Source organism: Lipophrys pholis (assembly GCF_963383615.2).
Source record: "Lipophrys pholis genome assembly, chromosome: 4".
In the NCBI taxonomy this organism is placed as follows: Eukaryota; Metazoa; Chordata; class Actinopteri; order Blenniiformes; family Blenniidae; genus Lipophrys; species Lipophrys pholis.
Window position 1 is genome coordinate 19,304,586 of NC_137637.1, and position 72,089 is coordinate 19,376,674.

At 41.4% G+C, this 72,089-nt stretch overlaps 3 protein-coding genes across 4 annotated transcripts in view; 1 reads left to right on the forward strand and 2 right to left on the reverse strand.

Moving 5' to 3' along the window:
* The first annotated feature begins 6,619 nt into the window (after window positions 1-6,619).
* il10 (interleukin 10) lies at window positions 6,620-9,539 on the forward strand. The gene is made up of 5 exons (XM_080461353.1): window positions 6,620-6,919; window positions 7,028-7,087; window positions 7,855-8,019; window positions 8,642-8,704; window positions 8,820-9,539. Exons 1-5 carry the CDS (start codon window positions 6,746-6,748, stop codon window positions 8,922-8,924), a joined length of 567 nt encoding a protein of 188 aa, XP_080317479.1. The 5' UTR covers window positions 6,620-6,745; the 3' UTR covers window positions 8,925-9,539.
* Window positions 9,540-20,576: 11,037 nt separating this feature from the next.
* mapkapk2a (MAPK activated protein kinase 2a) lies at window positions 20,577-45,770 on the reverse strand. Of its 2 annotated transcripts, none has more exons than XM_080461354.1 (10): window positions 45,044-45,770; window positions 29,138-29,277; window positions 24,291-24,355; window positions 24,055-24,134; window positions 23,786-23,912; window positions 23,611-23,686; window positions 23,401-23,525; window positions 22,585-22,670; window positions 22,385-22,465; window positions 20,577-22,254 (listed from the first exon to the last, which is right to left on the reverse strand). In XM_080461354.1, the coding sequence occupies exons 1-10, from the start codon at window positions 45,281-45,283 to the stop codon at window positions 22,105-22,107; spliced, it is 1,170 nt and encodes a 389-aa protein (XP_080317480.1). In that variant the 5' UTR covers window positions 45,284-45,770; the 3' UTR covers window positions 20,577-22,104. The 2 variants fall into 2 exon arrangements, with proteins under 2 accessions (XP_080317480.1, XP_080317481.1); XM_080461355.1 differs by having other exon boundaries at window positions 22,385-22,462; window positions 45,044-45,767.
* A 24,316-nt stretch (window positions 45,771-70,086) lies between these two features.
* dyrk3 (dual specificity tyrosine phosphorylation regulated kinase 3) overlaps window positions 70,087-72,089 on the reverse strand; it is an 8,570-nt gene continuing 6,567 nt past the window's right edge. Inside the window, exons 4-6 of the mRNA XM_080461447.1 lie at window positions 71,672-71,975; window positions 71,131-71,547; window positions 70,087-71,028 (exon numbers count right to left, since the gene is read on the reverse strand). Coding sequence (XP_080317573.1) covers window positions 70,297-71,028; window positions 71,131-71,547; window positions 71,672-71,975 — 1,453 coding nt within the window. The 3' untranslated portion in view covers window positions 70,087-70,296. The remainder of the gene's footprint in view (window positions 71,029-71,130; window positions 71,548-71,671; window positions 71,976-72,089) is intronic.

The window sequence follows — 72,089 nt, forward strand, 5'->3', positions numbered from 1 at the left end:
AGCCAACATGTGCTCCAACAAGCCAATCAGAAATGTCCCCTTCTTGACATCAAGTTGGATATCAACCAATCGCTTTTGACCCTCCCTCAGTCAGATGAGCTCGGCCCTCTGAAACGAGGAGCAGCATTTTTTTCCCTCACAAAACAGAAACAGACATGGCAAATGTATGAGGAGAACACGGCCGTTGCTCTGTCGTTGACTGCATCAATGAGGACAGAAGTCGAGTTTAATCCCTTCATCTGAGCACCGGAGGACCCAGCGGATCAGCTGGATTTTTGCAGTAAATCTATCAACAAACAACAAAACTTCCCAAAGTTTGGCGTGTGTGTGCGGGCAGCATTTCATAGAGGACTGCTTTCATAACATGGGCCCATGCAAAGCAGGCTTTGCTAAAAAAAAAAAAAACTGGATAAAGCTGGGATCTCAACCAACTGTGTCTGACTCTACTACAAAAGTGGGAAATGTGAGAAAGAATTTATTTTACTTTACTGCACGGGTGTCAAACTCACGTTCTGCAGTGCTGCAGCCTTGTATGTTTTTGTGTCTCCTTGCTTCAACACGGCTGATTGCAACGATGCTGGTTATCAGGCTTTCTGCTGAGCTCGGTGGAACCTTCATGAGATTCTGGTGTGTTGAAGCAGGAGACATGGAAACATGCAGAGTTTGACACCCTGCTTTATTGTGTAGACCTACTTAGTGTAATAGACTGCATCATTTCCTGCATTTGCAGGCTTTGGATGCCTTATAATGGTGTATGGTAAAATTAACATTATTTTTTTTACAATCCCTTTTAGCTTCCGTCAGTTGTGTTAATTTTAGATGTCGATCTTATGAGGCCTTTTTGGCTCATGATCTTTTTTATAAAGATAATGACACTATTTTTTGTTTTCTATGTATGGTACATATGCATAATAGATCAGTTTCTATGAAAGCTGAAGTACAGTTTAACTGCTCTGGAAATGTCCTATAACCTCTATAGCTGTCATTGCAGGACTGTTGTGGTTCACAGCATTAGTTAGAGCTCTGTTTATATGCATAAAATAAATCATTTAATTGCTCACCATGCATTTCCTATTTATTTGTTTGACATACAGTGAAGAAAATAAGTATTTGAACACCCTGCTATTTTGCAAGTTCTCCCACTTAGAAATCATGGAGGGGTCTGAAATTTTCATGGTAGGTGCATGTCCACTGTATGAGAGACAACCTAAAAAGAAAAATCCAGAAATCACAATCTATGATTTTTTAACAATTTATTCGTGTGATACAGCTGAAAATAAGTATTTGAACACCAACGTTAATATTTGGTAGAGTAGCCTTTGTTTGCAATTACAGAGGTCAAACGTTTCCTGTAGTTCTTCACCAGGTTTGCACAGACTGCAGGAGGGATTTTGGCCCACTCCTCCACACAGATCTTCTCTAGATCAGTCAGGTTTCTCAGCTGTCGCTGAGTAACACGGACTTTCAGCTCCCTCCAAAGATTTTCAATTGGATTTAGGTCTGGAGACAGGCTAGGCCACTCCAGAACCTTGATATGCTTCTTACGAAGCCACTCCTTGGTTTTCCTGGCTGTGTGCTTTGGGTCATTGTCATGTTGGAAGATCCAGCCACGACTCATCTTCAATGATCTGACTGAGGGAAGGAGGTTTTTTGGCCAAAATCTCACAATACATGGCTGCAGTCATCCTCTCCTTAATACAGTACAGTCTTCCTGTCCCATGAGCAGAAAAACACCCCCAAAGCATGATGCTACCACCCCCATGCTTCACAGTAGGGATGGTGTTCTTGGGATGGTACGCATCATTCTTCTTCCTCCAAACACGCATAGTGGAATTATGACCAAAAAGGTCAATCTTGGTCTCATCTGACCACAAAACTTTCTCCCATGACTCCTCTGGATCATCCAAATGGTCATTGGCAAACTTAAGACGGGCCTTAACATGTGCTGGTTTAAGCAGGGGAACCTTCCGTGCCATGCATGATTTCAAACCATGACGTCTTAGTGTATTACCAACAGTGACCATGGAAACAGTGGTCCCAGCTCTTTTCAGGTCATTGACCAAGTCCTGCCGTGTAGTCCTGGGCTGATTCCTCACCTTTCTTAGCATCATTGAGACCCCACGAGGTGATATCTTGCATGGGGCTCCACTCCGATTGAGATTGTCCGTCATGTTTAGCTTCTTCCATTTTCTAATGATTGCTCCAACAGTGGACCTTTTTTCACCAAGCTGCTTTGCAATTTCTCCGTAGCCCTTTCCAGCCTTGTGGAGTTGTACAATTTTGTCTCTGGTGTCTTTGGACAGCTCTTTGCTCTTAGCCATGCTGAATGTTTGGGTCTTACTGATTGTATGGGGTGGACAGGTGTCTTTATGCAGCTAACAACCTCACACAGGTGCATCTGATTCAAGATAATACAGTGGAGTGGAGGAGGACTTTTAAAGGCGGACTAACAGGTCTTTGAGGGTCAGAATTCTAGCTGATAGACAGGTGTTCAAATACTTATTTTCAGCTGTATCACACGATTAAATTGTTAAAAAATCATAGATTGTGATTTCTGGATTTTTCTTTTTAGGTTATCTCTCATACAGTGGACATGCACCTACCATGAAAATTTCAGACCCCTCCATGATTTCTAAGTGGGAGAACTTGCAAAATAGCAGGGTGTTCAAATACTTATTTTCTTCACTGTATAAGAATCATCCACTCCCACCAGCAACATCAAAAAGTACCGTAGTGTATGTAACGTCGCTGCGTCATGGAGCTGTTTGCTGTGTGTCTGGTCCGCACGCCGCCATGTGACGTAGACAGGTTAGAGCTGTTGACAAAAGAACTCCAGATTTCTATCCTTCCTTTATGCCGGATAAATGTTGTTTTTCCATTTGTTGGAACGTTGTGCAGGTTAGTCAATGTGGAGTTATTCATTTGTGAGAATTGCATCCTGAACTTTATCTTTATGAATTTGTGATTTTATCTTTCTTGTATTTCCAGACTCGACCTGGCTGCCATGTCTTATAGTGAAACGCTGACCGACCATAAGCCAGGACACGGGATAGTGTACCTTCAAGATCCACTTCCCTAAGACCTGGAAGGGAGAATGCAACTCTAAGCCACATAGGACTGATCCGACATTCAGTTAAGTGTTAAATTATTTAAATCTTTAACCAGAACATGTTTTGAACTTGGTCCTCGTCCAAGAGGATTAAACTGTGCCGTGAGAGCGGCCTGACGAGGAGGTCGTTGGCAGACGTGAGTCAAGGTTCAATCCGGGGCCAGTTTAAATCCCACATCTTTCCCCTCATATTTATTTTAATGTGGATGGTGCAAGTTTGGCCCTGTGTTTCAATTGTGACTGTTTTTTTTAGCAGATTGTTTTATGTAAATAAATGCTTGAATGGAATCGGCACAAATGACTTCTGTGAATTCATGAAATATATGCACAACATCCGTTTCTGAAAACTATACAATTAATAGAACAGCAATCTCAATATCTTAAAATGTGTCATAGTTAAATTTGTCATGTGTCACTAGTTGCAGAATTCTTCGGTGGAGTAGGTGTGGACAGGTCCAGCTCATTAGCATTTAAAGGTACAATCAAGAAATGGCCTGTTCTCAACACAGCTCACCAGACGGACTTTTAAAATGCTTCAAATTCAGGACCAAGGCTGAATTTGAGCAATAAACTTTGAATACAACATTTTTAGATAGCTGAAACATAATTGCGATTGTTGAAAAACTGCATAATATGGGACCTTTGATGTGGCTTCCCACCGCATACTAGCAATATATTGGTCAACATGGAAAAGAGAATTTCACCAAGGGGATAAATGAAGTATGATTAGTAAGTTAATAAGTTATTCAAGCCTACTTAGAGGTTTCAGAAGTAGAGTGGTGGGGAGAGAATCTCCATCTATCCATTTGCTCTCATGTTGAACCAGCTCTCAATTTCAATTGGAGTAGCTCAGGCAGTCTATATTTCAAGATCAGAGTTGAAAACTTGAGAACCACTTTTCAATTCAATGCACAGTGTCATGTCGCCAGTGCCCGTTAACTTTGTACATCTCTCTTCTCTCTTTACCTTCTCTGGCAGCCAAAAGATCTTCATCTGCATGACAACCTCAATGAATCTAGAATTATTTGGCAATTTTATTGTTCTGTTTGAATGTATCTTTCGATTGTTCTGGGTCGCTAAGACATCATCCTGAAACTAGGAAATACCTCGTTTCAAGTAAATATCTCATGACAGGCAAGTGATAGGCTATTTCAGTGTGGTGTTTCTGAAAAACGCAGCTCATGGGTCAAGTTCAACTTTAACCTCCAACAGGGAATTTGTTGAAATATCCATAAAACGAAACTGGAGGAAAACAGACTCATGACAGACAGATTAGTAATACTGAACGGACTGCTTTCCTTCTAACTTGTCATCACAGGATACTTACACGCGACAACTTCTGTTGAAAAGCTTTCTAAGTACTCGGTTACTCACGTACGATGACAGATCGCTGTAGATCTCATCGGATCATTCCTGGATGAAGTGAGGCGGCACTGAATTCAGACTTAAAATCTTAAATTCATGAATGGATGGAATTTTAAATAAAAAAAACAAAAACAACATGATGACATAAAACCAAATGCAAAGTCTTGAAAGCAACTGAGACCACAACAGAGTATAGGTCTACATCTATCTTAAGAGTATTATACACTGTATGCCAGCTAGTTGGAAACTATACAAATCGGTGTTTCTTGTTATACTTTTGTAATTTGTGTGTGATAAACAATAATCATTCCTAATTCTCATCAAATCTCACTATGCATTAGATTTCTCGACTGCAATGTAGTGTTTGTAGTGTTCCTGTTTGTGGCTCAGAGACAGTGTGTTTGCATGCTCCACCTGTGTATGTGTTTTGTCTTTTATTCTGGGCGCTACAGCATCTTCTGACAAACTAAAAAAAAAAAAAAAAAAAAGCAGGCTTGTTAAACTGTTTACTGACTTTAGCTTGACTGTAGGAATGTGAGAGAAGCGTCTCATCTAAATTGTTAGGTTTGGATTTGGGTTGGCCACAAAGAATCAACAGTCCTGTATAATACAGGAACTCTTGAATGAACTATGGAACAGCAAAAAGCTATGCGACAGGTAATTTAACCCCATACCACCAACAGGATGTGCTGTAGCACCACTGCTGAAGCTAAAGCTTTAGGGTGCCACTTATAGACAGGCTGTATACCACCAGTCAGTGAATCTGGGTTTGAGGAAAAGCCCCTGTTGAAAATATTAGAATTTGACTAAATTAATAACATTTCAGGGTGTTTGCACTTCTGAAATGCATAAGGTCGACTAATGGCCTCAAGTCAAGTTCTTGTTTTTTTACCAGATTCTTCCTCCACATCTTTCTCCTTTGAGGCTGCAGTCACTGCATCAGGCCTTCCTGTTACCTTCAGTGTGACACAAGGCTCAAAGATAAACAAACTATGATTTGAACCTTTACAAATGACCCCAAAGTTCATTTGCAGACTGTGCTGTTTACATCCGGCAGAGGTAAGCGCAACAAATGACCTTCCCAGCAAATATTTTGAAAAAGCCATTCTTGCCAAATACTAGTGGACAAAGACACAGAGTTCAACTAGCCTGCAATTAAAATAAGATGAAGATAACTGGGCATTCCTATGACAGAAAAAGCACTGAAGGGAAACCACGCCCCTGTCTCTATGAAAACCGAACCAGAAGCTGCTGGGTTTTTTTCTTGCCGGTGCCAACTTGTCAACTAAAGTGCCCATAATGGAATTTTAAGAGAGATCACCTTGACTGATTGTTACAAATTCAGAGAAAAGAAGAAACTCGATGTCTCCTGTCTTCCATCGCGCAAGTCTCATTACGTCTGTCTCACATACAGAGGGAATCCACAGCGTCATCAGTTTAAAACCACATTTTAGTCTCACTTATGTCTAGGTGACGGTTTCCATTGTTAATGTGAATAATTCATTGAATTCATTACAAATAAATGTTATTTTAAGCACTATTTTTTGGGGTATCTCTCGATTCTTAAGCTTCTGTTATGACTGAAATGTGTAGTCCTATTTTTGAAACTACTACTATTTACAATCAAACTCTCACACTGACAAAAATAACTGCTGTTCATTATAAATGTTGTATTATTACTATCCATACTAAAACTTCTAATTGAACTTCTGTGTTCCCAAATTCCTGAGAAATATGTTGTTATTTTTTACAATCCTACCACCACCAGCACTATCAATAATAATGATAATAATAAAAATAAAAATAATTATTATTATTATTATTATTATTATTATTATTATTATTATTATAATAATGTAGTTGTAGAAGTATATATGTGTCATAGTAAATGCATCAAATAGTGATTACTGACTAATTATGTAATGTGAAATTTTCATATTTGTCAATGTCAGGTTTTTTTTCTCTTGACAGCTCAAGAGTTTGAAGTCAAAAGATCTAGTACCTCATGGGAGGAGTACCCCACAAAGAAAAATCCCCACGTATGAATGTAAGCCTGTTTAAACTTTTTCTCTTCCAGTAAGAGGAGGAGCATCGAGAATTCCTGTCTGAATGGATATAAATTAGGCTCGAGATTAACCCAAAAATGTGCACTTTGCTCTTTGATCTCCAGTGAGAGCCCACTGAAAACGTTTCTCCTCTGAGAAGTCTGAGGACCTGATCGACGTCGGCTGATCCAGCAGCGTGCCTCCTCTCTGCAGCTCGTCCAGCATCATGACTCCTCCTCGGCCTCTCCTCCTCCTCCTGCTCCTCCCGGTGCTCCTGGCTCTCCTCTGCGCGGTCAGCTGCACTCCGCTGTGCAACAACCAGTGCTGCCGGTTCGTGGAGAGCTTCCCTGTCAGGCTGAAGCAGCTCAGACGAGACTACTCACGAATCAGAGACTTCTATGTGAGTGGAGTTTGCTCTCTTCAGGCGTCCTGCACGTGATGCTGGTTGCGACCTGCGCGCGCTGCTCCCTGCGCTCCTCACCCTCACACTTTTGTTTCGTGTTTGCAGGAAGCCAATGATGACTTCGACACAGCATTACTGGATCAGAGCGTCGAGGACTCCTTCAAGGTAAGGTTTCTCCGCTCGATGAAGACTTTGTAAAAAAAACGATCATTTGTGCATGCCACCGTGGCGGTGCCCAGGCTCCAATCAGGGTCTGATCCGGCGTCTTGCACGTGCATAGTGAAAACGAATAGTGAGCTTGGGGTGACTGAATTTACCCACCCTCTTCTGCACAAGGGTTTTAAATAAATAAATAAATAAATAAATAAATAAATACTACTTTACCTGCATCATGTAAAATGCATTTTCAAATCTAAATATAGCTCTCACACATGAGCAGTCGATTTCCTCGAGAATATCACATTTAAATATTTAATTGGATCCATACTGATTTAGTCTCTTTTTAATTGATTTACAATTATTGTACATTTATCATTGACATGAAATTTTTTTTTCCCGGGTGAGACAAAGCGTGACATTAAACAGCAGTCCAGAGGAACAGTACAATCGAAAATTTAATTCACCACATTCTGGTGCAAGTATGATTTACCAGATGTATTTCATTTAAGGCTTTTTAATTAATTGGTTGGTTGATTGATTAACCTGTCACACCAGTAATACTTATAGTTGTTCACTACAAGCTTTTTATCATTATATTTACTGTCATTTTAGTTAAAAATTGTCCTTGGATCAAATAAATCTTATTTTCAAACATCTGTTCCTTTTTTGAAACATCTCTCTCCGGTCTCTTCATCGTCACACTGTGATCATGCGTTGTATGTCATCCACTAACTGATCTTGTTTTCTGCTCTCTGCTTCCTCCTCACTATTAGAGCCCCTTCGCCTGCCACGTCATGAACAACATACTGGATTTTTACCTGAGTACAGTTTTGCCAAAAGCTGTGGCGGAAATGACCGAAGACATCAAAGATCTAAAGCATCATGTAGAATCCATACAAACCATTTTTGATGAGCTCAAGAGTGATGTCACCAAATGTGTGAGTACAACTGACAGCATGTGTATCTGATCACTACATGTCCCACTTTGTGTTGTTGCTGTGCCATAGAGTTCACACGGAGTGACATTAGGTATCATAACCTATAAGGCAGTGTGTGTGTGTGTGTGTGTGTGTGTGTGTGTGTGTGTGTGTGTGTGTGTGTGTGTGTGTGTGTGTGTGTGTGTGTGTGTGTGTGTGTGTGTGTGTGTGTGTGTGTGTGGTCTGCTCATGACCGCCACAATCAAACCTGTTTGTTTTTTTAAAAGGTCAAATTATTGTGTTCGCTTTTCTTGCATGAGCCAAAAGGACTTCTATTACAGAAAGGGAAAGAAGTGGTCAGTGATGGTTGAGTCAGTGATTCAGGATCTGCGGATGCATGCATAGCCGTGTGTCCAATTTTTGCACACAAAAAAGGCAAGACAGGAATACAATAATTCAATCTGATTGAATTAGTGGCTTTTTTTCCCAATAATATACAGTGCATGCAAATGCCTTGGGGACTATAACAATTAAAAAAAAAAGATTTAAAGAGGGAAATGTTTGGGAGTTTTAATCCGGCGAAAGACCCACAGAAAGCAATTTGACCTGTGGTAACATCTTCTGTCTACTGCTCTCTTTACAGATGAAATACTTTTCCTGCAAGCAACAATTTGACATCAAAAACCTAAACTCCAGTTACACTCAGGTAAGACTCCAGTCTGCAGCTTCAATGAGATAAATGAAAACGTGTTCTATGTAAACTGTGTGTGCTTCTCACTTTAACCCTTCTAAAGTGAACCACATGTTTGTTTGTTTTTTAGATGGAGACAAGAGGCCTCTACAAGGCCATGGGGGAGTTGGATCTATTGTTTAACTACATTGAGACTTACCTGGCTTCAAATCGGCACAGAAGCCAAGCGGAGTGAAGACCTGTAGACTGTAATCAAAATGTGACTGTTGTCTTATGCAAACTGTGACTCTCAATACTTCCTGCACTCTCTCCGTTATTTTCTGTGATACCACATGTTGATTTTATTTAGTGTACCTGCTGAGCTCAAGTCTTTGTTGTTCAGAGACATTTCTTTTCTTATTTGTCCCAAGGACAATTGTCAGTTTTAGGACCATTTTAAGTCCGACACAAGAAGGAATCAAACCTACCATTTTTAAATCTGTCATATTTATGTTTTTCACTTAAATATTTCATTTATTTATTATGTGCAGTCTAAAGGCAGCATGGCGGGGAACTGCTCACAGCTAAAAAGTTCTTGGCTGATAACTGTGGCCCAAAAAGGCCTTTCTTTGTCGAGTTTGCATGTTCTCTTTGTAAAGACCTGATTATAAGATGAGTCTATGATTTCATCTCGGTTTTAGCCCTGTGACACACTCGTCATTTGTTCAGGATGTACCCCACCTTGAGCTCAGTGTTAAGACCCCAGGCTAGCGTGAACCTGGTGTGGATGAATCATCTCTTAAAGACTGGATGAGAGTATGACTGGTTTGACATTATTATGAATGAATAAATAAACCATTTTTAATTTCCCAAGATGTTGTGATGTGCCATTTATTCAGAGTGGCTAACCGTTGGAGCACTGAACAGTTCATATCCTGCAGCTCTGCTGTAGAGATGAGGAACTTTCAAGTGTAAGTTCAACAGGCTGATGCACTAACCTCAAACATGACCCATATACATCACTTACCAGCAGAAGCCCTGCTGGTGTATCTTAACTTACCGTAAGTGAATTAGCCACCTCAACCCAATGCCATATGCACACTTGCACACCTCTATATATGCATGCAAAACGCATGACGCTGAGTCACATAAACACAAATATAAAATGGGACCAACCCACAGGCTTCAGCAACAATCGTCTAAAGAGCAAAAAGTTCTCAAGCTCAGGTATGTGAGCTTCCAAAACAGAGAACCGGGGGGGGGGATATCAAATGGGTAATTATTGTAACATGTTCTGCTTCCAGGTCTCACATTTGATCTCAGTGCAACAGGCACGCATGCAGCTCTAAGGCTCCCAACTTGCATGAATCCTCGCTTGACTCGGGGCTTTGCAATGAAACCACACTCAGACATTTTAGTAGTTACTTGCTTGGTTTCTGTGTTTTGAGTACTATCATTCCAGCAAAAAGAATACATAATGAAAAGCTATCATTCATAACATTAGTGCAATAAAACCACTCTATTTTGGTCTGTGCCACTCCTGAGTGATCTTGTGAAAGCGCCACATGAATCATCCTTTTTTTCTCTGTCGGACGATGTTTTGAATATATGAAATGATCAAGCTCTTTTGTGGTTGTCACATAATGAGTGGTTATGCATGTTCAGATCGAAATGGTTTCATAGCAGGATGATAGTAATTCCAAGAAGTAGAACTGCAGGGCACATTAGGACATTCAGTTTCGACGATCGTGAACATTTCAAACAGAGTAAATCACTGATCACTGATATGTTTCCTAAGAGATCTGCTCACAACACTTTCTTAAGAAGGCACAACTTCACTCTTTCAGGTCGTAGTTTTAAAACTTCAAGTTGAATTTTATGAGCTCATTAAAATGTAGTTACACAACTCGTTAACATCTCAGGCTGTCTGAACACACTGTACATGTGCCCATTAGGAATGAGGTAGATAGATAGATAGATAGATAGATAGATAGATAGATAGATAGATAGATAGATAGATAGATAGATAGATAGATAGATAGATAGATAGATAGATAGATAGATAGATAGATAGATAGATAGATAGATAACACTTTATTAATCCCGAAGGCAAATTCCACTGTCGCTCTGTAATGTAGTCAGTTATTCAGGAGGGCAGGAGGCGATCTACTCCCTCCTCCTCTAACTTGTTTTTTAGTATGAGGGGCCGGATGGTATTAAATGCACTGGAGAAGTCAAAGAAAAGAATTCTCACACAACATCCCGGCTCCTCCAGGTAGGTGTAGACCCGATGCAACAGGTACAGGATCACATTCTCAACTCCCAGATGCTCCTGATAAGCAAACTGGTGTGGGTCCATTGCCTCTGTGACTTCTGACCTCAGGAAACGAAGAGCCAAGCGTTCCAGTGTCTTCATTACATGAGTTGTTAGTGCCACAGGTCTGTAGTCACTTAACTCTGCAGGGCGCCTCACCTTGGGCAACAGCACCAGACAGAATGTCTTCCACAGCTCTTGTGCTTTGCCTGTTAGAAGACTCCTGTAGAAGATCCACTGGAGGGGCTCTGCCAGTAGAGCTGCACAGTCTTTCAGTAGCCTTGAACACACTCCATCCAGGCCCCCAGCCTTCCCTGCACGAAGTTTTCTGAGCTCCTCCCTGACCTCATCCACTGTAAATGACAGTGAAAGTCGGCCTTCAGGGGTGGATTTAGTAGTAGTAGGGGTGGCAGAGGGGAAGGAGGAGGGAGAAAGGGAGGAGGAGTTATCTTTATTTAGTTTTTTTTCTGGTTGAGGAGCTGCTTAATGCAGCTGTTAATCCAGGGGTTGTTATTGGGGTAACAGCTACCCTAATGTCCATGTCCATATTGTTGTCCTGTGTCTCCAGTATTACAGACCAGTCAGTACACTCAAAACAGTCCTTAAGAGCTGCGCTGGTCTCCGGGGACCATTTGCACTCACAGCGAGTGATAACAGGCAATTTTAAGACGCAGGGCTTGTATGAGGGCTGAAGCAGGACCAGATTATGATCAGATCTTCCAAGAGGTGGTAGGGCGGCGGCAGTGTAGGCTTCCTTGGTGTTTACAAAGAACAAGTCCAGTGTTGCATTCTCCCTTGTGGGCGGGGTTGGTGTTGTTAAAGTGCCCTGCTATTGCAGTAAATGCACGAGGGTGCTTGTTCTGAATGTTAGCCACAGTTTTCTGAATGACGTCACATAATTCTATTTTTATTTTAGTGTGAAAGTGAGAGACCATAAAATGGTCGTATTTTTGTACTTCCAGGGCAGTTTATTTTCCTTGTTCACTTATCTGTGTGGACATTACTAATTGTTTGTCCAGTTGTTCTCAGGCCAATGAGACAACACTCAAAGCCCTCAGATGTCTCTTTAATCAAGCGCTGCATTTCCTGGACAGAAAGCCCCTTCGTCACCATCACTGACATCATTTTAGCAGATAGAAAATTGTCATTTCTGACGATCTATTTGTCTCTCCTAATTTAAAAACCATCTTCAAAATTGTTAACAATAGTGCTCCACCGCCACTGAAAAATGTAATCAAATTTTACTTCGAACAAACAACCAGAACATCCCGCTCCACGGCTCACAGAAACTGTGCCCTCCCCAAAAGATCCTCCGCCTTTGCACAAACAGCCTTTTCATTTAAAGCCATCAAATTCTGGAGTCAGCTTCCGGACAGTCTGAAGCTGTCTGTAGACTGGAACACTTTTTCTCAAAACCTAAAAAATCCCATTAGGGAAAACCAGCTGTGTCAACATTAGTCTATTTTAATTGTCTGCTGTATTGTTGTATAATGTTATAGTTGAGGTTCATAATTATGTTACTGATTTTACTGTAGTTTATATTTATAATGTATATTATAATGTGTTCCTGCTCGTTGTATTTTCTGCATATAAAATTTTTAATATCTGTAAGAATTTTTATGAACGCAGGTGTTACATTAGCATTAACCATTACTGCTAATGTTATAATTTTTTTTATTGTATGTTATATTTGTAAATATGTATTATTATGTTGTGTGCCTGCCCGGGGACTGCAGATGGAAACTAGCCATGGCTAAAATCTGGTACGAAGCATCCTTTCTTCAAGATTCATGTTTTTGTACATGGTCCATGAAAAATAAACTAAATAAATAAATAAAGCATTTGCTTTAAAGTTGAACATAATTAACATGTGGGTAGAATACCACAAGAGTTAAAATGAGTGGAAGCTTCATCTGATACGGTGCAGGCAGGTTCATCTCAGGTATGGACCATTCTAATCCTTGATATTTCAGTTATCAAAAGCAAACTGCAGGAGCACTTTGAAATTGGGATCATTTTTTATCTTGTAAATCACAGATGGTAAACTTTTATTATTATGCTAGTTGGAAAAAAAATTGGGTGGGGGGTGGTGAAATTTGTGACTGTACTCCAACTGCAAACTTTTTTTGTGTTGTTGTTGTTTTTTTTTTTGGGGGGGGGGGGGTTCTAAAATATTGGTTGTAAATTATAGAAATTTGGCTCATTGTCATTAAAGAGTGTCTCTGTGACAAAGTTGTATGTGGGCCAAGAACTTCCACGGGAAGTGAAACACAAAGAACAGCAAGAAATAGATAAATAATTAGGTCAGTGACGTCGACTCACTGTTTGGACGTCAGACCACAGAAAAGTAACCGGAACCAGAGGCCAGTGTCCGATCTCCTCATGCAGGGAAGCATCCAACCAGTTCCCCCAGGAAAGGGACCTGGGAAACGACAGCTCACAGAACCTCTTTGTGCTTTTCCCTCAACAAGCAGCAAACGCCATCACAGACCAAGCGACCAGCTCCTCCAGTCTGAAAGGGAACAAACAGGACGCTGCAGAGACTCTCCTGAATCACCAGCTTCAGCTTCGTCTTCTCCCCAGACTGCCGAACGCAGCCAACCAGAGTTAGCACAGAGGTGCTACATGATGCTATGCACAGAAACTGTTTGACTTTTATGAAGATATGTCAATTCTATTACCTGTGACTGAGTTCTGAGCCCCTGTCCCAAGTGGAGGAGTTCAAGTATCTCGGGGTCTTGTTCACGAGTGGGGGGAAGATGGAGTGTGAGATCGACAGGCGGATCGGTGCAGCGTCTGCAGTTATGCGGTCGCTGTATCGGTCCGTCGTGGTGAAGAAGGAGCTAAGCCAAAAGGCGAGGCTCTCGATTTACCGGTTGATCTTCGTTCCTACCCTCACCTATGGTCATGAGCTTTGGGTCATGACCGAAAGAACGAGATCCTGGATACAAGCGGCTGAAATGAGTTTCCTCCGTAGGGTGGCTGGGCGCACCCTTAGAGATAGGGTGATCAGCTCAGTCACCAGGGAGGAGCTCGGAGTAGAGCCGCTGCTCCTCCGCATCGAGAGGAGCCAGCTGAGGTGGCTCGGGCATCTGTTTCGGATTCCCCCCGGACGCCTCCCTCGGGAGGTGTTCCGGGAATGTCCCTCCGGTAGGAGGCCTCGGGGCAGACCTAGGACACGCTGGAGAGACTATGTCTTTCGGCTGGCCTGGGAACGCCTTGGGGTCCCACCGGAAGAGCTGGAGGAAGTGTCTGGGGCGAGGGAAGTCTGGGCTTCCTCGCTTAGACTGCTGCCCCCATGACCCGGCCCCGGATAAGCGGAAGAAAATGGATGGATGGATGGATGGATGGAATCATACTTGCTGTCTTATTAATGTGCACAAAGGTGAATGAAATGTCGACCTCTTCTGTGTCAAGAACTCCAAAATCCTTCAAGCTTTACTGTTCATTTTGGTAATTGTAATTAATTTAACTATTAATTCAAACTCCAACGAGAGGGATCAGATTCCAAAATAAAGACACTAAAGATATCCTAACTGTAGTCAAAGCTTGCATGCACGGTGATGCACCCTTATTTTAAAAAGTGGCTCAGCAGGATGAATCTACCAATTGCATCATTGAATAGAATCAATTTGGAAATATGCTGATAAGTCACATCACATATTGCATCATGCAAGCAGGACTACAGTCTGGATGGATGGATGGATGGATGGATGGATGGATGGATGGATGGCTTTAATCATATAGTACAGCACTTTTCAAAACCACATTTCCAAAGTGCTTTATAACAAAATCGAAAGAGTTCGAAAGAATGAATAGAATAAAAAAACACATAAATAGGATGGTGATCTAAATTAAAGTAACTAAGTATTAAAGGCAGTATTTATACTTGTGTGGTTCCCTAATCTGGATTGAAGCTGGAGAAAGCAGAGAGAATCTTGACAGCCACTATAAATACTCCACTACTCACTGTGCATTGTGGTCCACTTTGCTCTCAAGCTGGCATTTTTGTGGACTGAAAAAATTAAAACAAAATGCTTCCTGGATGCCTTGCAGTATATTTCCACAATGGTGCTCTGTGCTGAGATTAATGCAAAGCTTGTGCGAATACTAAAAACACAAAAAAAAATACAAATAATATTATTAATGGAGGCTGTCAAGATTCAAACTATTTATGAAATGTATAAAAGGAGTCAAAACCAGTCAGGAATTCCTCAGTGACTCCCACTGACAAAAACATCTGTATTGCACTTTGAATTCAATAAATCTACACCTGATTTCATGTGAAATCATCCATGAGACCCACTTTTAGTTCTTACTTGCTTATGTAAAGTCAGGATTGAAACAGACCAAACCCTGACTCATGAAACATTATCTGTGATGTTATGGATCCAATGGAATTGGAGCAATGCTGAGACTTGTTGGGTTTCTCTGGAAAAAGCAGCTCAAAATGACTATGTTGTATTTGGTGCTATATAAATAAAGTTGAATTGAGACGCTGATAAGGTGCAGATTGCTGCTTAATATCATGGAGGGGACATGATTTAAACAACAAATCAATTGCTCTCACACATACAGTATCTATATGGAGACAAAGACAGTAGTTGAATTTGCAAACAAAAAAACGCTCCGCAGGATAGCTCGCTGAGTCAAACTTCACCTTATTTTAGTGTTTTTGTCGTTTCTTTTCTTTTAACGTGTCGTGTTCAGACTGACATTTTGATTGAGAGAAATAGATACTGACAGTGCTGTTGAAAAACTTTTTTTTTTGGCCAAATCTGATCATCATGCCGTCTTACTCAACAATACTGGAGCAAACCCAGTCACGGTGACATCTGAGAATGTTGGACTGACTTTGAGGCCACAGACCTGGACATCTTCAAGCAGGCCACAACACCGTTCATGAGGATACAGTACTGTAACTTTAAGCAACCAGTTGTGTCAATTGGTGCACTTCTGTCTGTGTCCCTGCCCCTATTATTCAAGGCTTCCCCATCAGGAATCTAACCTCATCAATGCAGGAAGCTGTGACACGTCCAGCTGTTTCCATCCAAGATTTGACAAAAAGATTACGTGTTCCAAGGAAGTTCCACATAACCACCATGAACAACTGCAGACCAGAGGCTTTCAAACCTGTAGACATGACGGGGTTCTTCACTCCACCAAATCTGTGGTTCCAGATACTGTAAACTAACTGCAGTTTGCATATCAACAAGTGGATGACACATCCATCCCGGGAGTAATCAATCAATCAGTCCGTCTACCAGAGAACTCGTCTAAAAAGCTCATCCTGGACTTCAGGGGGGAACACGTACTCTGCAGATCCTGACCGTTAAACTCCTGGTAGTGGAGTGGAAATCGTATTTCTACAAACACCGACGTCCTGCGATATGCAAAGATCACTTATCCCGTGGGAATACACTGCAAGAAACACTGATGTGGAGGGGTAATTCACAAATCACCATTGGTCCCGAGGTAAAACTAATCCCATGAGAAAAGTGTCAGAATTGTTCAGACTGAGGGAGTTTTAGAAACTAAAGATACATACAACAAAGTTTTGTCATGGTTACTATGATCAGGACTTGTTGCTGGTACAGAAACCCTTGTGAGGATTTTCTAATGATGGTTAACTTAAATGTACATCAGCAATGTTTTTGTCTTGTTTGTATTCCTAGAGGTCGCAAAGCCGGTTTTTCATCATACATTCAGTAAAATCTCCCCGGGATTCGTCACTGGCTGTGACGCAGAAATATTTCACAACACCAACAATACAAACCGATGGTGGAATTCAAAATACACTGACTGTGCAGTTATTCAACAAGGAACTGTGGATTGTCAATGTGGAAATGAGCCTATTCAGCAGAATGTTCAATTACGTACACATGCAAAATGTGACCTAAACACATCATTATCATAATATGACAGATAATTGATTACATATGGAATGTATGAGCTGTGTGTATAGCTCCGTTAGAAGAGCGTCCGTCTATGAACCTGGACGTTGCGTGATCCCAACCGGAGATGGGGACACTGACCACTGCTTCGGCCCCCGGCCGAACTCAGTTGGTAGAGCATGAGACTCACAATCTCAATTCATGTCACAGGCTGGGCGCCACCTTCCTGTGGGCTCACCACCTGCAGGAAGGGTTCTTAATCGGTGCAATGTGATCTGCGTGACCGTGCTCAAGACTGCGACCCAGAAACGGATAAGTGGGAGAAGCTGGATGGATGGAATGTATGTAGTTATTGACATGAAAATAACTTTGTGCTTATGGGGATATCTTTTCCTAGAGCTACCAGTTGAACCCAGGCCCCAACAACGGACATGTTTTTTAACAAAACATCACAATCAAATCACTTACCATTGAATTAAAGATGCTCAGCATTCTGCTGGATAATTTGATTGAACTTAAGGATAGACCCTCTATCTCTACCTTTCATTTCCTTATCCAAGATGAGACTGACTGGGACAGGTCGAGCACAGGACTAAACTCATCACAATCCTATTTAAAGGACAGGGACTTCCCCGCCTCTTAATACAAGTCGGGGCCTGAATCACATGAGGAGATTCTCAAGGCTCCATCCTGGGCCTGCTTCAGTTTAACAAAGCATACGACAAAATAAAAGACTCAAACAAGAGATCTGAAATCCACGCTACGTACAACATGTCAGAGACTCAAGATGCCTCAGTTTACCCAAAATGCATTTTGTTTCAAAAGAAAAGGGGATGAATCCATCCAGGCAAACAACCACACTCACTAAGGTGACCAGTTAAGCTCGCATGCATGTTTTTGCAATTACAAGTAATGTACTGTTGTTAAAATGTGGTCAGGAAAAAGTAATCTCAAAAATTACTCAAAGTCTCTCCTTTCAAAGCTCATTTCTCTGACATAGAATCTATTTGCAAAAGTATAATAATTTAAAAAAAAAAAAAATGAAATAATGAAAATTTTGTTTTGTAAAAAAGGGACATGGAAGTCATTAATTTTCTCTATTAAAAGAATACATTTGTTGGCTAAAAAGGTTTAAATATCAATCCAAATTGTGGGCATCCTGAGTAGTAGATTATGTGTTGTAAATTGTTTAGAAGTAAGACTGATGTAACATATTCTACGAAGTACCCTAAATAGATGTCTTTTGTCCTGGGCAGTGAGTGTAAAGTTGACCCCTTTTGACTTTTCCTGGTGAATCTGCAAAGAAGTGAACTGAATCAAAGCAGCACCTCAGAGTAACAACAAATGACTTTCCAATGTCACCATCTTTATGTTTTTCCATTTGAACATGTCTTAAAAACTCAAGTTCAGTCTGCGGTCTAGGGCAAGAAACTGAACTCCGACTGGTTTGAAATGATGCATGTTTATGTGTAAGAACTATGTTGGCATGCCACTTCAAAGAAATCTGAACGGCGTCTGTGCGTGTGCTGGTGGGGAGGTTATCTACTCCCCCACATTTCCTGTTACTATTAAAAATGTGCGCATATACACATGACATATTAGTGCCACAGACTGCTCAGGCTTTCCCAAGGAACACATATTTAGGACTTTTTAACTTTTTGGATAATTTGCCATCTGTCTTTGGAGGTAAAAATTCTTGAAGTATTAAAGCTTTTTTATTTTTTCTATAATCGCCTGTATCAGATCTGCATTGACTTATTTCAGGCAAGAACATGGGCCCTAATATTTGGGAAGCAGATTTGTGTTGCATTGCAGCAGTGGTGGTGTCATACATCATTGTAGGGTACCGATGGAATCCTTCCCCTGTTACTCCAACACCCATATATTCCATGTCTTCCAAAAAGATGTGATACAGGTGGAAGATCATTTAAAAAAAAATTAAATAAAAGGTTCTGAGAATTTGACCACATTTGTCATTTTATGACTTGAATTTGTTTTGTATTCATATACAACAAATAAATGTTATACTTTTTAAAAGACCAGAGGTAAACACAAGAATATCTGTATCGACATCTACACCCATCATGTTTTTCGCTGATAACTTTATTTCCAAGTGAATCAATGCAATCCAACGAAGCACACACCCGCATCATCACTTTGAGAGAAAGACGAACAAGCTTTCCCGCACTTGTGAAAGATTTGCATCTGCTTCTAGTCGACCTCATATGAAAACTTACAGGTTCAGCAAGCTTGCTGAGATAACATCTCGCTGATCTCTATTCTTGGCCTGTTGGTTGCAGGTCAATCAGCCACCTCGTAAGAGAGGATGTGTGTTTGTGTGAGAATCAGGGCTGGCATGCCACTTCAAAGAAGTGAGCCGTCTGTCACCACCTCAGCTGAGAAAGGGACATCCTCCACATCCTCCACGCTGCTCCCAGCTCTGAATCGCTGTGCACAACTGCTGACTCAATATAGTCAAGCTGTCCTTGGTTTGGAATAAAATATTTATTCGTGGGTTCTTTATTTTATTTTAGAATCTGCCAAGGGAAAAACTTGCTGACTAAAAAGCATGCGAGTCTAAAATCTGCCGACTACTCGAGCGCGGCCTCTGAACTTCCATTATGCGTTCACACAGGTGATGTGAGCAAAGCACTGTGGGCGGGAGTCTCTAGGGTTTTGTCTGCATTTGTCGTAATGGAGTAAAACCTCAGCAGGACTACCACGATGAGGAACTCCCCTGTGGCCCCATTTGCCCCCTGTCTCACTCACCTGGCAGACAGACATGGCCGACAGAGATGACTGTGGGTTTCGTCACACTCAGAGCTGGAAGCTCAGAGCTGACTGATGCCTCACACCTGAGGAGAAACAACCGTGTGCACTGGCGGGAAATGGTTTTGAACACCCCGGTGTTGGCAGACGTCTGACTCAAGGCCACTCGGCAGCGTGCAGCTTCGCAAATGCGTATATTCCGGGAGTCCCTCGTGATCGGGTCGGTGATACAAGCCTGTCACGGGTTGAGTCTGCGGACGCCTCGTCAAAGCCACAAATCCCAAGTCGGCCTAACAACCTGAGTCAGACCTGCAGCGCGCTGAAAAATGATTTGACACTCAAACATGGGATTTCCTCCCTTTTACCAAATTGACTGTTTCTTCAATACAGGAACAACTTGACCGTCTAGTAAAAATCCATTATGCAGTAAACATGCGACAAAGAATTTAACTAGTTAACGTTTGTGTTTAGGCCACAAAAATATCGTCTGAAACGAGGACAAAAAAGTCGTTTTATCTCCAAGATCGTATCCTGTACTATATAAGTTTTCCATTGCAATAAAATTTAACAAATTTCCTGTTTGGATTTAATTCTGACCACAAACAATTCCAATTTCAGGATTGCGTAAAGATGTTTTGTTCACCGATTTTTTTTATGGCGTTGGAGGAAGAACGTTTAATATCATTTGATCGAAATGAAAGAAGCCAAACACGTTGATAAAAGTATTTCTAAAGATTTTCAAGCAGTACTTCACACATTCGTAAAATTGTGGATAAATTCAGGAAGAGATCCACTGAGCAGCAATTCAATTATATATTTTTGAACTATGTTGTCAATGGATGTGTAACGTGGATATTTTGGGATCTTCAAATGTGACTTTTGAATTCAAAAAGAACAAAAAAGAGAACGTTTGTGTTTCTCTTGTTTTTTTAATCCAAAGCTGAAGCAGACAAAAGTACAGCTAGTGGAACTGAAGAGACTGACAGACAAGGGGGAGAAAAAAAAACCAACACATCTGTGCTTCTACTACAAAAACATGTTGAGGACAAAAGAAAAAGGAGGAACATTGTCACATTCATTACAATCTTTACAGTGAGAGTTTCCTAGGTGCGATGCAACAAGGTGATATAGACGTGGTTTAACAAAGTGAAATAGACTCAAACTCACAAACTCAATCATTTCCCAGGATCCCGAGAGCAGGAAGTGGAAGAAAGTACTGAACCTTGTCAGAATGTGATTGCTGGTGGTACATCGGACTGTGCTCTGTGCTGAGCAGCAGCTCCTAAGTCCTTCCTTCCTTCCCATCAGTCCCTCCACAAAGAAGAGTTGTTAAAACACCGACACTGCACCGCATGGATTGAACTGATACAATCAACAGCAACTCGGGGATGGCCACTGTGTTCTGTGTACTCTCCCGAGGATGCTACAGCGTACATAAACTCACACATCTCACTCCATCTGTCCAACACGTCTGCTAACAGAAGTCACCAACAATAAGGTCGTAGTGGTACTTCAAGCTGACAAATATGTCTGCATAGCATTGACCCTGAAATATACTCTGGCATCGTTTAAAATTCTGAATCATAGATAAAAGCTTGAACCAAACAGTAGGTAGGGGTTAAAAGCCATTTGCTGAAAGCAATAGTACTAAGGCCAATGTTAAAATGCTTATAAAGTTCATGAAAAAATACAGTATCATTCGGCTCCTCCTCTCCTACAAGCTACACGCAGGAGAAGTGAGGCCAGGTCCTGCTTTTAAACGTGGCCTCTTTCTCCGCCTTAAACGTTGTACCTGAAACACAAGCACAGATGAAGGTAGGAGAGCAGGGCCTCGAGGTGCTCCGTCAGAGTGGCACATGGCCCACGAGTGAGTGCATAGGCCTCTGTTCAACATTCACAAAGAAGAACCAAACCTGAAAAAACTCTCCTAGTCCGAGCCCCGAACATTGGCTACTATTTCCCTCCAATTGTGACAGTCGGGGGTCCGAGTCTTTACATTCCACTCGTCAGTTCAAAATACGTTGTACGTTTGCAAAAAGAAACTTCCCTTGTTTTTGATTTTTGGGATTTAGCAGTTGGATATAACATTCACAGGTTTGGGCGCCACAGGGTGAGAGACAACTACTGCTAATGCTAAGGCTTCGCGTCCCAATCCAATGTTCTTGCCCCTCTGAGTACACAAACCGATATTTGGGAAAGATCACTTCTCCTCCTCTTTACTTTATAATTATAATCTTTTCACTGGTGTAAAAACACAAAACCAACATCCCCTCTGTGAGAGCAGAGCGGAGGCTGTGTTAAAATGGTAGAGTAATAAAAAGAAACACTCTTACAAAACATTAGAATTTGCCATGAAAAATAAAACACTGAGAAAATCCATGCAATACGACTCGTGTGTCCACAAATTATTGCTTCCTTTTCACAACCTGGGTTTTTATGTGCATGCAGGTGTGCGTCTTTCAGTGGGCAGCAGCCTTTGGGTCCGGAAGAGTATTACTGGCTTTCTTCCTCCTTTTCGTCAGCAGTGGGTTGGTCGAGTCCTCAATGGTCTTGATTTTGATTTGCTCATAATCAACCCTCATTGTGGCCAAGGCACTGGTCATTTCCTCCTGGGGAATGCAGAAATGACAAAAATAAGTGAGTCCAAAAGCGCTCAGTCATAAGGGACAAGACGAGGCCTGCAAGCATGACGAATCTGATTAACGCACGCACGCACGCACACACACACGGTTGACTGACCTTGACCTCCTCCCATACATCCTTTTCCTCCTTAAGGACCCGGCTGGTGTGGAGTGGAGTCTGAGGAACCTCCATCGACTGCTTGAGGAAAGCACAGAAGAAAAGTAGTTTTACTTTTGGATGTCTTACTTTGCTCCAGAAACTAAGGACTGAGGTGGGATGAGCAAACGGAAGTAAAGCCTGTTGAATCTGGAGCTTACATTGATCCAAGGATGATTCATGAAGTCTGTGATGGTCATCCTCTGAGTGGGCTCAGTCTTTAGGAGAGTCCTGATCAGCCGCTTTGCTGAAAAAAGGTGTCATTTATTTATATTGCTGAAACATGAAAGCAGAACTACTTTTCAAAAATAGAAAGAAGATAGTTATAAAGAAAACTAACAACCATAGCAAGCTAGTGGTTCTTGTATACATTTGTTATATTAGAATTAATGGGTCTGTCTCTATGAACAGGGATATAACCTTACATCCAGGATGGCGAGCATTAAATGTTCAAAATCAGATGAAAAGAATAATGGCAAGAGTTTGGTTTGTGGTGCACTGCAGTCTGTTGGAGGCCACCACAAGTCTGTCTTTAGCGGGTAGATTTCTTTGAAAGATTGCCCTCCGCTTGTGTTGAGAAATACTTGCCGGAGGCACAGACAGTAAAAGTTTCATGATTTTCAAATAGTCAGTGTAACTAATCCATTCTTTTTTTTCTTTTCTAAATCTATACATGCTCTTATCTGATAAGTTTCTATAGTCTGAAAATAAGACACCACTTTCAGTTGTGGTGGATGACAGCAGCAGGTAACAGGTGAAACAGCATAAGTTTCTATTTCTTGAGTAGAAAGAAAGAAAAGGCCAGTTTAACAGTTCAGATGCTTTATAACAAGTCAGCATTTCATAATATCTTTAGAGAAGATGAACCCAATGAAAAATTCCCAAATCAAGTGGTTAGTTGTATGTGTGTGTGTGTGTGTGTGTGTGTGTGTGTGTGTGTGTGTCTGTGGGGGGGGTGTTAAGATGTACAGTTTTACCTTCCTCTGATACGTCAGACCATTCAGGGTTGGGAAACTCGTACTGGCCCATCCTGATTCTCTTCTTCATTCCAGGGGAGATGGCTAGGCCATGGTTTGAATAAAACGGTGGGTATCCACACAACCTGTTGAGTGTTTCAAATGGCAACATGAGCTGCAGCAGTGCAGAAAGAATCCGCAGTTGGAGAGGTGAGAAAAAGGCCGACTTACAAGATATACATGATGACACCCAGCGACCACATGTCGCATGACTTGTCATATTTCTCGGGGCCCAGGACCTCCGGAGCTGTAAATAGTGAAATAGAAACCAAAGAAAAGGAAGCATGTTTGTGGAAAAGCAACACGTAGACGGAATGTGACGGCGTGCACAGACGAAGACTCTTACCGACATAGTAAGGCGTGTAGCAGGGAGTAGCCAAAGAGTTGTGTGAGGTGGTCTCTTTGGCAAAGCCAAAGTCTGTAAGTTTAAGCAGAGCATTGGGCCTCTTTGTGGAATACAGTAAATTCTCCGGCTGCACGGAGAACCCAGGAGTCACATGAAAGGAGAACAATGGGGTTAGCGTGTGTCGTTCGTGGAGATCTTTTTCATCCGTTAAAAGCAAAAGAAATCAAGAAAATTAAAGTGAATGATAAAACACAAGTCATTAAACAAACCTTGACGTCTCTGTGGGCAATATTGACTGCGTGTAAATACTGGATGGCCTCGCCAATGCTCTTCATGATGTCAGAGGCCTCTGAAAATAGACAAATGGCTCTTTTAATGAACATGTCCTTTTCACAAGGAAACTAGACGGTGGAATGATCTCAGAATATGTGTACAGTGTTGAATCCAAGACTTATTCACATAATAACAAACTACATGTGGTGCATTTTCCATATGAACATTTTACCTCTCTCCGTGAAGGCCTGATCTCCTCTGTCCTGGATTCGACTAAACAGCTCCCCACCATCCATGCTGGACAAGACAAAAATAGACTAGTAGGGCTGGTAAAATGACCACATCAACTTTCAGCATTCATTTGTTTGGTTCGATGATTTTTTTAAAAAAGCTCAACATCTCGACCCATCTCCTCTTACAGTCCACTTCCTGTTGCTAATGCTCCACATTCAAGCAAGTGATGGAAGCAAAGGAAAAGGACTGAAATGGTATTTAACCGCCAGGGAAATAATTTTGTGTGTGTGTGTGTGTGTGTGTGTGTGTGTGTGTGTGTGTGTGTGTGTGTGTGTGTGTGTGTGTGTGTGTGTGTGTGTGTGTGTGTGTGTGTGTGTGTGTGTGTGTGTGCTTATCCATTAGTCTAGTCTTTTTATATATATATATATATATATATATATCTTTGTGAATGTAATCTTGTTTTATTAATGCGTTTTTTGTTTTGTTGCAGATGCGGTACTTTTGCTCTAAATGCTGTTTTGCAGAAATGCAGCATTTTTGTTAATAATATCTGGCACCTGCAGCAGGCTCGTCATTTGTCTGTTCATGATTTATCAAAAAACTACTGCTGCACACTCAGGTGTTTGAGGATGATATCAACCACATTTCTCCTGTGACGTTGTGATGCAAAATGTTGCGTAACACCAGGAGCTGAACATTTGACCCCAGATTTGAAACAGCCCGATTTCCAGACCTGATTTCAAACATTAATTGACATAACAAGATGTATAGAATTTAAACAGAATGTAGCTCGAGTATATCATATACATAAACTGTGCTACCTCCTACAATGTAACATTTGCTCTGATGTGGTTAAAAGCATTACATAACCTGGAAGTGTGTTTGACACTATGAACACCCTCTTCCTCTGGATTTCTGATAATGCAGTGACAATTAGAAGATTTAAATGAGCAAGTAACTTTCATGTAGTTGTATCGTAATATGTTTTGCATTGGAAGTGTAGTTTTCCCATGATGAAATAATGCTTTTTTTTTTTTTTATTCCATCAACAGAAATCAGTGACGGTGTAACATACGGGTGGTTTGACGTTTCCACTATGTGTTTTGGAAAACAAAGATGAAATCAGGAGTAAGAACGCAACTCATTTATACAAATTCACGAAAACGGCAAAGGGAAAGAAACCCAGCTTGAACAAATGTTTTTATTGATTGATCTAGTGTACTGCATTTAGTATTGCAATGTGGCTCATCGTTATATTATCCATGAATAGAAGAAAGGAGAAAGAACCGTTAGCAGTGCAAGCAAATGACTTCAAATGCAGAGCCCGTAAGCCGAGGGCGAGAAACTTACAACTCACTTGGTGAGTTTCATTTAATCTTTTAGCTCAGTATGACTGCGCGAGTTTCAGATCTGATCATCGGTGCCAAATTAGTACGCATCTACCGAATGCGCACGACCGCACAGGCCGAGTCTACAAGCATGCCCGTGATAACGGCAGAAGAGGACACGCATGCTCTGGAGTTGTGGGACAGCCCGGCTGCACTACAGCACACTTCAAACTTCTCAAAATCACTCACTTATATTCACGCTTTGCATACTGAGAACCAGACCGAGACTCCATCCACTGTATTCTGACGCAGCATTAAAGGGAATGTGAGAAAGAAAAAGTAGCAGGTAAATCTTTCTCACATTGTCTTCTAATGCGGTAAAAGATGAAAAGCAGAACAAGTCGAACCCCTCCTTCACGCGCTGCGATTCTGAACATGTCGAGAGAACGGTGTGAATTCTCAGCAGAGTAAGCATTTCGATGACTGGAGGGTGCTCATCTCACACCATCGCAGCAGCCAGCTGTTACACCCTGACACATTTTGACTTTACATTCTCTCGCATCTCATTTAAACTGCAGAAACGCAGTGAGCAAGGGAGGTGGCAGAGCACAGACACCTCACCAGTGAATAACAGAGCAAACACAGAAACTCACATTCTTACCCACTTGCATCTTTTTTTCACCCTGATTTATATAGACGGATGAACCGCAAATGTTTAGGAGAAACTCCCCAACGTACGGAGAATAAGTTTGGACCCCACTATTTGAAGTATTGCTGGGAAACAATCTTTAAATAAAATCTTCCCAAAGAACTTTTAATGTTCTGCACACTGTTCAAAAGCATTTGTGCGCTTGTTGTGCTCATCCCTGTATGTGTGGGTGGATTTGTTGACCTCAACCGGCCCAATGGAGGCCTTACGTGGAAGGTATCATGAGCCCCCCTTGTCCTGCAAGATGGTTTCCTGCTTCACATAACAAAACGTAAGTAGTTATCTGATAAAGGAACTACTGCATTAATGTCACTCGTCTCTATTTGAACTGCCATCATTTATTACCAAGTTCAACTGAGGCAGACGCTCAAACAGAAAAGCTGACTTATGTTGGTCTGTTTGAATTGATCATACATTGTTAACATGGGATATAAACAGAGTGCAGTGAGGAGCTTTTTTATTGAGTCCTTACTTACAGATAAGACAAAAACTATGGACAAACTTTTACATGCCTATTTTTATCATTGCAACTTTGAGTGGTGCTCCCGTTTCCTTTGGTTGGGACTTTTTCTGCCTTTATTGCTCCAGACACTGTTTTTGTTGACTATGCCTTCAGCTGTCGAGTCCCGCCTTATCAGATGCTGACCGTAACTGACAGTAGAAAAAGCAGATGAAGACATCCCTTCACACCTCGCAGGCTCTGCGAGCAACTTTGTAAAATCACATAATTACATCACATATACTAATAAAAATGAGGCACTATTGAGTCCTGGCTTTAATGTCTGGAAATGTTCTTCACTTTGCTCTTAAAGCTGCTTACTTTAGGTTGTGGTTCAAGTGCTCGACAGCAGCTTTACAGCCTCTAAATGCTCTTATTGGTGGAGACATGGCAAGACGTCCATCCCAGGCCTCCTTGTGGCCAATAATTATTGTTGGTGCTGCTTAACATGTTATCAAGACAATAACTTGGCCACCGGTAATTTTAAGAGACACTTTTTATTTTTCATCCCAGATTTTAACAAAAGAAACAAAATGTGTAAGAAATATAAAAATATAGGAAGAAAACCTACTAATTTCATGAGATGCACCACAATATGAAAATGTGTCATTAGGGGGATTGTGTAATAAATCATGAATTTTGTTTGTGACAACAGTTGACAATACTTTCTTTTTTTTTCTCTTAAACTAAAATGAACATCACTAACTGCATTTTTGTCATTGCAATGCCTCACTATTAAAATCGATGCTGACAATAAAATGATGAACACCAAAATGTCAGAACCAAATTTCCATCATTATGATAACAAGTGACTCGGCATAGTGACATGGTGAACTTTTCCACAAACACAAGTCTGGTGACCTATTTTCAGTGAATTGTTCAAAAGCAGGTAGAGGAGAGAGTGCGAGAGAGAGAGAGAGAGAGAGAGAGAGAGAGAGAGAGTGCGAGAGAGAGAGAGAGAGAGAGAGAGAGAGAGAGAGAGAGAGAGAGAGAGAGAGAGAGAGAGAGAGAGAGAGAGAGAGAGAGACAGAGAGTGCGAGAGAGAGAGAGAGAGAGAGAGAGAGAGAGAGACAGAGAGAGCGAGAGAGAGAGAGCAAAATGCTTTAGAGTCATCAGAAACAATTTTTCAAATAAGCGCCTCGTGTGAAGCTCATTTTTTCTCAAGGAAGTTACTCATCCACATCAGCATGTGAGTGTGTAGGAAGCCGGGTCCATTACCTCAATGCTACAAAGGTAACCACAGCGGCATCGCGCACGTGACAGGTCGACAGAGGCTCGGTGGTTTGAAATGCTGTGCGGTGGAAACGCTAAGGTGAGAAACGTATACCATGCTCATTTCAAAGAAATGGGTCATTTTCTTTTAAGATCATAGAGATTTACAATAATTAAGCTGGGTGAAATGCAATCAAAGCAAAAAGCAGGGAGCTCCGTCACCACAACCTGATTTTACAGTCATCAAAACTCCCTTACCTGCCTTCCTATTCTAGAAAATGTGGAAATTAATGGATTTAGGCACATTTCATCATGGAATGTATATTTTCTCAAGTGAAGTGACTAAAACATCTTTATTCATTCATAAAGTAAATGCTTTTAGACAGTGAGTAATACTTTTACCACGCACAATTTCATAACAGCTTTTTGTTGACCAAAGATCTCAGAAATCAACAGTGTTGCCACGGTATTTCAACGTCACATCAGTCAATCCACAAAGTTAATTGCTTTAGGTATATTGTCAGCTCAACAATGGTTGCACAGATGAAGATTATCGGAGGGCTTTTTCATCAAAATGAATAGAAAAAAGTTGAATCATTCCCCAGAATGTTTGAGAGCACTCCCAAACAAGTAGCTAAAGTAACAACAGAACTTCTGAGGGTGGCTGATGAAATCCGGCTTAGTCAGTCATGTTCACTCCCTCCTATTCGAAAATACTGTTCCCAGAATATTAAAGTTCAGTAACAAGCTGCTGTCAACACGTGAACAGCTTTTTTAAGAAAAATTGTATTCAAGTGTTTAAAACATTTGCAGAGTTTATCCTTTAGGTCTGGACAGGAGCCAGTTTAGGAATGATGATGCAGTAATCCACCAATAAAAAGGAGTTTAGGTAGAAGGTTTTCACAAACGCTAAAGCCTACAGCTGGCACAGGAAGCAGGATAGAGGGGCATCATCTCTTCTTCTCTAGTGTGCCCTCAAACAGTATGCTAATAGTGTTATTCAACCTAGGTATAATGGGTCAAGGTTTGTTAATGAGACCTTCTGTCAACACATAGGTAGACATGTTAAGTGTTTGAATGAGTGATTGACGACTTACCACTCCATCACAATCAGCAGACACTTCCTGCTCTGATAAAGATTCTCATAGACATCAATGATGCGCACAATGTTGGCACAAGGAGAAGCCCTCCAGTGAAGCTCCACTTCTCTGCGGGCTTTGGAGCAGTCCTGCAGCATCTGGACAGATGGACAGAGATGGGGAGGATGATAATGAATAACATTAAATGAATGTATGAATAATAGCACTTAATAACCAATAGGACAGAATCAGAGCCAAGGTCAGCGTCCCTCTTTCAGCGGAGCGATCAGTTCAGTCCTTAACTAGTGTTTGTAATTGCTCGCCTCAAAGACAAACACAGAGTAGAGCAGTGCTGCCCTCACCTGGCCGATACTTGCAAAAACATTTTCTACTTTCGCCCAGTGCAGTTTGATGTGAACGTGGCGCCCTCTGTGCATGACACCCTGTTACTGCACAGTTGAACTTTAAACGTTCAAGGTCTGTGAAATGTTTCTGCTTAATTTGAAATCAACCTATAAGAGCTTAGTGTGGTTACATTGTGTTTCACTTTCATTTAAAAAATAAAATTATATTATTTGCAAAAATTTAAAAATTAGGATAAATAAGTTAATATGTCTTCATTTCAGAAGTAATTTAATCAAAATGTGATTATCCTCCTGAGAACTAAAATTCACACAAATTGTTATGGGGAATGTGTCAATAAGTTACAAAGTGTGTATTCAACGCTAGGCTTCCCCATTTAGGAAGCAGAGGAACTTACTATGGAGCGGGTCAGGTATTATGTGACATTGCAAGTTGTAAATAACACAGCAAAGGCCATGGAGATTGTCACAGGAAACTGAGTGACTCCCTCACAGGAGTGAAAACAGTTGCTTGGTCAATTATTAGTCTGTTGAAACTCCAGCCCATCTCAAAGTAAAAGTGAAGAATAGGTGAGGAGAATGCAAGGAATTATTTTGGATTTTAAAACAATGGCGGCCATAAAAACTTGTAAAGTGCCAAAAAGACTTAGTTACAAATACAATTCATACTTAAAGAATTGACATTTGACAAGACCACATTATTACATTCCAACTGTGTCTATTTTATGAATTGCACAGTTGATAATGCTATACAAACATTTGCGTTTGACTACAGATTTAATTACATGACACATATTGCAATCTCCACAGCAAAACCTTAAAACATCTTTGTTTCGTCAATGGAAAGAATTCAGCCGAGCAGCTCTGACAATGAGCTGCCATCTGCCCGTTTCGTGGCGAATTACATTCCAACGCTGCCCACGGTCACAACACAACAGTGGGCTTCATTCCAGTGGACAATGAGTTTTAAGACTACTGTCTGATCTCTGATGTGGCACAGAGGCCTGTCGGTAAATCCACACGCTTACAAGAACCCACGTTACTTAGAATCACGGGAAATCAAACGTGTGTGTTTACATACGGGGTATTGTGGTTCAAGGACTGTGAGTGGGGGGTTGGGTGTAACCGTATAGCATCATATTATGTAACACTGTCCTCTTGTTACAGTGATATAAGTTGAATTTTAACATTGATTAAATTAAATAGTTCAGCGGGGTCAACTGCCGACCTTAGGTAGGACAACAATAATATTCATTAGGGAGTTCAAATCTACGGGACTGTGTTAAAATGCTGCAAAGAATGCCATTCTAAAAATGAGTGGTAGTCAGGAAATATTAAATGCATCTTCTATTCATTAAAATTATTGAATCAGAAGTATTTGGTACATTTATGTAAACCAGATTCAACTTTATAATATGCATAAAACAAAATATTATGGTATTTATTATAGCATTGAGATACCAATAACAGCAGTATTTATTATATTCATTTTAATCCACACAGAGTTCTCACCAGGATTCTCTGACAGCGTAAGAGTAAGACCACTGTAAGTGAGGCCGGGTGTTTTGGAGCGCCCAGGTACCCGGACTGGGTGCAGGGGCAGTGCCCTGGTGGGTGGCCCAGGGGGTCTCTAAGTCTTTAGGCTATTACGAAGGCTTATCTGACAACTTGGAGTACTATAATCAGTGGCAGACATTTACCCTACTGCATGGAGGTGATGTCAATGACCTTGACATCACTCCACACTCTTATGCCTCCTTGTCTTGGAGGGTGATGAGCAATGCAGATACTGCATAGCATTCCTTTAATACAAACAGTAAATCAATCTTAACCTATCTCATATAAACTATCAAGTCAGTTGAGTAAAATCAAAAAATTGCTTGCTAATCATTGCCCATTATTTTTGACTATGGTAGTGGAACATATAAGATCAGACTCACTGTAACTACATTAGTGCATGTTAGTCTGTATCCTTTACATTAGGCCCTCGGTCCATAATAAAAACAAGTTATTTCATGTGGTTCATTGGTGTGAACACGGTTCATGGATCATGAAATACAGGATACCTAAGCAAATAAAGGCACAGACGAAGGCCCCTGAATGCTCCCAAATAACAAGAAGAAAGTTTGATTCTGACAAATGTTTCCAGAAACTGTTTCCATAATAAAAGAGAAAGTTTGTGTCTGAGCCGTAATGTTGGTCCAGCTTTAACGATTTCAATGCAGGTTTTAACGGCAGGAGCTGACAGCCCAAAATGTGTTCAGGGACAGAACGCAACTTTGATGCGTGCTACATGCTAACAGAAGTTAACATACCGGCCCGTTACGCCGAAGTGCACTGTAGAGAACACTGAATACTGTGTGTTGAAGCAGGTGACTGTCACGCCATAGAAAACCTATTATAAAATAGATAACCTATTAAACAAGATCAATTTCACAACCTACTCTCGCTGCTAACTGTATTAATGAGTTCAATAACAATGGTAATGGACAACACACTGATATATACAAAATGTAGAGGATCGGGAAGTCTAACCAAAACATGGATTAACATTTCATCCCTGTGACTCATGTGAAAGTAGAAGAATTGTACTTTATCAATCCCCTTGGGAAATTTCTTTACCGAATAACCCACCGGTAGGCAGCTATCTGTAGGCAAATAGCAGCATGCTCGAGGGAGCTGGTGGGGGCCGATGGTCTTGCTGAGGGACCCCGGTGCATGGTTGGTTTTTTTTGCACTGTAGGGGAAACCGGAGTACCCGGAGGAAACCCACGGACACGCAGGGAGAACATGGAAACTCCTCACAGAAAGGCCCTGGGCTGTATTTGAACCCACAACCTTCTCGCTGAGGAGAGAGCGCTAACCACTGCACCACCGTGCAGCCAAAATAGCTTAGTAAAGCACAGATGAATAGAACAGAAATACATTACTTATGCCATTCGGGTATTCTTCACAACATTGCTCCACGTAACAGTATAAGTTTCATAGAATGTTAATTAATGTATTAATATGTACAAGACTTAATGGTGACTAAAATATGCATTAAGGAATGGCAATGACAGGAAAACTCAAAATACTAGTTACATGGAGGAGTTATGAAGTCTGATGTCCACAGGGAGAAAGTGTGTTGTTCTGAAGTGAACTTTGGTGGGATGAGTTTGTTGCTAAAAATGGAGAATTCAAATAATTTTCCATCTAAAATAACAGATGGACAATCCAGTCAGCATCCCTCAACACGGGTACATTTACAATTGTGTGTGTGTGTGTGTGTGTGTGTGTGTGTGTGTGTGTGTGTGTGTGTGTGTGTGTGTGTGTGTGTGTGTGTGTGTGTTACAGATTTCTGTATGCTCTTACAAGAGTTCAAGAAGAAACAAATAAGAGGATAAAAACATGATTTAACTGACTAAAATAAAGTCTGCAGTGAGTTACTTTACGACAATCTGGTTCTTGTTTGTTGCCTTCTGTCTCTCTCCTATCCTTTTCTCTTTTTTTTTTAATCACCAAACCAGAACTGGAAAAGCAGAAAACCACCGCGGAATCTTATAAGAGGTTTCTTAATGTTAAAAGGGAGTTTTCCACTCCACCGTCACCTGCTTGCTCTTGGGTGGTTTTTTTTGTTTTTTGTTTAGTTTTTCTTTGCCTTGAAATGACTATATTGTTATTGATGCTATATAAATGAATTGAATAAAGACAATTGTGGAAACAGTTATTTAATAGCATTAGTTTCTGTGTTTTGTCTGGACTGCCTGTGCTTTCATCACTGTGAGTGTGAGGGCTCACAGATCAATAAAAAGTGACTGTCTTTGTTACCAGGAAGAGTTGGTATGGTGTAGTTGTGTACGACTGCTTTATCTCAACCCTATACACACAGCTCAGTTCAACCACCCTTTGGGACAGAGCAAACAAGGGCAGGTCTCTAGTCCTGCGTCATAGCAGAGAGAAATGACCATGTGAACCCGAGGCAGGAGATGCTGAGGGAACAGGCAACATCCGAGGCAATCTAATCCTCTTAATATTTCAACCCCTTAATAACTGTCAAATGTAAACATTTGTAACTTGAAATGTCCATTGAAAAGATTTTGAAATTGAGAAATGAACTACGGTATACACAATTGATTACTTTAATAATGGGAATACAGTATCACTTTCACTATTGCAAGGTAATTCTATGGAAGATGGTTACATTGTAAATAATATAGGGTATGAATCTTGTAAATAGAGTTAAAGTTATTGTAAACCGTATGTTACTAATGTATATTCAGTTTTACGCAAGCTTGTGTGGACGAACCAGTAGGTTGAAACCTCCCATTCACACTATATTGCACTAAGACAGTCAAAGAGGAACTGGATGGATGTGTGCTTGCATGTGCTGGAAAATACAAACTAAAAATATCAAACTTCCTTCCACAAATGAGTTTACACTGCCCTTTTAACACATGTATATATTCACACGAGAAATCACCCTTGTCACCTCTCGGCTGGTGCTTGCGAGGCTGCACAGCCCCCATCTGCTGCTGGCCCTTTGAGGCCGAACACTGAAGCTTGTGGGGAAGGAGGGTCGTGAGGGAGGCAGATGGGCTCACAATACACTTCCTTTGGCCAAAACAAAAGCTCCTGAGCCCATCGTAGGACAGCAGGAGGTGGGAAGGGGTTAAGCTGATGAAGCACCCATCCTCCACCTGCCAACCACAAGCTAAGTGAAATCCACGGGTTGAATATGGCGAAAACAAATAAATACATATCACAATGAGGGCAGTGGGTCAGTGAACTGCTGTCAGTGGAGGGCACAAAGAGTAAAGGTGTGACAGGTTATGCTTGGCTCAGTTCCTGTTAGGTTGAGATGTTTTTCAAACGACTCTGTATGTGCCTTTAAATGACTCACTGAGCAGTAAGCGAAGCAGCAAACATGTTTGTGTCAATCAGACATGATCTGATTAATAGCGTCAGCTAAGCCTCACCAATCCATTACTCTCTGTGATGTGTGTGTACATACATGACTTTAGATGCCAAGAGTTCCACATTTTTTGTTGTGTTATTTGGACATATGCACAATACTTAATGTGGTCACAAAAGAAAAACACGTCGGCGTGGAAAACAGACTCACCAACACAATGCAAATATTTTAAATCACCTTAGACGATGCTAAGAACTCGCAATTCCAACTTGAGATATTGTTTAACTAAAGATGTGCAAATTAATAATAGATTATAATGTGCCCATGGTAGAAGGAAATAAATAATTGGTGAGTTGTGAAGTTAGTCATAACTGTAAACACTCTTTGTTTTCCTGTGCAGTTAAAGTGAACATCTGTGTTCACAGCTGTGCAGGACTAACACACAGTTCCAAAACAACCCAGTTAATATGAACTGTAGCAACAGCTGAACAGAAAAAGTGCTTGAAAAACAAAAGTAGAAGCAAAAGTCATTCTAAATGACTGATTTATTCATTCTAAAATTAACCAATTACAATGCAGAATTGCTCGAGCGATGAGAGCAGTTACGGTGACGACTGAAGAAAGTTCACAGGTCTGAAATGCATTCATAACAAGAGGTGGCTAGTGAAAGGAGATGTGAGAGGAAACTATGATTGTTACGCACAAGCAGGTGTCCCACTTCCGGGTGAAGCCTAGATAAACTTCATGGGAGTGTCTTAAGAGATAGTATCATAGCAGTCAGTTCAAGACACGTGGGACTGAAGAAGTGACACACAGAGCAAAGGCATTTGGCCCTATCTGTAATATTCTGTGAATGTTTCCCTCTTTGAACCGGTCCCTCTACCTCCACCCTCTGTGAATCCCCTTCTGCCACTGATGCAATAGATACTTGTGGCTTCACTGTATAAACACCATCAGTTATTAAATGCTTTGAGATGACAGGAGGCCAAACAAAGTGAGCCACTCAGTGACAGACTCTTCAGTTGACTCAAATATGAAGACTATGATTATTATAATGATAAATTATTATTTCATGCACTTACTGAAGTTAACATGACTTCTTTTCATTCAACTCTTTGAAGAAAAGCTCTAAATTACTCTCTCCTAACGCTTCACTTCTTTTCTAAATTCTAGGTAAATTAAAAGAAGATATTTTCAACAAAAAGCCAATCCATTTCGAAATGAATACGAAAGCAAGAGAGCACAACACATGTTCATGAATGAAGAAAAGACACGGGAAGCATTCACTTCCCCTTTGCACAATTCAACACCAGTCAACCACGTCGCTTCCTTATTTGAAACTGGTCACAAGACCCAAGTTGAAAAAAAACAACAATTGCACACATCGAGAGGGCCCGCGAATCAGTTTCTGTTGTAGCTGTTGTTCTTCAGAGCTCATTCTGTAGGTGCTCAGAAATATTCATGAATGAGGACTATTTTTGAATGGCAAACATTGCATCCTTTTGGAAATTACTCTGTATCAAATGTTACAGTCAGAAAGACCCTAAACTAGCACGCTATCACAACCACAATACCACATCCTTCCACATGCACTTCCCTCATGACGGAGAGGTTCAGCAGAGAACTACAAGGTCCACGCTTGTAGATGGGTGGCCATTCCACTCACTCAATATACGGTACGATTCAAGCAAGTTGAACATATTGTGTCAAAGGAGCTTACAGCACTGGGATAAATATTTAAAAGGAGATTGGGCTTGAACTAATCTGTGTTCGAAACAAATGCCAAGTAAATATTTACACAGTGTTAGTGTGAATGCACTAAGAGTGTTTTTTTCTAAAGTGGTCTGTCACACTTGGAAAACAAAACAGACTTAAATAGAAATACAGATGCAGTGTCAGAGCTGCTCTGTTGACCACTGGCACTGCAGCAAATGGGAGGTGCTAACTTTAGATTGTGATAAAGTCTCAACTTCACATATAAGTAAATGATCTACTTCAAACAAAAATGACTGACACTGTCCAGGTGGAATCAGTAGATTCTCCTAAACCAGACAACTGCCATGCAAATTCACACACTGAAAATAAGTTTTACCAAATCAATATATAATGATTATGAAAAATAATCTGGCTTTAATACTGTTTCCACACCCTGTCTTTCAAGTTACTTTTTACATGAAATTACATGTTTACATGATGGCCGAATGATAGTTTTAACTGGATTAAAAAAGTGTTTGGGCGGTAGGAGTAAATAAGTTTTTACTTCTTCCTCCTCTTTTTCATTCATGCAAATGTATATTAAGTAGATTTTGTTTTGATCACCTACAACTTTCTTTTTTCCGTTTGTATGTTAGAAATAAAGATTCATTCATTAAAAAAAAAAAACATAATTTCACCACTTTTACACTGAAACCATTTTAATAAGAGTTTCAAAAAGGGTCAGTCTGTTACGGACATCATTATGATGTTGATGTGAAGTCCACACATCAGTGACGCTGTCACCGAGGCAACAGGAAAGAAAGGTAAATAAAGGTGAAGACACGATCCACACAAATCAGGAGAAGCTCCTTCAGTTCAGCACTAGTTTGACTGAATTTAACCCACGGCAGCCCTAATGTCATACCATCAAGTTTTGAAGATATCAACTTTTGCTATGTCTGTTGTTCATATAGATGCTAATCAGAATTGAACTCTTACGTGTGTGTGTGTGTGTGTGTGTGTGTGTGTGTGTGTGTGTGTGTGTGTGTGTGTGTGTGTGTGTGTGTGTGTGTGTGTGTGTGTGTGTGTGTGTGTGTGTGTGTGTGTGTGTGTGTGTGTGTGTGTGTGTGTGTGTGTGTGTGTGTGTCTGTCCCCTGTCTGGAAGATAGGCTGGAGTGTTTCATTGTGCCAAGACAGATGTGCTCCTGGCAAAGGAAAGGGCTGACAGTTCCTGTTGCAGACTTTATTGGTTTATTATTGATTTATTGGCGACGCCCCCGGACCAGAGTGGAAAGAAAGAGCCATAACTGTCACAAGAACAACAACAACAACAATGAAGCAGACTATATCACATCCCCCAATTAAAAAAAACAAAACTACAAGTTGGTTGTCCCTGCCAATTAAACACAATCTCATTAACCCTGCATCCAGCAATAGTGGTTACAAGTAGTGGGTTGATGGGGGGGGTGTCAAAGCAGTATTTGAAACAATTATTTGAGTATCATTACATTTGAAGCAGAGACAACCAGCGACTAAACAGGCCGAGTGCATTGCTGAGGTAAAAACAACGAACTACCGAGCACAAACCGCTTCGAGGCTGAAAGAACGTGAAATTACACTTGTACCATCAAGTGGCCACTGGAACAGTAGTATTGGAATGACTGGTCCAAAATGAAACAAACATCTTCCTTTTAATGGTTCATGTTTGTTCTGGTGTTTTTGTGGGAGTCTAAGGCTACATTCACACTGCAGGTCTTCATGTTCAATTTCGATTTTGTTTGCTGGGATCCGATTTTTTTACGTGATCATTCACATTACATTTAATCCGCGACCTCTATCAGACTCCTGTGTGAACGGGATCGGACCCAACGCTTTCGGGCCCCAGAGCGCATGTGCTGAAGACGCCGTTTACGGAAGTAAATATGGATGGCACACCAGTCAGCAACAGGGTTGCCAGATGTGACTCACTGTTTCCAGCCAAAACAACGTAAAGCCCACACATCTCAATAAAAATCTGCCCAAATCTCAGCCTGTGTAGAAATCATGTTAAAACAGTGAACCTATCCTACATGCATTAAAGAACACACCATAAGCACACAAATACTCGAAATAAACAAAGTTAAAAGGTAAGAGAATTTGGCCCCCCAATTGGGAGGTACCCACCATATCTGGCAACACTGGTCAGCGCGTCTCGAACCATTATCAAGAGTTGTGAAACACAAGCCGACAAAATTTCGACAACATGACGAGGGAAAGAAGGAGAATGAGAAAAAAAAGCACAGATTTTAACATTGTGGTGGAGCCGCTTCCTCTGGGGCTTATCCATAACGAGGCATTCGCATGTAGAAACCTATTGGAATTTGTACCACATATGATCAAGGCCTGGGTCTGGTGTGTAAAAAAAAAATCTGAATTGCAGCACTCACACAGCTACAAAACAGGTGGAATATTGGTCACTTTTGAGCAAAATATAAATAAATATCAGAATTCGGTTGCATTTCCCTGGAGTGTGAGCGTGCCCTAACTCTCTGTTTTCTGTGGACTTTTCCCTCGAGCTGCAGCTTCCCTGTGCCTTTGCTCACCTGGCTGCAGGATTTTGCTTTTTTGGACTGTTGGATTCTGATTTTGGTAAAAAATACATGAGTTTTCTTCATTCTACGGCAGTGTCAGGCATCCCCTGAATTCTCCCAACATAACACGTAACATTCCTTCCGCTTTACCTCCCGTTTCTCATCGCATGACTGTAAACAGGTTACGTTTTTATTCTTTATCGCTGCTGACAGTGTGAAGTCAGAAACATTTTCATTGTTTGAATAATGATTATCACTGCAAATACAGAGGGGGTGTACACAAATATGTAACTCACTGCTAGTTGTGACAACAACAAAAGCAACATATACAAAATCTGCATCCATGAAAGGAACATTTGCACAGCAAAATCTACATCCAGACAAAAATCAGAGAGCCTGGGGGTTTGAAATAGACTTGTCTTTGAGTATGACTCCATGATTTGGATGAAATGTATTTTGGTTGCCATGTCTGCATAGGCCGACTATAACATATTACTATTAAGATCTTTAGGTGTGTTTATACCAAATAAAACTATCACATCCGTTAGCCTGCCACCGTTCACTTTCCATATGGGGGTCTGTTGTCTGTTGCATTTAGTTTTTGGCAGTAAATTAATTGTGAAGCTTTAGGTAATTCCAGTGTATTGACAGTCTCATTCTCATATGTACATAACATGTGAGCACCTGGAGCTTATTGGTAAATGATGCATCACACCTTAATTGAAGAAAAACAGCATAGGTTAAAAGCTGCTATATTTAGGCTTGATACCGGCCTCCAACAACACAAACTTAATATGCACATGAACAATTGGAGGGATGAGAAAAAATGTTTTATTCAGACTACTGCTTAGACATCTAAATCACCTTCAAATTCAAGATTGCGTCACTCTATTCAGTGCACAAAGAAAGAAGTTGGTTTGCCGTTTATGTTACCATGTAACAACAAACTTACACAAATACAGTACAACCCTTTGTGCTGTTTTAAACTGTGCTATTTTCGACCTGCGTGTGGACTCTACCTGATTGCTCCCAAACTCTTGGTGTCTTGTGAACACGTAAATGTAGTCAGTTCAGTGTAAGACGATACTTTCACACCATTTAAGAGTGTCCCTGTGCCATACCAATGAACCAAGGACCCCAAGTCTGGTCTCGGACAAAAGCCACAATGTCAAAGTTATTGATTTTGTGAGGTGGGTTACATAAGACATAATACGTGACAAGGTTGTAAAGTATTCATTTAAGGACTAACTTCATGGACGCAGCCCATCTCCAACAAGCATATACATACACACACCACAAATTATTCAGCTGCACCGTGAGCATAAAACTCGGTTCAAGAAAAAAACTTTTACAAGGTGACATCGCCTCCAGCTATGTTGGCAGATTGCTGGTCCTGTAGTCGAATGTAAACTTAATGAATACGAAGGGGATGAGGCAGATTCGGCTGACGTTAGTCGTGGAAACGGGCATTAGTTCAATCAGCAGAGACATCTGTGTATTTGGCTACTACATGTCTGCTTTAAAGAGCAGCTAGTTTTAAGAGTCATAGGCACAGGAGGTGGGGAGGGGGTTAGACTATGATGCAAGCCTACAGTCCTTTGCAGTGACATCACCTTGCAGACCTTAAAACAAGCCCGTGTGTGTATTTATATGCACCATATGCAGATCTCTCACATTTACCGACTACCTTCTGGTCTAATGTCCAATCAAGAACCCACAGAGCAGCTCTCAAGACACGAGGGGTGTTTTAATGCATGTCCCTGTGTATAAGTATTTCAAATAAATGGTTATAAACAAAAGCCAGACAAAACTTTATAGAAGGCATTTTTGCTTCCATCCTAAAAATCATTCTGTTTGGTTCTGAGAAAAAAGCTGGAGCTTCTTTTTCTCGAGGCTTTTTAAGTGCAGAATAACTTAATAATGAAGATATTACATTTTGCATAATTAGTTAAAGACCTTATTCATATATGAAACTGTCATTTTTGGAAACAACTCGCATCGAATCGGACTTGTATCGGATCTTCCGCATAATTTGTGACCACAGAAATGTTTTCAGTTATCTCTCATGAATGGTTAACAAGATTAAATAAAGGCTGTCTCTGCAACATTTATTTTGTAAGTATGAGCACTCAATATTTCTTTCCAATAAATGAGTTCCAGTTTTAGAACCGACTTCAATAACTAAGATCATCTGATATGTGGTAAATTCTTATATTCGCACAGGACTATATTCAGTGTAGTTTCTGGTTCTCACAGATTGTGACAGATCTGTAGAGTATTTCCATAGAATTCAGGAGCAAAACAAGATAATTACATATACACCCAATACCTCTTTGGATCTCCACTCTATATTAGGGCTGGGAGTTAAACGAGACAGTTAGAATTAATTGATCACTTAATAACAAAAGCAAATTTAATCACGCTTTCCTCTAACACTCCAACATTTATCAGCGCACTTGAGAAAGTTCCTTTCAGTATCTAGATGCGAAGTTGTACTTAAATAAAACGGTGGGATGGGAGCATGGACAAGAGCACGCCTGTATGCAAAGAACATAGACTTTGCATATCACCGGAGCAATTGAAGTCTTTATCGCCTCAATGTCAAACGTCGCTGTGAGCAGATGTCAGATCTAAAGTTAACGTTATTCCTCGTGTTGTACTTGAACAACACGCACACAAAAGGATTTGGTTGTGTAAAAACATATGCAAGGCAAATTTTTTACTCATTCATCAACCAAAATATGTTTAAACTGAAAAATACTTTTTTAATCCGATCTTTCCACTGCTCTATACATATTTTTTCCTCTTTCTCAACGTTGAAACGCAAGTATTTATCTTTAAATGTAACACTGGTGGAGAGATGTGCTTCCACTTGGCTTTAGAGATGGGAAACAGACACACAGCCACAGAATTCTTGAAGGGGGTATTGGAAGGTCACGGGTTGATGACATCCACCACAGAATATCATTTTTGCGCCAAGCGCAACTAAAGGTGGTGTAGTTTTTTGCCAAAAGGAGTGACAGCAGCTAATAAAACATGTCTCGCATGGACGGTGAAATTCTGGCAACCTGAAGTTTCCAGGAGTCCTGACTGACTTCAATCACAACATTTACGACTTTGAAGCAACCTCCATGAACTCCACAAGCTGCAAGGAACTGTGTGGCACTTCCTTATGTTAACTTGACTGCATCGCATCGTTTCTGAAAGCCATTCGGAAGATAACTCACACAAAGTGACTGGAACGAGCCTAGAAGTGTCACCTTACTCCCGGTCAAGTGTTTTTGGTTCACATGTAATTCTCTGGGAACAGTGGAATCAGATAAAAGGTCTTCTGCTGCTGTTCTGCATTTTGAGGTGCTCTCCCATTCATTCGAGATGCTGTCGCCCTCTCCGTCACTCACATGATGTTTTCTGGTCGTAAAACTAAATCAGCAGGTGACAAATCTATGATCAGACTTTCGTCAGGAAAAAAAAAATTTAAAATCTGTATGAAACATAATGATACACACTGTATCTTTCAGAATCTCCGGAATGACACGACAGTTGAATGAGCAGAGTCGGGCATGTTAATACAAGCCACACAGTATACAGACATTGGTAAGTCACAGAAAATGTGTTTGGCTGTCTGTCATTTTAACTGATTAAATTACATTTCCTACCAAATGAAGTCGGTCTGGAGCCACAAATCATTTCTAACCTTTAAAACGAAGATGACACACCTCATAAAGACGTATATATAGTTTCGCTATATATACACAAAACCTGTATATTATGTTGCGTTTTTTCAAATTTCAAAACTCAACTTCCTCTCCATCGCACTTTAAAAACAAAACAACCACGACTGAGACAAAGTGCTGGAGATAAAAAGTGCGAGGAAAAAAAGGTGGAAGAGATTTTGAGGAAGGTTTGAATGCTAGTTTTACTTTTTTGGCAGCCTGACGTAGCTCGCTCACATTCTCCCAGTAGATTACATTCCAGACAGCTTTATTGTAGTCGGGTCACATGTTCTTGTACTGAAGGGAATAAGCATCAAGGAGTGGGATGGGACCTGTGCTCTCCTGCAGCTTTACTGGTACATCACTGCTTTCATAACAGCTGTTTTTGACTTTTTAGCCATTTCTAGGAATTGTTGCGACTTGGAGGATTTATAGTGTTTTTAGATTAACGCTCTGGAATTTTAGAAACAAATGAGTCTGTCCATGTTGAACTAAACATTTTTTTAATTTGGATTTAATCACGGGCAGTTTCTCATAAAATGCAGTTGGACATTCTCAGACCGTGAAGTTAACTTATTTCTTCTATTTCAATGCCACACTTGAACTGCAAGATAAATGTCATTTTGAACGATAGTCTGTGAGTGACAAAAATAAGAACAACATAACCGGAGACCTCCTGGGTGGAGGGCAACCTTTGACTGGCAAGTGAACGTGTGGTTTACCGACGTAAAAAAATGAGGGAAGAGGCACGTGTGTGTATCTTTCAATGTTGAATACACACAGAGAGACGCACAGCTTAAGGAGTATTTTGGGTTGACGCACCACACAGGTTTTTCCCAGACTGTGATTCACTTGGGAATGATCATGTGCAACAGGGTGTTTAAACAAACTTCACTTTACAATCCTGTCCGCAATGATAAAGAGAGTCTGAATTTGCCTTCAGCGGTCTATGACTCCCGTGGATCATGTGTCAGTCACCTGTGAGCGAATAACTGTTGTGACGCTCCGGTTTCGTCAATCATTGACCAACACCAACAGTGATTTGTTGCGGTGGTTCCTGATACAGTACTATCACTTCACAATCTCCAGTCAGCGCTTGCTAACTCACAGATTTAGAGGACATGGCGCAAACAGTAAAACCTGAGCACAAACAAATAAAATCCAAAAACTTATTTCATACGTGAGATAAATGAGGTTCTCTTAAAAAGGTAGGTTGTTTAAATCACTCAAAGGAGGTAAACAACAAGTTTTATTTTAAGATGAGTAATGATAAAAAAATAACGATGGGTAAACGATAGAATTAAAAATGGAAACTTAAGTGCTTTGGTTATAAAACATTATAAAGTTATAGTTCACACATTGAGTCGTGTTGGATTATATCATAAGGGGTGTTTTGGATATTCCTCCTCTCTATTGTAGGTTAAAGGGATGACCAATAGAAACACTTCAATATAAAACATTGCTGCAAACTTCAATGACAAACTGTCAGCCTATAGTTAAAGTTTAACCTGTCTGATAATCTCAGAGAACACTAAGCATTATTACCTTAGTGAAAGGCAGAACTTCCGACAGAGCCAAGGGATGGCATCAGACTGAACCCATGAAAAACTAAGAATTTCTATTCAGGAACTATTCACACACTGAAAATATTCTGCATGTGATAGTCATTTTTAGTAATTGTACAGATTTTTTGGTAAAAATATCAAAGTTGAAAGCTTTTATTTTTTAATCTTAACTTTTTACTTCTAGTAGTTGGTGACAGGATAGTCCGCTGATTGACACTACCTTGTCTTCTACTCCTTCTTGCTACACATGAGAGTTAAATACTCATGTGGTAATAACTCAAATGTCTGGGCAGATTTTAGTGAAATATCAAACTAAAGTACTGCAGTTTTAGGCCCAGCCGTTATTTGGACAGTAAATTTTCAAAAAAGACGTCCGAAGAAGTGGACGTAATGAGTTGACAGCCTCTCCTGCAGCATGTTGCTGCTGTGAAGTTTCACTTCAGTCAAACATAAGGCCCGTGGGCCAAAACCGGCTGCTCATGGCTCCAATCCGGACACAAAAACCACTAACCAAGGTGGTTATATAGGATTCATAGGAGGGTTGTTTTTTTTTTTTTTTGCACCAGAATGTTTCATTAAAGTTGACTTTATGTTGAGATTGTAGTCATTTTTCAGTACTTATTGTTTAATCTTGCAAAAATTATAGACAGTTTCATCACATAAACTGTGTGCTACAACAAAGCAAAACTTTCAAGTGTTAATTAAAAGGTTATTATAGCAATTTCTTTACAGGTCGAGCCCACTCAAGATGAAACTGGAAGATGAAATTTTTTTTTACACACACACACACACCACACACACACACACACACACACACACACACACACACACACACACACACTATATATATAGCATATATCTTTATATTTTTTAAATTATGTGCTTTTAAATAAGTATGTTTCTTCCATTACATATTTGGTGTTTGGTTCGTTCAATATCAACTGGTTGTACAATTCATCACACATGACAATGTAGTATTTAGTAGTCTACATTGCATTAGGTCTATTTTTTCAAAATGTTCCCATGGCAGGCCCCCCAGGCACCCGTCTATTTGGCTCCATTTATTTATTTAAATGTATATTTACATGATTGTATCGTAATAACCGGTGTGGTATAACCTACTTTCAGCGCATACTTGTCTCCGGTCTTCTTCTGGAAGATTTCGAGCACTTTTCCATTGATGCCCAGCCCCAGCACCTGGTTGGTCACCTTGTAGTCGTCAGTGATGGCGTTCTTCTTGATCTGTAAGGAAGGTCTGGCGTGGAAGGGGAGGAACTGGCCGGTGGGGTTCTGCTGCCCGGCCGGGTTCTGCTGGCCCGCCGTGTTGGGAAACAGTGGTTGGTTCTGTGCGTTCGACAGCATACTGAGAGGTGAACAACGGCTACTTTCCAACAACGCCGCTCAGTCGCTTCTGCTGCGCTGGAGTCTTCCTGAGTTTGGCTGGCTTCGTTACTAAAGTGTTCAGAGTGGAGCCGCGGCCTGGCCCGAGGAGGAACCGGCGGTGCGGGAGTCGCTACAGGTTAACAAAGTCACTCGGAGAGCCGACGAAATGCTAAATTAGCTCGTTGTTGGCATGCTAGCGCGAGCCGATGTGTGATCCCCGGCTAACCACTGAGCTAACACTTAGCTTCTCCATCTCCGGCGGGTCCGTCGTCCACCGGCTCTTCGAACAACAAGGAACTTTTCTAAAACATGGCACAGGTCGGCTCCGGGGCCCGGCGGACAACCTGGAGCCTGGTGAGCGGGGGGGAAAGGGTGAGAAAACCCGGTGGACGAAAGACAGACACTACCAACACGCCAGACACACACACACACACACTTCACTTCACTTTCAACTGCCCGTGACGTCATGGCCGGGGCTTTTTCAGGGCTTAAAGGAGAAGCGCCCTACCGGAGCGGGGCAGCTTTATGTAACACAGTGAGCGTGAGGGTGAGGGCAACGTTAACACATGAAAGATACCTGCTTTTTAAACTTTAAACGACCTGGGGTCTTTTCTGCTGAAGGTTATCTGTAATTCACGACAACGAGGTGCCTGGCAAAGGAGAGCCTCTTGTAATGTTTTGATAATAACAGTCAGAGTGGGACAGGAATAGACTCATTAATCTCTGTCAGAAGTTTCTCACTGTGCCACCCGGCATGTTTGTCATCAGCCGTGAAAAGAAAAACAGTGGTCTCAGCTCAAAGACATATGTGCCTGAAAACATCCAAAAAACATTAAACTGAGTAATGATACTGTAGAGCAAGGGTGTCAAACATAGGGCCCGTGGACCAAAACCTGCTCGCAAGAGGCTCCAATCCGGTCCGCCAAACCACCAACAAATGGAAAAAAATATTCTTTAAAAGTAGTGGGCACAACACTGAGACGCGAGCTGAGACATCGGGGATGCTGCCGTGAAAGTTAGCATTAAAGATATTACCTAGAATGGCAGTTTCTAAAGAAAGTGGGTGTGAGTGTTGAAAGCCATCTAGATTATATTACAGGTCATCACAGCGGATTGTGGTCGAATGTAGCAAAATAGCGACAAACCAAAATTGTCAAATAATCTTCAGAAACATTTGTCATAGATACTCTACTCCCTCTTGTTAGAAGTAAACAATAGGACAGTAGTACATATTTTCGTCTCAGCACAACTTACCTGAAACGGGACAATTTATCAAATGTTTCTGTCTGAAAATGAGATTGTTGCATGAGGAGAGGTTTGCTGGCTGAATCCGGATGTATCTGGCCCTCCAACCGGTCCCTCGAGAAACCAATGCTTGACAAAGGATCCGAGGTACGTACTGATGCGTCAAACGGCAGTCGAGGAATACAAACGCTATTTTGGCTGCATCTGGAGCAGATGTGGTTTAATGCAATTTCGTGACAATCATCATCAAGGGGTTGAACTCAAAGCCATATTGTCATGGGGCCCGGTTACACCCGGCGTTAACATGCGTTTCGGGTGATCAGATCACATGTGGTGAGCCCTAAAGACAAGTGTGAACAGACACCAAAGCATTCTCACTCACACACCACTTCCCAAGTTGGTCTGGGGCGCATCTGACCACATAGGCTTTGTAGTGTGAACAGTCATGCGTCGTGAATGCATTCCAGGACAGCGGTATCACAGGAAAATACATCATATGTAATATGTAAACATCGTCAGTGCATGGTCCTGAGGTATACAGTCTTTAAAACTTTCCAACTTTCTAAAGACACTTAAGAACATCAACGTCGGTGCCTGGGGGTCAGTAGAGACACAGTGCTTTATTGCGGTCTGGCAGAAGACACCGTCCAGCACAAGCTGGTTGACTCATCTCATATCGCAACCGGGCCATTTAGCGGAAGTGTCGTAAAAGCAGTAATACAATCTGAACTCAAGTGGTTAACCCGAAACACATGATATGGACAAGTGTAAACAGTCTGCGTCAGGGCTCGTCATATGTGATATGATCATCCGAAATGCATGTTAATGCCTGGTGCAACAGCTATTGGAGAAGGTTTTTGGACATTTCGCTGTATCTTGCACCAGAAGGTTTCATTAAAATTTACTTTATGTTGTGAATGTAGTAACATTGGGTAGTTATTGTTTGTTTTTGTGATAATCAATACATTTTCATCATGTATCCACCATAAATAAAAACTTTAAGGTTTAAATTTGAAGGTTATTATGGCACTATTTTACCTGTCTGGCACACTCAAGATGGACTTGGGCTGTATGTGGCCCCTGAAATAAAATGTGTTTGACAGCACTGGCCTAGAGCCATGTACTGTATCTGATACCCAACACAGACACTATACTGACACCCTCATAAAATAATGATCCAAGTCATTTAATTAACCAAACTGAGGTAAAATAGCCCCTATGATTATATGAAACAACATGTTGTTTTACCCCAATAGTGCAATTATCATCAATTGTGTGACTTCAAGAGCACCAGTTCATCATGGAGCAAACACAATCAGAGCACCTGGAGGAAACCCACATGGGGAAAACGTGCAAACTCCACACAGAAAAGGCTCGGCGGGTATTTGAACACATGGTCTTCTTGCTGTGAGGTGAGAGTGCTAACCACTGTGTCACTGTGTGGCCTTGTTCATCTGTTAATAAAATTTGAAAAACAAAACAAAATACTTTTGCCTTTATTTTAAGAGGGTGATGGCATGGAGAGCATTTAATATGTCATGGGTTTTATTCTTATTATTTATTAAAAAAAGAAAAGAAAAGCAAAATATGCTTTAAGTGATGTGAAAGTAATGAAGTGATTCAGAAATACACTAATAAAACAATAAATAAAATCACAAAGCCAAATGGAAAGAAATGAGGAAGCTGAACCACAAATAAAAAAAATGACAGTTAAAAGCAAAAATAAACAAAAAATAGCAAAACAAAATAAATTAAGCATTAAATAAATAAAACCACAATGGTAAACTGCACTTTGAGGTCAAAAGCCTAGTGGCTATTAAATTATGCTTGATTTGTATATTTATTTGTGACATCAAATGTAGTAATAGAGGCTGGTAATATAAGCCCGTAAGTCTCTTTTCTCCTGGTACTTTCTAGTTCATCATAGACTTTTTATAGTTGTCAACCAGTTGCACACAAAACAAAAGGATATCTTGTTCATGAACACTTGATAACCTATACAGAAGTATACTCTAACAAGCTCCTGTGATACAACTCAGACTGATGCCACACTCTTGATGGACACGTGCACAAAATAGAGAGAAGGTGTTTGTTTTTCACAATGATCCACTGAATTCTATTTGAGGGCAGATATATGAGAACAACTAGGTTATTAAAGATGACATGCAAACAATGTTCTAAAGCGTTTATTCTCATCTCAGAACATGTGGACCTACAAGCAGTTCCTATTATCACCACTAGATGGCAGACCAGACCTAATTGTGATGAGCTAAAATCGTTTCCTTTAAAATCCAACTTCAAAGTTTGTTTCAGTCTGCACAGAGAAGAATGTGAGCAATGTCTGTTATCAGTAATACACACAACCGAATATATATATATATATTTAAGTTTCTTTGTTAATGCTTTATAATGTGAGAACTGCCTAATGATTGAGTTGTTGTTAAACTGAAGTGAAGTGTTTGTGAAACAAGTGCCTATCAACACAAGGTTCTTTAAAATTGAAGGAAACTTTAATGGAAATATCGCACAGTATCCTTATATTTAAAATATGGCATATTTAAGGTATGCTTGCAAACAAAATTATTTGTGTTGTTTGTACTGCACAGTCATCTGATTCATGCTTGTTTGTACACTTGTCTAATTACTACAGTATTAATCACACTGACTTTCTCGGGACTGCTGATTATGTACCATTTCAAGGAAAATAGTGCCTGAATTAGATCAAGAAAAATATTTTCAGAAACCCTTATTACAAACAGTATAATGAAGTTTCATGGTGATGTAATGAGATTATCTGTAGTGCCATAGTACACCCGAGTCTTGTTGTCGGTGCAGAAATATCTGATGTTTTTTAATGCGTTGTTTTTTTCCCCAAATGTGTGTAATACACATTCCCACATCCATTGGCTGATGGAGTTTGCTCAGTTAAATCTCAAAAAGGTTTGAAAACAGACAGTAACTCAAATAAATTCAAAATGTGACTTCAAGGTGGGTTAAATAAAGGAATGACCGAATATGAGAAAACTAAGTTGAGCTTCTTGGAAATCACCACAGTTAGTTTAAAAAGGAGACCAAACACCAATGTCCTCAATTTAAGGTCACACAAAAGACTTACTGTTTATTATGTAATGGGGAAAGCTTGGGTGGCTCAATCTATTAACATGCAGCAATAAAAACATTTCATTTATAGATGATTTATGTGCAGATCAGGTATAAACACACTTAATACATCAGTGGACTTCACTTACATAACACAGTATTTCAGTCGTAAAGCACATTGAATACTTGAGATCATATTTACACACACACACACACACACACACACACACACACACACACACACACACACACACACACACACACACACACACACACACACACACACACACACACACACACACGCACCCCAATGCTGATGGGGCTCACCCTCCATTGGGAGCAATTAGGGGTTTCAGTGTCTTGCTGAAGGACACTTCAGCATATGAATAGGGTGAGATGGGAATCAAACCACCAACACAGGGATTGAACTTTCAACCCGGGAAAAGAAAACACTGGGGGAGGGACCAACTTCACAAATTAGGCCACAGTTTCCCCTGGATTACAGAACATTAAGTGTGATAATAGCATTGTTTTCTGGAAAACAAAATAGATGAAAAGTAAAAGTGTGTTTTTTAACTTTAACTAACTACATAATCCAATACTATGAGATCTGTATTTTTTTCTTCCCCCCAGTGAATCGTGATCTTTAAAAGGATAGCTCAAGCAACTCTCACTGTGGAGGGCAGTTGTTTGAAAACTTAGCTGAACCCAGTTTCATAAAAGATGTTATCAAGCACCTTTCAAACAGCAGAGGATGTTATAGAACTCTCACTTGGTGAATAATGCTTTTTAGTCCAGGTAAACTGATCCTGATGTGCGCTGCCCCCCCCCCAAAAAAAAATAACCCCAAACAAACTGCTGCATGATTGATGATTGTACTGTTAAAAAAAAATAATTAAATGAATTGCTGAGTTAGCAAACTGCTCCCAGGTCAGTTGTTCAAATACATAAGGTGACAGGGAGAATTAGGAACAATTCTTGAATGGCCATGTGTTGTTGGCATTTTTATGAAGAAAATACATATAATTCAAAACTAAATCCTAGTGAGTGTTGAGATTAAGATTAAGAATAACATTTTTAAATTTTATTCAATAAATGATGGTTGTCTTCAAAGATATCCAGCTAAAAAAGCACTTTAATTACCCATATCTCTACTGTTTTGCAGCGACACCATGACTGAATGACTATATCCCTTTGGCTTGTTTTCTTTAGGATCCATTTCCATGTTATTTAACACTGTTACATAAGTGAAGCACATCTCATATGAGTCCCTTAACATACAGAGAGAGTACACCTGTGAGATCACCTGTGCTCTATAACACACACACATTCAAGTGCACACAGCATGCACATAAGCACGTACACACATATGGAGTATGTGAGAAAGGGTGTCTGACATTGGAAACCATTGCCTGCACTTATGAGAACTTTGCGCCGATGAATTAATGCAAGCTCCAGAGTTTCGGTTACTTTGCATAGCTCCAGGCACACTTATAGCTTCTCCTCAGACAGTCAGGACAGTCTGTTCCTAGAGCGATTACCTAAGGTAAAGTGTCCCAGCCCGAGACATTATTCTCTTCATACACCAAAGAGCTCATGCTCACCACGGCCACCGTATTGGGAGAGCGTTTCTGTAACGGATGGATGACGTGCCATTGTGCCTCAGTTTTCCCCTGTCTACAAACATCAGGAATGCGTGGCCTTTGCACAGAGCAGCACAAACTGGCACGCTGGCATTTTCCTTTTTCTCTTCTCCTTCCCAGAAAGCTCCCCAGACAGTCTCTCCTGTTACACAGCACTTCTTTTAACGTCCTGACAGGAATTAAATCTCGGGGGCAGGAGGTGCATCTCCCTTTGCATTTCCTTCTCCTCCCTCTGTTCTTCATTAGTGTGCATAAGTCGGGGCAAGTTTGGATCAGTTATTTCAGGCTAGCCAGAACCCCTCTTTCTCAGAATAATCCTCCACCCAGAGCTGAAACCCTAGCCGGCTCTTGATATAGACCCATGGTCAGCACTGGCTCTGATATGGGATTCTAGCACCTGAACACTCACAAGCCTGCCACCCAACATGGGACCTGCTGAACCTGCTCACCCCACTGATACACACACACACACACACACACACACACACACACACACACACACACACACACACACACACACACACACACACACACACACACACACACACACACACACACACACACACACACACACACACACACACACCTCATGATCTCCTCTTTTGATCCCCTTGCTTTTTTCTCACCCTCCCTGTATTTGCATTTGGTGTTATTTTACCCTGTTCCGTCTCTTCTCATCATTTTTGAACCATTCACTTACAAGATTTGTCTTAATTCTGCCCTAAATGCTAGATGGGTGTCCAACTAACATATATTTACAAGACAACAAGTGGGGTGGTAATCAGCATGGGGTTATTTGAGAAGTGCTAGGAAGCACTTTTCCCAGCAACATTGCATCTTTTATTGTCAGGTGAGGACGTCATCTCTGCTGTAACACCCTATGCAGTATCGGGTGGGAGTGAGTCTACACGGTAATGGTTTCGTGAGTTCACGCTACTTTTCTTTCTGTGATTTCTCATTGTGCTGAATTATTGAGCTGGTTCGGGTTGCCCAGGCTGCAGCCTGTCAAAACACATTTCAAGGTGTTTTAGGCAGATGAAGAAATCTTGTCCGCTGCATCAGTTACAATGAATATGGCCGTGATGGATTGTTAGCAGAGAAGAAGTGGTGAAGTGAATGGGAGGCCCAGGATAGTAAGGTGATGCAGTTATTAAGTCCACCACATCATCGTCGGCTTCTAGTCTCTAGCTGGAGGAGGAATAGTCACAGTTCAGTAAGATAGACTCCACCTGACTGACAGACACCAGCTATTTCCTACTCTCTTACAATAACTTTAGACATTTTTGCAGTCGCTTCACTTTACAGAGGTCGCGGCATATTGTGTTGTGTTGCAACCGTTGTTATCATGAATTAGTAATATTGGTTTATATTGAATGGTAAACTTTCTGGGTTTCGTTTGTTTGCTTGTTTCGGTTTCTTTCATTTTTCCATTTACTCCGCTGCCCCAACCTTTCTGGAATCAGGTTGTATTAATGCTGTAAATTCCTGCTGGTTGCATTCCATTCAGCAAAGCCTGGTGAAACGGCTGGTCGTACAGCAGACGTATGTGTGCTCAGCTCCGCAGTGACAAGCTGTTTTAGGGCAGTCGCTGACTAAGCTCCCGCTTTCTTTATCCTCTCTTCTCTCATTCACACTCTCCCTGGCTTTCTCATTTTCACACACATTACCGAGGCTGCAAAAAAACCCCAGCAACGAGTCATGGGCATTATCAGCTCCGGGGCAAAACCAGTCTTGTGATGGAGTGATACACTTCTAATCTCAGCTCTGCAGCAGGCCGCTTGGAGAGGACGTATATCAGCCCATACACTGTGCGTGTAAACATATTTGTTTAAAAGGAAAAAAAACGAGTGTTAGACTACTGTAAGGGATAGTAATAGTAATAGTTACCTTTCAAGGTGAAGTAAGTTGTGAGGTTGATGGTACTTCAAGGTTTAAGCGGGAATAGAATAGCACTCTTGCACTACACGACTTTGTGTATAACTTATTCATGCATTTCATATATATTTAAGTGCAATAGTAGGTCACTCACATTATCTTCCTCAAACACATCGGCCAGTTTGTGCACACTATTTGAAATCCTTGAAAATAAGAGAATAAAGAGTATTTCTCTGCCCTTTTTCACGCAAAAGGACCTTCGCACACCCAGGCACAAAGGGGAGGTGTGTGCACAGGTTGACAGGTTGCATTTTACATAAGAACTCCGCAGCGCCATAGAAATGTGCACATGCATCCAAACACAAAGGGAAACCATCTATGGCTTGTCATCCATGAAATGGTTGGCCTCTTCCATCGTGCTGCAGGAAGCATGTGACCAGCAATGGAATCCCCCTTTCAGTCCATGAACGGAGGCTGAACCATGGCGTTCCCTGCAGAGACACTAGAGCCCTCTGGAGTCTCATGGCCTCATAAAATGTGACCCGGGATTTGACGAGGCAACTTTGGAGGTGTGTACGAGTGGATCAAAGACGTGGATTTGAAATTACAACGTGTATTTCTAAGAGGGAATTAAAACAAATGTGTCAGATAGACGAGAACTGATATGCAAAGTTGTTTCTTTAACTCTGTTATTGGGACAGCAACTTGCTTCATGCATGAGCAATTGCTCTCACGTTTTAGTCACATGGACATTCTTGGCCTCTTTCTTGCCTGCCAATAAACAGAGTCTGTGTGATGATAGGAGATGATTATTCAGCCTAATTCTGTGGCTAGCCCCTGTTCTGTCCTACTCAGCTGTAAAGAATGCCCTAATTTCATTTGCATCCCGTTAACAAGCAGCCACACACACATACGCGCTCACACTCCCTTCTCTTTTTCACTTGCACGCCAGCATGGTCTCCTCTGTCTCTTGTTCCTTTCTCATATTTGCACATGCACAGGTCTGATTCTGCTGATCCACGAATACGTGGCTGCAGGATGCTCCAGTTATCCTGCACAGAGCGAGTCTCTGAGGTTATCGCTGCTTTGGCACCGAGACCGACTTCCTCGCAGACACAACAATGTCATGCTTTTTCCTCTCCGTGATTCACTCCAGGCCACTGACCTAGTCCTGTGAGAAGATACACCCTCACACTCACTCCGTCATGCAGCCAGTTGAATCTGCTCGGCACTGAGAAACTCGCGGTAATAGAAGTGCAGTCAAAAGAACGTGGTGGACTGTTCAGAATGAGAACATAAACCAAAGAATACAATGGATGGTTACAATGAAAATTCAAGTCACATTTACTTTCACAGTGCAAATTGCATTATATGGACTCGTTCTCTCACTCTCTCCTTGTTTGTGTGTGGGTCAACTTGACATATGACCGTAAAGCTCACACTGTGCGTTTGCATTTTAATTTTACATCTAACGGTAATCCTCCTGATGTCAACATAGATTTAAAGAGCTCGGGTGCATGGCTGTGTCATGCTTTACTGTTTAACACTCTGCAATGTTCTTCATTTCAGTTCACTTTTATAGTTTTTATACATCTGCTCATCAGATTAAATCAAAGGCCAAAATGAACACTTTCTATTCCATTCTATGAAGACGAATTTCCAAGACAACTTTATTTCCATTACATGAAAAGAAATCCTTTGACATTAGAATTTGGAATGTTTTGTGTATCTTTTTATTGACTGTGGTTAAACTGATACGGAAATAGTTTAAAGCCTTCCTGATGGGAATAATTCGTTCCCAGCCGCCAAATGATAAGACTGGCCTACTTTGTAATGCGAAACCTGGTAAACGTGACTCAGTTTTTATTTACGACCAAACAATCTTAAAGAATAATTTCTCTAGTATGCAAATAGGAGTTTTCTAATTGTTGACTTTACAGAAAAATGCTGATACAAAGCACAAGTTTTGGCACTGAGTAACTTTGCTAATGGGACGGGAAAAAACCCAAATACAAATGTCTGTATCTATTTCAAAGGTTCGCTCTTCAAATGAAGCGTGGACTGTGTCTGTCTACAAGTTTAGAAATCCAGCAGCTGATTATCTTATCTAGCTGGCTTGTTTTGTAAAAACTTGTTATTTTCAAATGTTATTGTTTTGTACACATCCACAAAGCAAGCCTTGCATTTTAAAATGTGGCTTTAGTGGCATAATGGATTTTTCAACTCGACTCGACTCGACTCGACTTATTTATATAGCACTTTAGAAGCAACATGCTGGGAAAAAGTTCTTAAATAGACATAAACATATGTAGTGCGAACAATAAAAGACAATAAAAGAACAACAATAAAATGACAACAATAAAAAGAGGAGCTGAGCCTCAAGCTGGGTAAAAAGCTAAGGAATATAAATGGATTTTAAGATTAGTTTTGAAAATGGACAGTGAAGGAGCTTGTCTGATAAGCCAACTGAAAACGATCTATCCCCTCTGTGCTTCCGTTCAGACCCCGGTACCTCCGGGAGCAGCTGATCCGCTGACTTGAGGCACCAAACATTTTGGTACCATGCCAATGTAACACGTTTTCAGTACATGTGGCAAATACTTGAGTCATGATGGTGCCCTCATTACCATTCAACCAAGACAAAAAAGACAAAACGCAAAAGAAAAACATGGAGGAATGGTGTGAGACAAATGATGGGAAAGTGTCAAGGGATTCCAATTGCTTTTCCTGAATTGACCTCTAAGAAAGGCTGTGGACTCCCTTTTCAGACTTTGATTTTCCTAAACATTACAGTACTGCCAAAAGCAGGCACATATTTATATGTCCACATTAGAACGGCCAGTTTCAAACTTATGATCTCGAGTCTAGAAAGTTTGCTATCATTGTTTTGACATGTGGAAATACATATTTCAAAAACCCAGCACCCTCTATGGGTAATCTATGGTTCCCCCAACCAGGGGGACCCCAGGCCACCACTGTAGTATAGTTCACAGAATCAAAAGAAAAAGACATTGAATAGAGAAAGCAGCAAGAAACGAGCACATAATCAGTAGTATTATTGCAAATGTTAATGTCATTTTGTTACAATGGCGAAATCAGCATACATTCTGCCTCCATTTATACATCTCGTCTTTATTTGCCTCTGTCTGCCTCCCTCCCTCCATCCTGGGGGAGGCCATAGTAATCCAATAATCCATCCTAATCCAAACTGAGATTACATGAGGTGAAAGAGCCACTTTGTGCATGAGATTATCCTCCAGTTTAATTCAGTCCTGTAGTGGATGTTGTGTATCTGTTTACATTCCCGCTTTTTTTCGATTGATATATACTAATGTCTGTGGATGTTGATATGTTTTGTGGGGTGGAGATGGGGGGGAAGAGGTCACCGGCTCTCCCTAATGAACAGCTGTTCCTGTAGTTTCCACTTGTTTTTCTTCATCCCTTTCCTGTGTTGTGTGCATTAGCTGAGGTCAGTCTAGTGCTCTTTAATCCTGCCAGTCTGATCCCCATCACGTTTCACCTCCTACATTCAACCTAGTGCCCCACTGCCCCTGCACGTCTGCTCGACGAGCTTCACCACAGACTCCATATTCTTTATCTCGCCGGGGCGCCCCGTGACACCTGTAACTCAGCCCTGTGCTTGACACACAGCAGTGTGCTTTAACCTACAAACGGCTCACACCATCACTCCGCTCCCAGTGGCCCCGTGATTAAAGAAAGACAGCTGAGATCCGGCCCCATGAGACAACTCAGTTTAATCTTCATCCGCTCCTGTCTCGTCAATCGTCACAAAGCTGGGAGAAATCTGCTGTGAATTACAACTGGACTTGCGGTCATGTGTTCCTAGAGTCCCGTGCAGTTGCAATCCTTCGCTCTGAACTATTTTTAAGCTGCCCAGCTGGCACCACCACCACCACCACCACCCCATCACCACCACCACAGGCGCGCACACCCACATAGATGTATGTGCTTGTGAAGGGCTGGTATGACGGTCCTTTGCTTCTTCTATGTCCTTGTATGGTCATATGACCCACAGACCAGCATGTCCTACTAGTGTGAATTTCCATTCCTGGAGCCCACTCCTAAAACATACGTATATTCCTCTCTGCCAATCACGGCTCCTGTCACGCCTTCTACCAAGCAGCTGACCTACTCCTGTCAAACATATACAGTATGTCCATGTGGACATGCAGCCCTACACACACCTGCTTATCTATAAGATGTGAACCTATGCCATTTCCACCGAAGTGACATAAATAGATCATTTTTTTACTTTTAGTCTGTCCGTACTGTATATACACAACACTGCAGTGCCTGCCTCACGTTTCCAGTGTGCATTTCACCAACTGACAGGATTAGTAACATTAAGCTCTGAACTCTTGAACTTGGGACTTAATGCAGTCAGAGAACATGGTGGATGTATTACCACTGCAGGCCCTCCACTGTTTTGTTCTGCAGTTATTTATTCTCTGTTTGATATAAGAGCAATGCCACTGTAGTATCTGCTCGTTGAACATGACCAATACGCCACCGCGAGCATCCGTTTATGCTAGTATAGAGAGCGCACTGTGACACTTAACAACATAACCTGGAAATGGAAACAAGGATGACAATACAACTCAGTCATACAAAAAAAAGAAAAAGAATAACCATGATTCTGTACCTCCTTATTTAATCCCTGCTCACAGGGGTCTGCAGCTGATCAGGAAGGTGGTGGAAACAGTGGACAGGTCACCAGGCCTTCACAGAGAATGCAATACAAGACAGACGGTAAAACACATGTTTTTGGACTTTACCAAGAAAACTAAAGCACCCAGAGACAAAACACACACACATGCACAGGAAATTAACAGTTGTTCTTCAAACCCATCCCTTATAAATGATCCTACAGTTTAAGTGTTACAATTCCAGTTTGTTCCAATAATTCGCTTCCCTTAAGTTGATTTTATTGAATGTTGATATGGAATGATGATATTTTACCATCGTCATCATTGTCATTGTTAAAGATTGTATTCTTGTTTTATTTCTATTTATAAGCCATCCAAATGTTGTTGTTTTTTAAGTGAGTTTTAATAATCTAACCCAGGTCCTTACCTTGGAAGTGTAGTGAAATATTCAGTCATCTGGACCACTGCTCCACATGTATTTCTACATATTACAATGTCTTGAGTTGTTTTGAGTAAAAAAAAAAAAAAGTCCTTCTTAAAAAGTGTGTGATTGAGATTTATATGTTTATGTACATGTAGTCATGTTAACAGAAGAATATCAGTGAAGCAAAGAGTGCCCGATTGAGAAGAAAACTTGAAAACACAATACAGGTACAGTAAAGGGAGACAATCAGGGAAACGGTAAAAACACACCGTGGTGGGAAAGGTAGAGAGATTTATCCATCTTCTATACCACTTGATCCAATTCAAGGTCACACGGCGCTAGAGCCAATAAAAGCTACCAATGATCTAAGGCAGGGTACACCCTGGACAGGTAGGCTGTCTATCACAATACAAACACAGACAATCACACACACACACACACACTCCTTAGGTTAACTAAGTCACAAATTAACTTGGCATGCAGGGGAAACAGGCAAACTCCACACAGAAAGGTCCAGTCTGAACCTATAGGGCAGGAGTGTTCGGGCGTAGAGACGTTTCTTGGAAAACAAATTACGCAGATTGGTAAAGGCAGGACGTCGTGCCCTCCCAGTCATGGTAAACATAATTACTTGAATCAATATCCATGGCTTCTCAGTGTGTCCTGCAGAGAGCTGGATGGTACAGTAAATCAGTACTTTTGTTGACACCAACACATGTAAGCCACACACTACGGCATCTTTCTAACTGTTCAGCAAGTACATAATACTTTCCATTTAACCATTCTCTATATGACTTTCTCTAATTCAGGGTCACAGGGTGCTGGAGCTGAAGCCGATCCCAGTTCAAAAAGAGCAAGGGCAGGGAACGCCCTGAACAGCTCACCAATGCATCACAGGGCCAACACAGAGATAGACAACCTCTCATGATTTAGTGTCATCAATTAGCCTCAAATACCTATATTTGAACTCTTGGAGGAAACTGGAGAACCCAAAGACAACTCACTATATCTCCTGAGGAATGTATTGTGTAAAAGTTTCCCAGACAACATCAACCGAAGAGCAACATTAAAGTGCTTATGTTTTCTTGAGAGTATATATACGCGTTAATCTTCAGCTGACGGGTAAACAAGACTTTTGAATGTTGGCGCCTGATGTGTATCACCATAAATGCTATCAGCTTTCGGCCAGTAAACCAATGTGTTTTATTATTTGCTTTAATAAAACCAGGATTGAAGTCAGTGCAAAGAAGTACGAGTACATTCTGACAATGTTCACATTTCATCCAGCACAAAGAAAAACTTTGTTTTTCCAAAATACAATATACATTTCTATTGGCAGTGATGCTCTACAGACAAATGTAAGGAGAAAAAAAACTGTCATTCTCAGGTAGTTTATTTTGGTTTTTTGTAAAAAATATTGGATCCAAACACTGGATGATCTGTTTCCTGAAATGAATAAATTGTCACAACCAATTTCATTTACAGTATGTACATGAAGATGATGCATTTGATTTTTGTCTCATTTTATAAGGACAATTCCCATCAGTACATTTTAAGTCCAAAGAAAAACAACATATGTGTTTGAATAGTCTCAACTAACTAAATGGAATAATTTCTTTGTCTTTAATTTATTAAAATTAAACTATTAAAAAAACAAAAAAAACAGGGTTCAATGAACCTGAATTATTTAAGAATTAGAAATAGTTTGATTTGACCTCATGAACCTAAGTGGTGGAAAGGAATCAGTTTCCTCAAATGGTTGAACTTAAATGAACCTGTCAGGTTTTACAATGGGAACAGTGGGAAAGAGTTGGCCGGGGTCAGTCCAAAGGCAACAATATCTATTTCTCGACCCCGAGCGGTCGCCTGGCAACCAGCAGACCCTCATGGAAATTACTGCTCCCAGTTGAGAAAATAGTCCAAGACATGACCTCCACCTCATAAAACAGTGACATTTTTACACGCTGGCTTTTGTATAGATTAATCAACCAACACATGATGTGTATATTAGTGAGCTTTATCTGTGTTTCTTCTAAGTTCTCTGCAAATATGACAGTGTTATTCCAGATGACATGTATAATTTAGTCCAACCGAGCAATTATAATAATGCCGAGATAGAAGCATGTATTTGTACAGCATTTTTCTATGTACGTTTCAAGAAATTGTCTATCTCCCCAAAATATGAATACTTTTTGGAACAATGACAAATTTAAAATCTTACAACTGTTTCATTAATGATCACAACTGTAGTGCATGGACACAAAATAAACCACTTTGTTCTTGTTTGAAAGCCAGGTTATCATGTTATTGACTACTGGCACCAAATCAACGGTTATTTAGCAATCAATTCAGCTCATTAACCCAGAGCTGGGCATTACAGGGCTCCGGGGCCACGTCCCGGACTGACCCACATAGGACCAAGGATGTATTATCAATCAAGGGACGTGCATGTTGTGATGCAAGGTGGTAGCTTTATTTATTTATTTATTTATTTATTTATTTATTTATTTATTTATTTATTTATTTATTTATTATTAATTTTTTATTATTATTATTATTATTTTATTTATTATTTATTTATTTTATTCATAGTACACAATTTTTTCTTGCCACTCTACCGTTGTTTGTCTTCATTGTGTTAGCTTGCAGAGCTAACAATTGTTGCTGTTGCCTACATTTAAAAATAAAAATAACAATAAAAACAAGAATAAAGATTGATTTACAGCGATGTTTTTAAACTGAGATATGAACCTACAAAAAAATCCTTTTGTGGCATGAAATGTGAAACTTATGAAATCCAACTAAGATACTTCGACTACTACTACTAGTTTTTTGGGAAAATGGAATAAAGCTAAATTAGGTTCACGTGAGGTCTCTGCGTTCCACAGCAGTCCTCGTTTTCTACGTGGCGCCTGGGAAAGTTAATTGCCCACCCCAGAATTAGCACTTAAAGTTCAAAAGTTCATATACTTTTTTAGAATGGCATGCAAATATTTGAAGACAAAGTGGAAAGAAAGACCCTCACTGATCCGGCTGAGAGATACCGTGTGTCACGCTGGACATTCCCGATTGTTATTAAAGAAGTTCGCGAGAAAAATTTGATGCAATAAAATACAATCAAATGCATTGGGGGTGGGTATGTGTGAAATGTATAATCAAGAAAAGTACATTTTGAACAACCATATTAAGAATCAAGGAATAATTCCCAATAAATTAACACCTACTTCAAAAAGAACTGGAAAAACAAAAGAATCAAATGAAACCACCAACATATGATTGGCTGATGGTGATTCTGAGTTTACTACATTGACCTTGTCATCATTACCACTTTTATTGTGTGAGTTTATAAAATGGTCATGCATGGTTGATATGAGAAGAGGATCATTTCGTATGTGATACCATGTTTTAAAGTTGGAAAGAATAATATTATTATAAGATATATAATATTTCAATAAGAGGATAAATGACCAGATTTACATATGCAGGATGTAAAATGTATAACCTGTTCATGCTCTAAAGAACACTATAACATGATACGTTGCTCAAAGAAATGCAAACCTGACGTGCAGCTCAAAGTGCATTCAGTTTTACAATGTCATATATTTTAAAAAAAAAAGTGCATCCTTCAATTGGAAAGTCACAATGTTCTAATATTATGAATCATTTATTTTAATTGGAAGCTTGAATAATTCTAAACCATAAAAACTAATCTGCCCTCCAAACAAACATGCTATTTTAGTACTTACAAAACATTTTGTGTCATTTTACCAAGCAGTTTGCCTCCTGCCATCATGCGCCTGGTCTTATTATCGCCTTGTACTGGTATCTGTGTTCAGCCATCAGTGAAACAAAAACATTAACGTAGTGCACAGCGGCAAAGGTTTGAATTATTGATGCCCGGCTGATGGACTACAACATTATCTTCTGCCTGGTTCAGTTTGTGCGTATGAGGGGCTAATGTAGAGTGGGATCATCATGTGTGCTCCTGAGGGAAACTCTCCTTGCCTCTCTTCAGTAGGTCAGCACGTTTCCTGTCAGCAGCAGACGGAAACTAGCTCTCCACTCTGCCATGGAAAGAAAAGAAGAAAAAAAAACCTCTTAGGACAACAATTCACCCAGCAGCTGTTACAAAGGAGACGGGAATGGACGTGAGAAGGAGAGGACTGACGAGAATGAGGCTATAGCCCCCCCCCCCCCCACACACACACACACACACACATTAACATGTTCATAAAAAACTGTTGCCACCCTGTCCTGTAAATGAGGAGTTTAATACCTTGAGAGAATGTATGAGTGCAACTTTTGTCTGGTGTAACAACGTGACGCACTGTGTCCTCTTCAGACCTGATTTACTCTGATCAGCACTGAATTGACTTACCGAGGAGCTGCTGATGGGGACTTATTGGCTCTCATAAGATGTTTTTTTGTTGACTTACAGCAGCACGACATGGTCACTTACTTCCCAGAATTCTTTAATCTTGTTGACCAACACTGGAATGCATTGATTTTTACACTTGGGAAGGAGCTGGCAGTGACGGCACAAACAAGCTGAAGCATGTGACAGAAACTGATGACTATGTGTGTTTACAGTCGCAAACACAGACGCAGCACATGCGCTTGTGTCATATACATACACAGGGAGCGGTAGAGCGGTCACTCAGGCGTTCATTTTGCTCTACCAGTGCAAGTATACTGAATACAAGCACAATCAGACTAGGTCAGTTAATGCGAGTAACCTGAAATGTGAGCGAAGGATTTCGGGCAGATGACAGGGAGTCTCCCCAAACTCCAACGATTCCCAGCTAAAGGTTGTCCTGTCTTTTTCCAGGAAACCTGAAACCCACCGTGAATATCCCATTTACCCAGCAACAGAAAGGATGTGACAATACTTTCCAGACTGTGGGTCTCCTACCGGAAAGTGGGAGTCTGCAGTTTCACCACAGATGATCTATAGATCCAATGCTGTGAGAGGGAGATTCTGAGTGTGAGGTGATGATTTGCAGCATTAAAGGGACCCAAGGTTGTAAAGCAAACCTGGGGTCTTTCTGCTCATTTGAGCATCGTGAAGTAGTTTAAGGGAGTGGGAATAGTGTGTATGAAGTCTTCTCAGGGCAACAACTTGGCAGCTCTGAGTGAAGCAACTGTTTACTGCCTCAAATGGCAATGATGTGCAAATAAGGTCACGTATTCTATATCTATTTCTCTTTCATTATATAGTCTGAATGAGTCAGCTTCATTGGTATCACCCTATAATACAGACAGCGCCAGACAAAGTCCCCTAATTATGGTTTATGTCTTGTACATCAGAGCCTAAATCTTTTGAATATACTGTCGCCCCGTTATACAACATGTGGGTCTAGACAGTCATATCAGCCCCTGCAATGTATTTTTAAAGCGGTTAAAATGTCATTAATTTTAATCAACTTGTATATATGTTTGAATATTGAGTTGATCAATTATTTTGTGTCATTGTTTGCTGAATCCATGAGAATCGATTATCTTCTGATTCGGATTCTCTCTTGTTTTCTCTAAATCTCATGCAGAATCCTTTGTTATTGAAGCACACAGTGCAAATGAACTTGCGATGCCCTCTTCTGTAGTGCGGAGAAGACAAACTCATCACAGAAACAACAACTCCCCGGCCCACCTGTTCATAATAAATATATTATACCACATCATTTATACAGCTGAGCAAGGTCAGGCTGTGAAAAATAATCTCCACAGAGCTTTTTGAGTGGGTGGGTTTTTAAGATACTGCGAAGCGATTGCTTTGATGTGCCCTTGGAGTGTTGCTGTGCAGATCTGTTACCTTAAGGCTATATGAGAGAACTAGAAAGATGCGATTGTGAAAACATTTAAACTTGCGCACACACACACACACACATAGAGAGAGAGAGAGACGCAGACACACATAGAGAGAGAGAGAGACGCAGACACACAGTCAGATTCATCTCTCTAGACAGCGGGATGACTCATCCTCTATTCCAGTCTCAAATGTGACCCAGCCGGGTCATGTAAACAAGACGAGGAAACTGAAAACCTAAATACGAGGGATGCATATGCAGGCACCAAACACACTGACTGAGAGAGCGATGAAGCGAGCGATTTCACCACTAACAAGTTTGGGGGGCCACATTGTATGCACAGCAGGCACAGCTCCTCTACCCTACAGTCTGTGTGGAATGTAGATTGGTGGGTGAATGTTCTTGGATCGTTACCCCACCTCTCCAAAGCATCTGCATCTGTTCAGCCTGTATAGACACGCGCTCAGCTGTGCGTGTGGGCTCAGCTGTGAGTTTGTCATTGTGTGCCTATGAGTAAAAAACGGTGGGCCGAAGCCTGCTTTTGTGCATGTGGGGACATGTGTTGTGTTTGTGTGTGTGTGTGTACTGGTGCAACAGGAGGGGGACTAATGTGGCATTCTCCTGCTGTTTCCAACGCCTGGTTCGTACCTCAGCTGTCCCGGTGGACCCGAGCCAGACGACACTCCTGGCTCTGGTGTGAGTCTGCACTCGGTGACCTGGGACTTTGCATCCGTGTGTGTGTGTGTGTGTGTGTGTGTGTGTGTGTGTGTGTGTGTGTGTGTGTGTGTGTGTGTGTGTGTGTGTGTGTGTGTGTGTGTGTGTGTGTGTGTGTGAGTGTGTGTGTGTGTGTGTGTGTGTGTGTGTGTGTGTGTGTGAGTGTGTGTGTGTGTGTGCGTGTATTGTCCATTTCAGCTTCAAACAAAAAAAGACTTGTGTAACTGGAGAAATTGAGTGCAGCGCATCCTGCGTTGGAGCACTATGGACCGGTGACTCATTGTTCTCAATGAAGCTTCAGACCAGATAACACGAGTTTGACATCTGTGACATCAAACGGGCCTCATGAAGATTTTTTTTTTTTTAATAATGCGAACACACAGGTACACCTGTTCAACTGTTTATCAATGCCAGTCCACCTCTCAGTCAATCACAGGGAAACAACCAAGTGTTTCCAGACATGTATTAAAGGTTTGTGTCCATGACTTATTTTTAAAAAATTTGATTGGCACTTACAGTTTTAATACACTCAATGAAAAGTGTATATTTGAATTGTAGCAAGTGGCCGGGGCCTTTGTATGATTTCTATATGGGAGTGCACATGTTTATCCCACTGATGGAAAGGACTGCTTCTCCAAATGAGGATTCACAGAGTTCGACCTCCGAGTGTTACTCAGCCTCAAGCCGGACGTGGAACCACAAGATCACCGCACACCTGAGGACCTGAATTAGAAGGACATACATGAATAGGTTTGATGGTACAAACATCTGTAAGATCTGTAAAACAGAAAACATTAGGTACAGTACCATTGTTTGGATGAGCTTGAGCATTGGCTTCCTCTGAGCCATTTGGTCCAATGTCCATGCTGGGGTCCGCTCCACCACTGAAGCAGAATAAAGCAGTATAAAGCTTGATAAGGATTTTGTTTTTTGAAGCACAGGTTTTAGACCTCGCAAAGGATCCAAGAGGATTAAAGGAACAAAGAGCCGAAAGTTTAAATAATATTTGCTTGATTGTGCTTCCAATAAAGTAAAAACTCCAAAGTTTAAAGCCTTCATGTGCAATGGAACTCTGCTGAGAAATATCTCAGTCTAGTTATAAAGACAACAACAACAACAACAACAACAACAACAATGTGGATGGGAAAGAGGGACTATAAGGAGACAGTGACACATGTTTACACTTAGAAACCAACCATGTAGCAACAGACAGGTCAAGATTTCTTAACCTGCTTGGTAACGAGAAACCTGTCACCACTCTGTCTGTCCTCCTCCATTCTCAGGACTCCAAATCCTGGTGCAGCTCCATATGGTGCCAAGGCTTAGGATCAATGGGAGTTTATTGGAGAGGAGAGGAGAGGTAGAATAGAGGAGAGGAGAGGAGAGGAGAGGAGAGGAGAGGAGAGGAGCGGAGCCATGTGTGTGGTCAGAAACATGTAAATCAGTGTGTCAGAGTGGAGACGGACGAGCTCTTGACCATATGGTCAGAAGGTGACTGGGTTGATGTCTAATGGGATTGCTCTAATCTTCTTTCACAAATATAGAAAGACAAGAAGAAGAAAAGACCAGGTCATTTCCAGTGAGGTACTAACAAAGTCAGGTCACATATTTTGTGTGAAAATAAACGAAACCTTCAGTCAACAAGGAATATCAGAGTGTTCTGTCATTCTTACAGTTTGTTCCTTTGTCATCATTTCCAAGGATTACCTCTGCCACAGTGCAGGTAATACAACATCTCCACTCCCATTGTTTGCTTACTGCTTTGTTCATCTGAACCTCATTGAGTGAACTTGTTGATGGAGGCACGGGGACTTGATGCTGCTGGAAAGACCAAGCCACGCCCAGCGTAATAAAAAATAATAACGCGTACGTCATTTCACCACGAAGCTTCCTTCATACTTTCTAAATCAGCTGAACACCTGGTTTAGATTCTTACGTATGCTCGATCACCCACTCAGCACCTCTCTCTGCGGTCGGTAATGCTGCTCAACCAGTTTCTGCTCCTGCTCCTCTTACGTGGATTCTTTTTCTTCCCTTGGGGCATCAGCCTGCTACCATAAACAACAATGACTCATGGGTGTCAATGATCGGGCCTTTCATAATAATTACGAAAGAGCCCTCTTCAGATTTTGTTTGTGTATGTTTCCATCCGTGTGTGTGCCGTTGTACTAAAAAGAAAAAGAAAAAGAAAAACCTCTTCTCCTTCCAAATTATTCGTGTCTGATGAGAAAATACATTAAAGGTATCAATCATTTCAAAAAAAGGTCCCTCTTCAGACACGCACGATGATGCAATAGTTTTCACCTTTAGCAGTTGATCTTTGAGTGTTTGTGAAAACGTTTTTGGGAAGATTCCTGAGAAACACGCAGCAACCATTCCACCGCAGGCCACGGCCTATCAATCAGATTCTTCATTCTGAGAAGACTCGACATTGACTTGATTTCCGAGAAACCCTCATCATCGCTTCTGATAAACTCTATGAATGGGGATCATCAGCATTATTAACCTGGACTCACTTTACTTCTGTTGGAAGGAACTGTGGTCATTTGTCTTGATTTCAACTAATATTTGACATTTGTGTCTCTACTGTACAAAAGTTGCTTCAATATTGCAACTGAAAGATGAAACTGCTGCTAAAAGTAGCATTAACGATACCATGTTTCTTCAAATATTAATGTCCACCAAAATATCTTGAGTGTGATTGCTTGATCAGAACATTTCACAGCAGCTGAACATCAGCACGGCCGGGATCATCGTCGGCTCACAAACAGTTCACGGCTGATGGGATCACTAAACCAACCTGCACTCATTATTTAACATCATGTCCTGGATTTGGATTCAGATGACACAAACTGACGTGTTTACTCCGGCGACTGTACACTCCCTGCGCCTCGCTGTGAAGAAGTGCTGCCTCGGTTAAAATATAAGCCCCGCCGAGGTCCGAGCGACTGAATCATGGTCACAGACACATGTGAAGCGCTCTCCCCCATCTGGACTTCCAAGTCTTTATGACTTTGGTCGACGGCAGCAATAACCACACCGTGTCAGTATCACAGGGCTCTGACTCAGCCTGTAACCCAATAACTGACTGAAATCCAATTCACTTCATAGTGATTCATTATACTGACAGAACCTGAGGCCATTTTGTTTCTTGACACAGGCCCCAGGTGTCCGATAACAAAATCAACACTGGTAACCATTGGCTACACCCATCATTTAAAGCAGCACTTCAGTCTGTCCATTGTGTCTCTGCAAATCCCCCTGGGAGACCAGAGGTGACACGTCAAGCATTTATCATTAAAACGCGACAGAGGTCGGAGAACCTTTTTATCCTTTTGATGAAATCACCAAAGAGCAACAGATTTCAATTAATAGCCATTTTTATTTTTTTTTAGAAAAAGAAACTATCACAACTTCATTTGGTTACTGTACAGTTTCTCTTCTCATTGTCACTCGGTCTTGATAACAGGTTTCATGCTGAACACCAAAACACCCTCCTACAAACTCACACCACTAGTACAACATGACAGTATACAACTTTCTCTTTTTCCACATTTGCATTTTACATCCGCTGATATTCTGGAGTGAAAAGCAATAGAAACCACTTCTATAAAAAAAAAAAAAAAAGAAAAGAAAAGAAAACTGGAGACGAGTAGAAATCCCTGACAGTTCCATTTAGAAAAAGAGGGACAAGAGAAAGAACTCTTTGAGTGGTGTGGTCCATACCAACATGCACCTAACGTGTTTCCGTGTGTGTGTGTGTGTGTGTGTGCGAGCGCGCGATGTGGACAGCACCATAATTCACATTATGTGAGTGTTGAAGAGGTTCCCTGTCCTACATGAGACAGTAGAGGAAAAGAGAGACACGGTGGAAGGAGGAGGAGGAGGAGGGGGAGGAGGGGGAGGAGGAGGAGAGGATATCTAGGTCAGATTGTGGAGCATGCAGAGACCCCCCCCTTTTTTTTTTTTGCAGACGCACCCATTAATGCCATCTCTCGCTCACGGTGAACACAAGTGCATGCGTGTTCACTCATTCACGTGTTGGGACAACATGACTCTTAACAAGGTTGAATGTGTGATTGAGGGATTGTACAAAGTAAGTCTCCCTGAGAGATACTTCTCTTCAGTACCATCAAATTCCTCCTCTGTCACTGGCCTTTCGTCTACACCGACCCGAGGCATCCAATAAAAAAAAAAGAAAAAGAAAAAGAAAGAAATGATCTTGGCTCATATTAGACATTCTGCCCTCCCTATTTAATCACCCCATGATCTTACCGCTGGCAACTTTTAACAGCAGCCTACAAAGGGGGTGCAGGCAGGTAACATTCATACAATCTTCAACTTTCCAACTGCAACTTTCCTGGCATTCAGCCCACAGGTGCTTCGGTGCAATGACTTGCAGCGCTCTTCTTTTTTTCTCTCCCTCGCCCTATATATATATATATATATATATATATATTTATACTCATTTGCGTGAGCCAGCCTCGCATGGCGGTCTCTCGCAAAGTACTGAGAGTGACAGTGACACCTTTGTGACAGAGTTTGAGTGGCGCTACTGTCCGCCCGCGCCCCCCCCCCCCCCCCCCCCCCCCCCCCCCCCCCCCCCCAAACACACACCATTTTTCACTCACATGGTGAAACGAAGAGGGGGAGGAGGAGGTCTGTAAATAGGTTGTCCTGTGCCCTCTTGATGTCTCTTGCAGTAGCACCACACAGCTAAAGCGCACACATATTAACGTCACATATTGAGCTGACATGCAAGCACCGGGGATCAGGAAAGGAGGGGGGGGGGGGGGGGGGGGGGGGGGTACAAAAAAAAGAAAGAGAAAACTTATTGCTGATTTCCCTAAAGCCAAATCCTGTTTAAACCTGTAAAAAAGGCATTTAGGCTGTAAGTATAGGACAAATGTGTCAGTGTTTGCAGGTCTCAGATACTACTCATCTAAATGATACTGGGTGAAAACGTGGATTTTCTTGCTACCTTTAACCTGATAAAGAAAAATCTCTGTAGCCCTTTTCAAGTTTCAATTGTAGAAATATTTGCCCCGAAAGGGTGATGATGACCTTCAAGTGCTCAGAGTGTGAAGTGAGGCAAGTGACAGTGCAGGTGTGCTTTGAGTGCGCCGTATTAAAACACTCATGCGAGATCACACACACAGGTTAAAAACATCATCTCCAGGCTGTCCACTCACACGAGGAAGAGTTCTTGAAAAGCATTAACTAAAATCAAACCTCAACGGGCTGCGCACAGAAATTCCACAGCCACTCAAAAAAATCCTCTGTAGAAAATTGTTTTTTTTTTTTTTTTTTTATCATTATCTCTCTCTCCCTCTCTCCATTCAGCTAATATTAAAAACCAACAACTGGAAGTGTCGACACCTCGCAGTAGAAAACAAATATAAGAACAACCAAACGAGTTTTAAAAACACTTCCACCTTTATTGTGACTCCTCCTGAGGAGTGCATAAAGGAGGAAATGGAGAGAGAGAGAGGAGAACAGAGAACTCTCTTCCTCTCTCTCCCTATGAGACAAGTTTAGGTAGGACTGTGCGAAGAGGTATGGCCTCCCCTGAATCTCCCATCATGTTGCTCCTCAGTTTGTTGTTGGCCGCCGTGGTGCCTAAGCTCGGCCCCCCCTTGGCCAGGATAGAGGGGAAGGAGGTGCTATGGTGCTCGGGGAGTCGTTTCACAGTAGCCCCTTGGCTCTTCTCGGCCCCGGGTATGGGCTTGGGGAGCCTGCGATACAACCAAGGGTGTCTGAGGGCCTGGCTCGGGGTGAGGCGAGATGAGGGGTCCCAGTCCAAACACTTCTTTATGAAGTCAGTAAAGGTGGGGTCCTCGCAGCCCTTTAGCGCAGCACTCCACTCTTTGCTTCCGGGCGGGCCTCTCATCTTGCCCCGGCGGGAGCGGGATCCTGTCAGCACAGTGGCCCCGGTGGGCAGGGTGTTGGCCCCGCAGTAGCGAGGGTGGCCCTTGGAGTTGATGAAGTTCTTTGCCCGTTTGGCCTGCTCCAGGACCTTCTGCGGGGGCATGCCGAGCAGCTCCATGACGCAGGCCAGCTGGTCGCCCTCATCTTCGCCGGGGAACAGAGGGTAGCCGGTCAGCAGCTCAGCCAAAATGCAGCCGAAGCTCCACATGTCGATGGGAAGGCCATAACGAGAGCCGAGGATCACCTCGGGCGCCCGGTAGAAACGGGACTGGATGTAGGTGTACACACGCTGGTGTTCAAAACAGCTGGAGCCAAAGTCAATGACCTGGAAGAGACGGGGCAAACAGTTGTGCAAGTGAATATCAAATGTATGGAAGTGCATCAAGGTGAACTTCTTCCCAGATTGTGAATGGCTGGGGTGCGTTACCTTGATGCCGCTGCGGCCCTGCTGCTTCAGGAGGATGTTCTCCGGCTTCAGGTCACAGTGGATGATCCTGTGCCTGCTCAGGGCCTCCAGGCACTGCAGGATGGAGTGTGCAAACTTCCTGACCAGCGGCAGACTGAAGCCCTGGAACTTGTTGCGTTTGATGAGCTCGTACAAGTTCATGCTCAGCAGTTCAAAGGTCATGCAGATGTGATTGCGGAAAGTGAAGTTTTCCAGCATGTGCACGACATTCATGGTGCCGTTGCGGTCGTGCTTGCGCAGGTGCTCCAGGATGCGAATCTCCTCCTGAGCCTGTCGGTGGAATCGCTTCTCGTTACGCACCATCTTCAGGGCGAGGTGTTGCTGGAGTTTGTGGTCATACACCTTCGCCACCTGGCCAAAGCTCCCTTTACCAATGATCTGCAGAGGACGAGAGGAACAAGTCAATATTGGTTGTGTGATGCAATGTCATGTGTTTTCCAGACACTCAACTGCCACTGAAAACCTTTAAATGTGGAACAACACCAAAGGGAATGTGTCTGACCTTGAGGAACTCATAGCGGTAAGCTAGGTGGTCATGAGGGACGTGGATGTAACCGCCCTGCTCATCATCGTAGCCACAGTTGTTGTTGCCTCCAGCAATGGCAGGCCTCTTTTTGGCTTTGGGTCCAACAAAGTAGATGTCCGGATACGAGTGGATCTCTGTCTGCTCCAGGGCGGTGAGCTGAGGCCGGTACAGTCTCAGAGCCTGGTCAGGCGTGAGGGGGCCGCACAGCTTGCCGGAGTTTCCTCCATTCTCAGCTCCGTGTGGACCCGAGGAGTCACTGGATCCCTTGGTGGATTCAGTGCTGTGTCAAATGAGCACAATGGAAAAAGCAGAGATCAATGACGGTCACGGCTGGTATTCACGTGTTTGGGCCGTAAACACTCTGACTGACGTCTGTTATCATGATGTGTAAGTC

What these genes read in the sequence shown, in the direction of transcription:
- mapkapk2a (XM_080461354.1), bottom strand. Translation starts at nt 45,283, where the DNA reads ATGCTGTCGAACGCACAGAACCAACCACTGTTTCCCAACACGGCGGGC. An exon ending in TTGCCCACAGAGACGTCAAG is followed by an intron (nt 23,913 to 24,054) that starts GTTTGTTTAATG and finishes TTCTCCGTGCAG; the next exon opens with CCGGAGAATTTACTGTATTC. An exon ending in CTACACGCCTTACTATGTCG is followed by an intron (nt 23,687 to 23,785) that starts GTAAGAGTCTTC and finishes CACTATTTACAG; the next exon opens with CTCCGGAGGTCCTGGGCCCC.
- il10 (XM_080461353.1), top strand. Translation starts at nt 6,746, where the DNA reads ATGACTCCTCCTCGGCCTCTCCTCCTCCTCCTGCTCCTCCCGGTGCTC. An exon ending in AGAGTGATGTCACCAAATGT is followed by an intron (nt 8,020 to 8,641) that starts GTGAGTACAACT and finishes CTCTCTTTACAG; the next exon opens with ATGAAATACTTTTCCTGCAA. An exon ending in TAAACTCCAGTTACACTCAG is followed by an intron (nt 8,705 to 8,819) that starts GTAAGACTCCAG and finishes TTTGTTTTTTAG; the next exon opens with ATGGAGACAAGAGGCCTCTA.